This window comes from Coregonus lavaretus, assembly GCF_964263955.1.
Source record: "Coregonus lavaretus genome assembly, contig: HAP1_SCAFFOLD_583, whole genome shotgun sequence".
NCBI lineage: Eukaryota > Metazoa > Chordata > Actinopteri > Salmoniformes > Salmonidae > Coregonus > Coregonus lavaretus.
Genome location: NW_028159341.1, coordinates 210,315 through 274,429, shown reverse-complemented (window position 1 = coordinate 274,429; position 64,115 = coordinate 210,315). Strand labels below are relative to the sequence as shown.

The 64,115-nt window shown below is 44.5% G+C and overlaps 3 protein-coding genes and 1 long non-coding RNA gene across 8 annotated transcripts; all 4 read right to left on the bottom strand.

The window, feature by feature from the left end:
- Nucleotides 1-20,796: 20,796 nt before the first annotated feature.
- On the bottom strand, nucleotides 20,797-33,511 carry LOC311122997 (2-hydroxyacyl-CoA lyase 1-like). Of its 4 annotated transcripts, XM_084197295.1 has the most exons (7): nucleotides 33,433-33,511; nucleotides 33,204-33,271; nucleotides 22,669-22,773; nucleotides 22,512-22,552; nucleotides 22,110-22,190; nucleotides 21,872-21,944; nucleotides 20,798-21,683 (listed from the first exon to the last, which is right to left on the bottom strand). In XM_084197295.1, the coding sequence occupies exons 3-7, from the start codon at nucleotides 22,684-22,686 to the stop codon at nucleotides 21,555-21,557; spliced, it is 342 nt and encodes a 113-aa protein (XP_084053421.1). In that variant the 5' UTR covers nucleotides 22,687-22,773; nucleotides 33,204-33,271; nucleotides 33,433-33,511; the 3' UTR covers nucleotides 20,798-21,554. The 4 variants fall into 4 exon arrangements, 3 of the variants coding, with proteins under 3 accessions (XP_084053419.1, XP_084053420.1, XP_084053421.1); XM_084197293.1 differs by lacking the exons at nucleotides 33,204-33,271; nucleotides 33,433-33,511 and having other exon boundaries at nucleotides 20,797-21,683; nucleotides 22,110-22,185; nucleotides 22,697-23,004; XM_084197294.1 differs by lacking the exons at nucleotides 33,204-33,271; nucleotides 33,433-33,511 and having other exon boundaries at nucleotides 20,797-21,683; nucleotides 22,110-22,185; nucleotides 22,669-23,002.
- Nucleotides 33,512-33,615: 104 nt separating this feature from the next.
- Nucleotides 33,616-36,371, bottom strand: LOC311122994 (uncharacterized protein; the record flags this gene model as incomplete). Its single annotated transcript, XM_084197290.1, has 5 exons — nucleotides 35,612-36,371; nucleotides 35,154-35,362; nucleotides 34,745-34,811; nucleotides 34,363-34,475; nucleotides 33,616-33,633 (listed from the first exon to the last, which is right to left on the bottom strand). Exons 1-5 carry the CDS (start codon nucleotides 36,282-36,284, stop codon nucleotides 33,616-33,618), a joined length of 1,080 nt encoding a protein of 359 aa, XP_084053416.1. The 5' UTR covers nucleotides 36,285-36,371.
- Nucleotides 36,372-36,564: 193 nt separating this feature from the next.
- Nucleotides 36,565-46,756, bottom strand: LOC311122986. 2 transcript variants are annotated; one of them, XR_014612530.1, is made up of 3 exons: nucleotides 46,697-46,756; nucleotides 44,316-44,398; nucleotides 36,565-36,673 (listed from the first exon to the last, which is right to left on the bottom strand). It is a non-coding gene; the product is annotated as an uncharacterized lncRNA (long non-coding RNA). The 2 variants fall into 2 exon arrangements; XR_014612531.1 differs by lacking the exon at nucleotides 36,565-36,673 and adding an exon at nucleotides 43,707-43,764.
- A 550-nt stretch (nucleotides 46,757-47,306) lies between these two features.
- On the bottom strand, nucleotides 47,307-52,393 carry LOC311122993 (serine/threonine-protein phosphatase 6 regulatory ankyrin repeat subunit A-like; the record flags this gene model as incomplete). Its single annotated transcript, XM_084197289.1, has 10 exons — nucleotides 47,307-49,023; nucleotides 49,229-49,320; nucleotides 49,446-49,528; nucleotides 49,623-49,705; nucleotides 49,831-49,976; nucleotides 50,180-50,351; nucleotides 50,775-50,994; nucleotides 51,296-51,413; nucleotides 51,636-51,723; nucleotides 52,216-52,393. The coding sequence occupies 10 exons, from the start codon at nucleotides 52,391-52,393 to the stop codon at nucleotides 48,731-48,733; spliced, it is 1,473 nt and encodes a 490-aa protein (XP_084053415.1). The 3' UTR covers nucleotides 47,307-48,730.
- Nucleotides 52,394-64,115: the final 11,722 nt, after the last annotated feature.

The window sequence follows — 64,115 nt, the reverse complement described above, 5'->3', positions numbered from 1 at the left end:
CCAAGCCCAGTCCTGTTCAGTTCAGCCAAGCTCAGTTCATTACAGTCCTGACTGAAAATTGTGACCTGAAATTACTGCGTCCACACAGCTCACAGTTACATACACACACAGCTCACAGTTACATACACACACAGCTCACAGTTACATACACACACAGCTCACAGTTACATACACACACAGCTCACAGTTACATACACACACAGCTCACAGTTACATACACACACAGCTCACAGTTACATACACACACAGCTCACAGTAACATACACACACAGCTCACAGTTACACACACACACAGCTCACAGTTACATACACACACAGCTCACAGTTACATACACACACAGCTCACAGTTACACACACACACAGCTCACAGTTACATACACACACAGCTCACAGTTACAGACACACACAGCTCACAGTTACATACACACACAGCTCACAGTTACATACACACACAGCTCACAGTTACACACACACACAGCTCACAGTTACATACACACACAGCTCACAGTTACATACACACACAGCTCACAGTTACACACAGCTCACAGTTACATACACACACAGCTCACAGTTACATACACACACAGCTCACAGTTACATACACACACAGCTCACAGTTACAGACACACACAGCTCACAGTTACATACACACACAGCTCACAGTTACAGACACACACAGCTCACAGTTACATACACACACAGCTCACAGTTACATACACACACAGCTCACAGTTACACACACACACAGCTCACAGTTACATACACACACAGCTCACAGTTACAAACACACACAGCTCACAGTTACAGACACACACAGCTCACAGTTACATACACACACAGCTCACAGTTACATACACACACAGCTCACAGTTACATACACACACAGCTCACAGTTACATACACACACAGCTCACAGTAACATACACACACAGCTCACAGTTACACACACACACAGCTCACAGTTACATACACACACAGCTCACAGTTACACACACACACAGCTCACAGTTACATACACACACAGCTCACAGTTACAGACACACACAGCTCACAGTTACATACACACACAGCTCACAGTTACATACACACACAGCTCACAGTTACACACACACACAGCTCACAGTTACATACACACACAGCTCACAGTTACATACACACACAGCTCACAGTTACACACACACACAGCTCACAGTTACAGACACACACAGCTCACAGTTACATACACACACAGCTCACAGTTACATACACACACAGCTCACAGTTGGCTCTGACTGCTCCAAACACACAGATCAGTCCCTCACAGCTCCGGCATAGGGATTGTCTGTCTGGTGTCTGTTTCTGCCCCGGCCGCTCAAAGACTCACTTCAGAACACTGAGTTCCTCCCTCTCTCCGAACCTCCCTCCCTCTCGCTCCATTCCTCCCTCCCTATCTCTCTCTTTCTCTCTTTCTATTTCTCTCTCTCTCTCTCTTTTGCTCACTTTCTTGTTCGCCCACGCCCAGCCCTCTTTTTTGTCTCTTCTCTCTGTCTTACATTCTCTCTCTTTGTTTCTCTAGTTTATATCAGAGTGAAAGCTGCTATGTGTTTCCCCCCCCCTCTCTCTCTCTCTCTCTCTCTCTCTCTCTCTCTCTCTCTCTCTCTCTCCCCCCTCTCTCTCCCCTCTCTGTCCCTCTCCCCGATCTCACTCCCCCCTCTTTCTCTCCCTCTCCCCATCTCCCTCCCCCCTCTCTCTCTCCCTCTCTCCCCTCTCTCTCTCTCTCACTCTCCCCTCTCTCTCTCTCCCTCTCTCCCTCTCTCCCCTCTCTCTCTCGTCCCTTTCTGCCCCCTCTCTCTCTCTCCCTCGCTCCCCTCTCTCTCTGTCTCCCTCTCTCTCTCTCTCTCTCCCTCGCTCCCCTCTCTCTCTAACCCTAACCCGATTCTTAACCCTAACCTGAGTCCTAACCCTAACCTGAGTCCTAACCCGATTCCTAACCCTAACCCGATTCCTAACCCTAACCTGAGTCCTAACCCAATTCCTAACCCTAACCCGATTCCTAACCCTAACCTGAGTCCTAACCCGATTCCTAACCCTAACCTGAGTCCTAACCCGATTCCTAACCCTAACCCGATTCCTAACCCTAACCTGAGTCCTAACCCAATTCCTAACCCTAACCCGATTCCTAACCCTAACCCGATTCCTAACCCTAACCTGAGTCCTAACCCGATTCCTAACCCTAACCCGATTCCTAACCCTAACCTGAGTCCTAACCCGATTCCTAACCCTAACCTGAGTCCTAACCCAATTCCTAACCCTAACCCGATTCCTAACCCTAACCCGATTCCTAACCCTAACCAGAGTCCTAACCCTAACCCTGAACACTAGTCCTAGCTCCTCCCTTCTCTCCTCCCTCCTTTCCTCCCTCCTCTCTTACTCCTCCTCCCTTCTCTCCTCCCTCCTCTCTTCCTCCTCCTCCCTTCTCTCCTCTCCTCCCTCCTCTCTTCCTCCTCCCTCCTCTCTTCCTCCTCCTCCCTCCTCTCTTCCTCCTCCTCCCTCCTCTCCTCCCTCCTCTCTTCCTCCTCCTCCCTCCTCTCTTCCTCCTCCTCCCTTCTCTCCTCCCTCCTCTCCTCCCTCCTCTCTTCCTCCTCCTCTCTTCCTCCTCCTCCCTCCTCTCCTCCCTCCTCTCTTCCTCCTCCTCCCTTCTCTTCTCCCTCCTCTCCTCCCTCCTCTCTTCCTCCTCCTCCCTCCTCTCTTCCTCCTCCTCCCTCCTTCCTCCCTCCTCTCTTCCTCCTCCTCTCTCTTCTCCTCCCCCCTCTCTTCCTCCTCCTCCCTCCTCTCCTCTCCTCCTCCTCCCTCCTCTCCTCCCTCCTCTCCTCCCTCCTCTCTTCCTCCTCTCCTCCCTCCTCTCCTCCCTCCTCTCCTCCCTTATCTCCTCCTCCTCTCCTCCTCCTCCCTCCTCTCCTCAGAGGGTTGACGTTGTACTAAACAGAGAGCGGATGGATAATGTGTGTTTTTCTATTGTGTGAAAAGGGGAGGAATTTGTGAATTGCTACTTATGTAGTTCCATGACAAATACACAGTGAGCGGATATGAAAGGACCATGTTATTCATGTGGTGTGGAACAACATGGAGTGTTTGAGAAGGATTTCCTACAGTGCTGAACGGTGACTGTTGAGGGGTTTAGGTAAGGAGAAGGGGTGTGCCATATTCCTTATATGACTGGCGCCCTGGTCAACAGTAGTGCACTATAGGGAATAGGGTGCCATTTGGGATCCACATGCCTTCTCCTGCTGAGGGCTTAGAGGAGGAGAAGAAGGAGAGGAGGAAGAGAGGAGGAGGAGGAGGAGGGAGGAGAAGGGAAGGCATGTAGGAAAGACACATGAAAGGTTGTGTACTTTACGCCTGACAGGCTCCTGACCAGGGACCTTCTGCTGCCCTTGTCAAAGATAATCAGTCATCGCTATAATACTCTCTCTCTCTCTTTCTCTCCCTCTCGCTCTCCCTCCCTCTCCCTCTCTCTCTCTCCCTCCCTCTCCCTCCCTCCCTCTCCCTCTCCCTCCCTCTCCCTCCCTCCCTCTCCCTCCCTCCCTCTCCCTCCCTCCCTCCCTCCCTCCCTCTCCCTCCCTCCCTCCCTCCCTCTCCCTCCCTCCCTCTCCCTCTCTCTCTGTAAGACAGTGTTTTTGCACTGCGAGTGTTGTGTGTGTGTATGTGTATGTGTGTGTGTGTGTGTGTGTGTGTGTGTGTGTGTGTACAGAGGCGCGTGACTTAAGACATCTCCAGTTTGAGGTAAAGAACAGTGGTGTATACTACAAAGCAGGATAAATGAGTTAGCCAGCAAACCTTGATTAAATAAATATATATACACTATCGATTTTCTGGTTCATTAAGAAAGCTAAACTTAGAAACTGTATGTTTTTGGGGGTTTTGAGTCAATCAGACCATGCCCATTTCAAGCTTATCTTTCCAAAAAATAAACAAGTCATTTCAGAATATTTAGGCAAGTTAGCTGACCAACTGAATGATCCTGCTTTGGGACCCCTCAGATAAGTGTGTTTATTTTCTTCACAGGAACCAGATCCAACAGCCCTGGCCTCCATGCTCTCTAAAACACACACACACAGATCACTCGGTTAACACACACACACACACACACACACACTGAAAACACACACACACAGATCACTCGGTTAACACACACACACACACACACACACACACACACTGAAAACACACACACACAGATCACTCGGTTAACACACACACACACTGAAAACACACACACACAGATCACTCGGTTAACACACACACACACTGAAAACACACACACACAGATCACTCGGTTAACACACACACACACACACACACTGAAAACTTCATTAAAAAACACACACACACTCACTGAAAACTTGATTAAAAAACACACACACTCATACAGATTACGTAGTTGATCTTACACATTTCAATTCATAGTTTCCCAACACTCCCCACAAACCTGTCATCAAGGCAAAAGGGTGGCTATTTGAAGAATCTCAAATATAAAATATATTTTGATTTGTTTATCACTTTTTTTATTACTACATGATTCCATATGCTTTATTTGATAGTGTTGATGTCTTCACTATTATTCTACAATGTAGAAAATAGTCAAAAAATAAAGAAAAACCCTTGAACCAGTAGGTGTGTCCAAACGTTTGACTGGTAGTGTAAATACACCGTAAACAGATGTTACTGTGTAAGCATGAATTGTGCTGTGAGCAGTACATTTTCTCTTTTTTTTATAGTCATTCGTTCTCTTTGGAAATGTACACCCTCTTTGAATTCTTCAATGGAGTGACCTGTCTGTTTGCCTGGGACTGCATCCCAAATGGCACCCCATTCCCTATATACTGCACTATGGTCCCTGGTCAAAAGTAGTGCACTATAAAGGGGATAGGGTGCCATTTGAGGCAACGTCTGACACTCCTGTGTTGTCGCAGTGCAGTGGTGCTATCGGCCCTGGGGGACCAGTTTGACAGTGGACACTTCACTTCTCTCTCTCCTTCTGTCTCTCCTTCTCTCCCTCCTTCTCTCTCTCCTTCTCTCCCTCCTTCTCTCCCTCCTTCTCTCTCTCCTTCTCTCTCTCCTTCTCTCCCTCCTCTCTCTCCTTCTCTCTCTCCTTCTCTCTCTCCTTCTCTCCCTCCTTCTCTCCCTCCTTCTCTCTCTCCTTCTCTCCCTCATTCTCTCTCTCCCGCTCTCTCTCCCGCTCTCTCTCTCTCTCTCTCCTCACTCTCTATATCTCTCCCTGCCGCTCTCTCTGTCTCTGTGTGTGTTTGTGTGTCTGTGTGTGTGACTGTGCATGTGTGTGTCCGTGCTTGGTGGGTGTGTGTGTGTGTGTGTCTTTGTGTCTGTCTGTGTGTGTGTGTGTGTGTGTGTGTGTGTGTGTGTGTGTGTGTGTGTGTGTGTGTGTGTGTGTGTGTGTGTGTGTGTGTGTGGTGCATTATGAATGGAGGGCTTTGTCCAGTCTCTGTTATCTCCTGGTGGATTTACTGCCTTTGACTTCCTGAAGACTCTACTCTTATCTTTAGTCTCCTCCCAGATGAGCTAATGCAACGTTGTCCTTTTTTGTTCACACAATGAAATGGTTTGCATGGCAAAGACTGATGGAACTTCTTACATTGAGCCCAAAACATGCCTCTCACCATTACATTAACAAGGGGGGTTGGCATTTTTGTGGGGGTATGTTATTTATGTATCTGTAACTTTCTCACTCATCATTATTCACGATTCATTCAGGACTATCCGTAACCATGGTAGCATCCACATTAATGTAGAAGTGTTTAGAAACATATTCTATCCTTATTTACAATAAAAGTGACTCCAAAATGACACAATACATTATTTACCTTTCATTTCTATTGGGCACAAAATAATCTGAAACACAACTAAAACAAACAGCAAATGCATCCAACAAGTTTGTAGAGTCACAAGCTTGATGTAGTCATTGCGTGCTATAGGAATATGACAAATACAATGTCATAGTCATAGTCATAGTCATTTCCAATCCAAAGTGCTGGAGTACAGAGCCAAAACAACAACAAATGTGTCACTGTCCCGATACTTTTGGAGTTCATTGTATTTGTTGTGGTAAGAAACAATCTATTTGTGCCTGAACTTAACTACCTTTGCGTTTCTCACAGCAACCTCTCCCTTATATGTGAAATAGCTGTTTTCACATGTTGAGCTTAAATTTCATACGTTAAAACCATATTTTCACATGTGTTACATTTAGAGTTCACATGTTAACACCCCATTTTCACACGTGAGGAGAATAACATGTTTTCACTTCACATGTGAATTGCAGTTTCACATGTGAAATTTGCGGTTTCACATGTTAAAAACATTCACATGTGAACATCAGATATGCAGTTTCACATGTAAGAAAACTCCACGAGAAAACTCACTTTCACATGTGGAATTGCACGTTTTTAAAAAAGAACGTGAAAATTTGAATTGTACATTAACATGTTAACATTTATTAATATTTATTTAACCCTTATTTTATCAGGTAAGTTGACTGAGAACACATTCTCATTTACAGCAACGACCTGGGAAATAGTTACAGGGGAGAGGAAGGGGAATGAATGAGCCAATTGGAAGCTGGGGATGATTAGGTGGCCATGATGGTATGAGGGCAAGATTGGGCTCAATCAATCACATGTGAAAATCTAATTTGCAGATTCGCATGTAAGAAAACATTCACATGTTAAAAAACCTCCGCATGTGAAAGTGAAAATCAAATTTGCAGATTCACAAAAACTCCAACTGTGAAAATCTCACGCTCACATGTGGAATTGCAGATTCACATGTGGGGTTGAACTTATGTTATTTTCCTCACATGTTAACATGTTGCAGTAGCAATGTTTTGGGCAGTGGAATTAGGGGGACCACAACTAAAAAAGGGAATGATTTTTCAGGACATTCGCGGAGCAGTGGACAGAATACATTTTCGGGAGGCAGGTTAATGGATCCCATTCAAATGGCGACAAAGTTCTGCTGGATGAAGGTCTGTTAAAGGGGCAATCCTTAGTTGCTACATCCATTTTTGAACTTATGAATTAATGATGTGTACCCATTGATTCTTGAAGAATATAACGTATAAATGCCTCATGAGCTCAGTTCAACTGTCATACTCCATCAGAACCCAAAATATAAGCTTGGCCTAGATTCAATCAGATCAAGCATTAATGGGCGACGGGCCTGAGGTGCATTCAGTCAGCTTGAATGTTTGCTACGTTGTGGAATGGTTTGTACTGAACGACACGTTTCCCCAAAACGTTCTTGAACAGACTTTGATGTATGTTTGCTCCCGTTTGGTGGGGTGTGGCTTGAAGCAATGAGTGGCGTATTTAAAGGGCAGTGGCCATGGTGACAGCGTTCCCCAACCCCTCCTCGTTCCCCAACCCCTCCCCCGTTCCCCAACCCCTCCCCGTTTTTTCAACTCCCTCCCCGTTTTTTAACTAGTCGTTCAGTACAGCACCGTTTCCGTTCAACATTCAAAGTAAAAACGTACTGAGCGCAGCCCTGCATAGCAGATATTTTGGTGGTGTCAGAGGTGGAACTGCGTCGGAGCTGTCAAATCGGAGAGCAGCTGCTCTTGATCAGTGTCATGAAGCCACACCCACCCCACTCGTGTTAGAAGTTCAGAAGGAGGAATTGTAGGTTATATAGAAATAATTATGCTCAAATTGAAAAGTCATGAAACAAAATAAAGAGGATTTCTATCATCGTAATGGAGGTGTAGATTTAAGTAATAAGGCCCAAGGGGGTGTGGTATATGGCCAATATACCATGGCTAAGGGCTTCTCTTGTGCAAATCAAATCAAATTTTATTTGCCACATGCGCCGAATACAACAGGTGTTGACCTTACAGTGAAAATGCTTACTTACAAGTAAAAAATAGTTAACTAAAAAATGTAAATAACAAATTATTAAAGAGCAGCAGTAAAATAACAGTAGTGAGGCTATATACAGGGAGTACCGGTACAGAGTCAATGTGCGGGAGCACCGGTTAGTCGAGGTAATTTAGGTAATATGTACATGTGGGTAGAGTTAAAGTGACTATGCATAGATAATAAACAGAGTAGCAGCAACGTAAAAGAGGGGGTGGGGTGGGGGGCAATGCAAATAGTCTGGGTAGCCATGATTAGTTGTTCAGGAGTCTTATGGCTTGGGGGTAGAAGCTGTTGAGAAGCCTTTTGGACCTAGACTTGGCGCTCCGGTACCGCTTGCCGTGCGGTAGCAGACAGAACAGTCTATGACTAGGGTGGCTGGAGTCTTTGACAATTTTGAGGGCCTTCCTCTGACACCGCCTGGTATAGAGGTCCTGGATGGCAGGAAGCTTGGCCCCAGTGATGTACTGGGCCGTACACACTACCCTCTGTAGTGCCTTGAGGTCGGAGGCTGAGCAGTTGCCATACCAGGCGGTGATGCAACCAGTCAGGATGCTCTCGATGGTGCAGCTGTAGAACTTTTTGAGGATCTGAGGACCCATGCCAAATCTTTTCAGTCTCCTGAGGGGGAATAGGCTTTGTCGTGCCCTCTTCACAACTGTCTTGGTGTGTTTAGACCATGATAGTTTGTTGGTGATGTGGACACCAAGGAACTTGTTCCACTACAGCCCCGTGGATGAGAATGGGGGCGTGCTTAGTCCTCTTTTTTTCCTGTAGTCCACAATCATCTCCTTTGTCTTGATCACGTTGAGGGAGAGGTTGTTATCCTGGCACCACACGGCCAGGTCTCTGACCTCCTCCCTATAGGCTGTCTCATAATTGTCGGTGATCAAGCCTACCACTGTTGTGTCGTCTGCAAACTTAATGATGGTGTTGGAGTCGTGCCTGGTCATGCAGTCATGGGTGAACAGGGAGTACAGGAGGGGACTGAGCACGCACCCCTGAGGAGCCCCCGTGTTGAGGATCAGCGTGGCAGATGTGTTGTTACCTACCCTTACCACCAGGGGGTGGCCTGTCAGGAAGTCCAGGATCCAGTTGCAGAGGGAGGTGTTTAGTCCTAGGGTCCTTAGCTTAGTGATGAGCTTTGAGGGCACTATGGTGTTGAACGCTGAGCTGTAGTCAATGAATAGCATTCTCACATAGGTGTTCCTTTTGTCCAGGTGGGAAAGGGCAGTGTGGAGCACAATAGAGATTGCATCATCTGTGGATCTGTTGGGGCGGTATGCAAATTGGAGTGGGTCTAGGGTTTCTGGGATAATGGTGTTGATGTGAGCCATGACCAGTCTTTCAAAGCACTTCATGGCTACAGACGTGAGTTCTGCGGGTCGGTAGTCATTTAGGCAGGTTATCTTAGTGTTCTTTGGCACAGGGACTATGGTGGTCTGCTTGAAACATGTAGATATTACAGACTCGGTCAGGCACAGGTTGAAAATGTCAGTGAAGACACTTGCCAGTTGGTCAGCGCATGCTCGGAGTACACGTCCTGGTAAGCCGTCTGGCCCTGCGGCCTTGTGAATGTTGACCTGCTTAAAAGTCTTACTCACATCGGCCACGGAGAGCGTGATCACATAGTCATCCGGAACAGCTGATGCTCTCATGCATGCTTCAGTGTTGCTTGCCTCGAAGCGAGCATAGAAGTGAGTTAGCTCGTCTGGTAGGCTTGTGTCACTGGGCAGCTCGCGGCTGTGCTTCCCTTTGTAGTCTGTAATAGTTTTCAAGCCCTGCCACGTCCGACGAGCGTCAGAGACGGTGTAGTACGATTCAATCTTAGTCCTGTATTGAGTCTTTGCCTGTTTGATGGTTTGTCGGAGGGCATAGCGGGATTTCTTATAAGCGTCCGGGTTAGAGTCCCGCTCCTTGAAAGCGGCAGCTCTACCCTTTAGCTCAGTGCGGATGTTGCCTGTAATCCATGGCTTCTGGTTGGGGTATGTACGTACGGTAACTGTGGGGATGATGTCATCGATGCACTTATTGATGAAGCCAGTGACTGATGTGGTGTACTCCTCAATGCTATCGGAAGAATCTTTGAACATATTCCAGTCTGTGCTAGCAAAACAGTCCTGTAGCTTAGCATCTGCGTCATCTGACCACTTCCTTATTAACCGAGTCACTGGTGCTTCCTGCTTTAGCCTTTCATTATAAGCTGGAATCAGGAGGATTGAGTTATGGTCAGATTTGCCAAATTGAGGGCGAGGGAGAGCTTTGTATGCGTCTCTGTGTGTGGATTAAAGGTGGTCTAGAGTTTTTTTTCCTCTGGTTGCACATTTAACATGCTGGTAGAAATTAGGTAGAACGGATTTAAGTTTCCCTGCATTAAAGTCTCCGGCCACTAGGAGCGCTGCCTCTGGATGAGCGTTTTCCTGTTTACTTATGGCCTTATACAGGTCATTGAGTGCAATCTTAGTGCCTGCATCGGTTTGTGGTGGTAAATAGACAGCTACGAAGAATATAGTTGAAAACTCTCTTGGTAAATTTCAGCTTATCAGCATTCAGGGCTCGAATCACCAAAGTTTATAATAAAACTCACATTCCAGTGTTCGAACGCGTAAACAAGGCTGCATGGGATTTCTGTTAATGCGACTCCGTGCAGCCAATGGCAATGTCCGCTTTAGGTACGATACCGGGAGCCACTTGTGGATTTGACAGCTCTAATGCAGTTCCGCCTCCAACACCGTCAGAACAACCACTATGCGGATGTTGGCTCTAGTTCCGCCTCCAACACCGTCAGAACAACCACTATGCGGATGTTGGCTCTAGTTCCGCCTCCAACACCGTCAGAACAACCACTATGCGGATGTTGGCTCTAGTTCCGCCTCCAACACCGTCAGAACAACCACTATGCGGATGTTGGCTCTAAAGCGATCCGATTGGATGTTGGCTCTAAAGCGATCTGATTGAATGAGCCCCTTTTTCTTTTACTCCAATGTTTGTAAACAAAGTAAACGTACACAACCACTGTATAGCCTTAAAAACGTGGTTAAAACTACAATTTTGATGTCATGGATGGTCGGTCCTTTTTACTGAAACTGTGGCAGGAGGACACTTTGTTCATGTTTCAATTAAAGCTGACGTATGGAATTGTTTTAAGATAGTCATACCATCATTTAGCTATTTGATTTTGAATTTCAGGACCCCTGTAGGTATCAAAATTATATATATATTTTTTTTAATGATAAAATATTTAATTTGGCCTTTACTACTATAGCCCATAGAAATGCATTGAATAACACATTCATAGGTGGCAAACATAAATCATAAGGAATAAGGTTTTAAAGTGCCTGTACTATATCTAGGAGATCAGGAAATAATATACTTTTTTGGACACCTATTTAACACCTTTTTTTTGTTGGCACCAAACCACCTCCATACTTCCATTCATTTTTTAAACCGGTACCGGTTACCTTCAGACGAGTCCCGGGATGCTTGTGGGGTTCGTAGAGAAAAACGGAGAAACACCATGTTCGTGACAATCTCATCTTTCCATTCAGTTTGTAGCCAAACCGTTCAGACGTTTTCGTGAGAAGACCGATTTTCGGGACGTCTCCTGCTCTGACAAACATCGCTGTAGCACGGCCAACTTCCACCACAGATGCGGAAAGCCGACATGTGGTGGATTGAGATGCAGCCAATGCAAAAACAGATATCTCGAGCTTAAACTGATGGATTTTGATGGGGATTTTTTTTATTATGTTACTTAAATTGATGCACGTTGCGTCAATAGACTCTTTTAATAGAGTAATAGTGTAATTATATGGTGCAATCCTCCAGTGAGTGAGTTACTTTTGTGCCATTAATATCAAGCGAAACTTCTGAAGTCGAGAACAACATTCTCATTCACTATTGCCTCCCTAGTGACGCAGCGGTCTAAGACAGGAGTGCTGAGGCGCCACTACAGCCTGGGGTTCGAGCCGGCCGTGACCGGGAGCCCCATAGGGCGGCGCACAATTGGCCAAGCGCCATCCGGGTTAGTGGAGGGTTTGGCCGGGGGGGCTTCCCTTGGCTCCTCGTGCTCTAGCGACTCCTTGTGGCGGGCCGGGCGCCTGCAAGCTGACTTCGGTCGTCAGTCGATAGGTGTTTCCTCCTACACATTGGTGCGGCTGGCTTCCGGGTTAAGCGAGCAGTGTGTTATCAAGCAGTGCGGCTTGGCGGGTCATGTTCCGGTTCTCCCGAGCTCGTTGGGGAGTTGCAGCGATGACACAAGATCGTAACAAGCAATTGGATATCACGAAATTGGGGAGAACAAATAAAATAATAATAATTGCACTACTTATGGAATAGGGCGTCGTTTGGGACCCACGCCAGAGCCATCCCCTTATTGAGTGTGTGAAGGGGCTGTATTCAGGCTGGTTCTCCCCCCTCCCTTTCAGGGTGTACCCTTCCTTTCAAGTGTAGTCAAACAAAATGACCAGGAACAAAGAGGTCTTTAATCCGAAAGGGCCTTGCTGGAACCTGCCTGCCCAGATGTCTCATTACAGTCCTGCCAAGCTCTGCTCTGCTCCTAACCAGTTAGCATTGACCCTATTCCCTATGTAGTGCACTACCCTATGGGCCCTGGTCTAAAGTAGTGCACTATGAAGGGAATAGGGTGCTGTTTGGGACACTACTCATGTGTTTTCACTGTGTTCGGCTGAAACTAAAGTTTCCCAGACTGACTGACTGACTGACTGACTGTCTGACTGTCTGACTGATTGACAAACTGTCTGACTGATTGACTGTCTGACTGACTGTCTGTCTGTCTGATTGACTGTCTGATTGACTGACTGTCTGTCTGACTGTCTGACTGATTGACTGATTGTCTGACTGACTGACTGACTGATTGACTGATTGACTGTCTGTCTGGAAACAACAACAAGTGAAGAATAGCCTGCTGTTATAATACACCTGATGTGATGCTACGCTAGACAGCCAGACAACTCCAATCAGCAGGGAGGGATTAGAGAATGCTCCAATCATCAGAGAGGGATCAGGGAATGCTCCAATCAGCTGGGAGCTATCAGAGAATGCCCCCAATCAATCAACAGAGAGTGATCTGTCCTCCTGCCAGATCAGAACTTTGCCAACGCCATGAATCAAAAGGCCAAAAACCACACCCAGGTGCCGACTCTAGCAAAAGAGATGATGGTGGTGGGCTTCATAAAAGAACAGCATCAGGGTGTGTCCCTAACGGCACCCTATTCCCCATAGTTGCTCTGGTCAAAAGAAGTACTCTAACACTATCTCTAATCCTAACTCTAATCTTAACTCTAACACTATCTCTAATCCTAACTCTAACCCTATCTCTAATCCTAACTCTAACCCTGTCTCTAATCCTAACTCTAACCCTGTCTCTAATCCTAACTCTAACCCTGTCTCTACTCCTAACTCTAACCCTGTCTCTAATCCTAACTCTAACCATAACTCTAATCTTAACTCTAACACTGTCTCTAATCCTAACCCTAACTCTAATCTTAACTCTAATACTATCTCTAATCCTAACTCTAACCCTGTCTCTAATCCTAACTCTAACCCTGTCTCTAATCCTAACTCTAACCCTATCTCTAATCCTAACTCTAACCCTAACTTTAATCTTAACTCTAACCTTGTCTCTAATCCTAACGCTAACCCTGTCTCTAATCCTAACTCTAATACTATCTCTAATCCTAACTCTAACCCTAACTCTAATCCTAACTCTAACCCTAACTCTAATCCTAACTCTAACCCTAACTCTAACCCTAACTCTAACCCTAACTCTAATCTTAACTCTAACACTTTCTCTAATCCTAACTCTAACCCTATATTTGATCCTAACTCTAACTCTAATCTTAACTCTTTCTCAAAATCCTAACTCTAACCCTATCTCTAATCCTAACTCTAACCCTATCTCTAATCTTAACTCTAACCCTTTATCTAATCCTAACTCTAACCTCATCTCTATCTCTAATCCTAACTCTAATCCTATCTCTAATCCTAACTCTAACCCTATCTCTGTGTAAAGGACCCCTACAAAAGACCATTAACCACAAAAGGTGGTGCAGCTTTACTGATAAAACATACAACTCAAAAACTGGAGGGGCTTTATTGACTGGAGGGGCTTTATTGACTGGAGGGGCTTTATTGATGAAACATGTAACTCACTGACTGAACAGGGTTGTCATGTTTATTGTGAAACTAACTGGGCCAAAAAAAAGCTTTAAGCTTCTCGTAAAAACAAAATGGTCTCCACAGTGAATAAAAGCAAATAATTAAACCGAATAGAGGATAGGTCTGTGTGACTATAGGGTTGGGTTGCTGTCTACAGTATGGATTTAAGCAGGGCAGATGAGGGTCAAGCCTTTGTCCCACTCTATATAACAGGATCTGAGCTCAAAGCTGTAATAAAGACTGTTGCCTCACCGGCTATATATGCAGGTGTCTGTGCCTCAGCCTATCGTTCAGCTGTCTCCTGAAACACTTTTAATACAATCTGAAACTTTTCTTCGTTTTTGAGACCGTCATGTACCCATGCTACTAAACTTCTTGAAATATCTAATGTGGTATCTTGCTAGCAGCTGCAAATTAAGGTGTTGGCTGTCTTAGTAATGAACTGTTATTGACAGACAGAGCTGATGGTTGTCTTGGTAATTAGCCGTTATTGAGAGACAGAGCTGATGGTTATCTTGGTAATTAGCTGTTATTGACAGACAGAGCTGATGGTTGTCTTGGTAGTTAGCTGTTATTGAGAGACAGAAGGTGATGGTTGTCTTAGTAATGAACTGTTATTGACAGACAGAGCTGATGGTTGTCTTGGTAATTAGCTGTTATTGAGAGACAGAAAGTGATGGTTGTCTTAGTAATTAGCTGTTATTGACAGACAGAAGGTGATGGTTGTCTTGGTAATTAGCTATTATTGACAGACAGAAGGTGATGGTTGTCTTAGTAATTAGCTGTTATTGACAGACAACAGGTGATGGTTGTCTTGGTAATTAGCTGTTATTGACAGACAGAAGATGATGGTTGTCTTAGTAATGAACTGTTATTGACAGACAGAGCTGATGGTTGTCTTGGTAATTAGCTGTTATTGACAGACAGAAGGTGATGGTTGTCTTGGTAATTAGCTGTTATTGACAGACAACAGGTGATGGTTGTCTTGGTAATTAGCTGTTATTGACAGACAGAAGATGATGGTTGTCTTAGTAATGAACTGTTATTGACAGACAGAGCTGATGGTTGTCTTGGTAATTAGCTGTTATTGACAGACAGAAGGTGATGGTTGTCTTGGTAATTAGCTGTTATTGACAGACAGAAGGTGATGGTTGTCTTAGTAATTAGCTGTTATTGAGAGACAGAAGGTGATGGTTGTCTTAGTAATTAGCTGTTATTGACAGACAGAAGGTGATGGTTGTCTTGGTAATTAGCTGTTATTGACAGACAGAAGGTGATGGTTGTCTTGGTAATTAGCTGTTATTGACAGACAGAAGGTGATGGTTGTCTTGGTAATTAGCTGTTATTGACAGACAGAAGGTGATGGTTGTCTTGGTAATTAGCTGTTATTGACAGACAACAGGTGATGGTTGTCTTGGTAATTAGCTGTTATTGACAGACAGAAGATGATGGTTGTCTTAGTAATGAACTGTTATTGACAGACAGAAGGTGATGGTTGTCTTGGTAATTAGCTGTTATTGACAGACAGAAGGTGATGGTTGTCTTAGTAATTAGCACACCAAACACACACACTACACACACACACACCAAAACACACACACCAAACACACACACACACACCAAACAGACACACACACACCAAACACACACACCAAACACACACACACACACACACACCAAACAGACACACACACCAAACACACACACCAAACACACACACACACACCACATACACACACACACCAAATACACACACACACCAAATACACACACACACCAAACACACACACACACACACACCAAACACACACACACCAAACACACACACCACCACACACACACACACACATACACCAAACACACACACACACACACACACACACACACACACACCAAACACACACACATACCAAACACACACACACACACCAAACACACACACACACACCAAACACACACACACACACCAAACACACACCAAACACACACACCAAACACACACACACACCAAACACACACACACACACACCAAACACACACACACACACACACCAAACACACACACACCAAACACACACACCACCACACACACACACACACACATACACCAAACACACACACACACACACACACACACACACACACACACACACACCAAACACACACACATACCAAACACACACACACACACCAAACACACACACCAAACACACACACACACACCAAACACACACCAAACACACACACACACCAAACACACACACACACACCAAACACACACACACACCAAACACACACACACACACACACCAAACACACACACACACACACACACCAAACAAACACACACACACACACCAAACACACACACCAAACACACACACACACACACACACACACACACACACCAAACACACACACACCAAACACACACACACACACACCAAACACACACACACACCAAACACACACACACACCCAACACACACACCAAACACATACACACACCAAACACACACACACACACACACACACACACACCAAACACACACACCAAACCAAACACACACACACACACACCAAACACACACAGACACACACCAAACACACACACACACACACCAAACACACACACACACCAAACACACACACACACCAAACACACACACCAACACACCAAACACACACACACACACACCAAACACACACACACACACACCAAACACACACACACACACCAAACACACACACACACACCAAACACACACACACACACACCAAACACACACACACACCAAACACACACACACACCAAACACACACACACACACACCAAACACACACACACACACACACACCAAACACACACACACACACACCAAACACACACACACACCAAACACACACACACACCAAACACACACACCAAACACACACACCAAACACACACACCAAACACACATACACACACACCAAACACACACACCAAACACACACACACACACCAAACACACACACACACACACCAAACACACACACACACACACCAAACACACACACACACACCAAACACACACACACACCAAACACACACACACACCAAACACACACACACAAAAGATCTGTCTTCTGAGCAGCAGGTGTCCAGACTGACAGGCTAAGCTCTCATCAAATACACAGGCTGAGTCCCAAATGGCACCCTATTCCCTATATAGTGCACTACTTTAGACCAGAGAATGTCACCCTATTCCCTATATAGTGCACTACTTTAGACCAGAGAATGGCACCCTGTTCCCTATTTAGTGAACTACTTTAGACCAGAGAATGTCACCCTATTCCCTATATAGTGCACTACTTTAGACCAGAGAATGGCACCCTATTCCCTATATAGTGCACTACTTTAGACCAGAGAATGGCACCCTATTCCCTATATAGTGCACTACTTTAGACCAGAGAATGGCACCCTATTCCCTATATAGTGCACTACTTTAGACCAGAGAATGGCACCCTATTCCCTATTTAGTGCACTACTTTAGACCAGAGAATGGCACCCTATTCCCTATATAGTGCACTACTTTAGACCAGAGAATGGCACCCTATTCCCTATTTAGTGCACTACTTTAGACCAGAGAATGGCACCCTATTCCCTATATAGTGCACTACATTTGACCAGGGTCAGTAGAGCTCCGGTAAAAAGTAATGTCCTATATAGGGAATAGGGTGCCATTTGGGACGCATTATAAGGGCACTAGGTTCATGGAAGGATACAGGTCCTACTATGGTCTTCCTTCACACAGACTAACAGTCTTTTCATAGAGGTCCTATGCAAACATGTTAGTGTTTTAAAGAGAGCAGTATTGAAACAAGGTTACACAAGGTTAGATCGTCACTTGATTTAATGCTACAGATTAGCCTGTATTGTCTAATGCACCCTAAAGTACATTGTGATGAGCTCCTATTGGGAATAGACTGCAGGTTATTGACTCTTGGTCTGAGAACAGAACGAGCAAAAAGACTAGTGAAAAGTCTTGCTCCATACGTCACTAGTGTACTCTACAGTATATGCTGTAGAAATGCATCCCAAATGGCCCCCTATTCCCTATATAGTGCAGTACGTTTGACCAATGCCCTATGGAGTGCCATTTGGCCCTTGGTCAAAAGTAGTGCACTATATAGGGAATAGGGTGCCATTCTCTGGTCAAAAGTAGTGCACTATATAGGGAATAGGGTGCCATTCTCTGGTCTAAAGTAGTGCACTATATAGGAAATAGGGTGTCATTCTCTGGTCTAAAGTAGTGCACTATATAGAGAATAGGGTGCCATTCTCTGGTCTAAAGTAGTGCACTATATAGGAAATAGGGTGTCATTCTCTGGTCTAAAGTAGTGCACTATATAGGGAATAGGGGGCCATTCTCTGGTCTAAAGTAGTGCACTATATAGGAAATAGGGTGTCATTCTCTGGTCTAAAGTAGTGCACTATATAGGGAATAGGGTGCCATTCTCTGGTCTAAAGTAGTGCACTATATAGGGAATAGGGTGCCATTCTCTGGTCTAAAGTAGTGCACTATATAGGGAATAGGGTGCCATTCTCTGGTCTAAAGTAGTGCACTATATAGGGAATAGGGTGCCATTCTCTGGTCTAAAGTAGTGCACTATATAGGGAATAGGGTGCCATTCTCTGGTCTAAAGTAGTGCACTATATAGGGAATAGGGTGCCATTCTCTGGTCTAAAGTAGTGCACTATATAGGGAATAGGGTGCCATTCTCTGCTCAAAAGTAGTGCACTATATAGGGAATAGGGTGCCATTCTCTGGTCAAAAGTAGTGCCCTATATAGGGAATAGGGTGCCATTCTCTGGTGAAAAGTAGTGCACTATATAGGGAATAGGGTGCCATTTGGTACGCAGACAAACTGTAGCTATAACACTGGAATGGTGCAATAATAATTATACTCTGGTACTGTTTCTTGTAGCCTCCTGTTGAGATTGGCTTTCTTCCATTGAGGGAGGCTGAAGCTGGCAGCAGCAACTGACGGCAGGTCATACCCCTCATAGGGGCTGGAGGGCAGAGGTCAACGCCTAAGAGACAACCCACTATGAACTCCGATCTGAGGGGGGGGTCGGCTGGCTCCTATTATCTGACGTACTAGCTTCGTCCCAAACGGCAGCCTGTTCCCTATATAGTGCACTACTTTTGACCAGGGCTCATAGGGTACATGGATAGTGTTCCATTTGGGATGCAAACACTGCGGACTGTAACCTACCAGCTGATCTCCCTCAGTGTAATAAGAGTTATGCGCGGGGAAGACTTAGCTATTTGGGGGCCCGTTTCAAAATGCTACTGGGGGGGTCCCCTACCCCAAAAAGGGAAATGTTCCCGCATAAATGAAGTTTTATGATGACTAATAACCTGGTATTAAAAAGACCTCTTCGGTTCCTGTGTTTCAGTACAGTTGGGACCCGGAGTAGAGGGGCTGAAATATTCCTGATAAGCTGCTTACTTACCCGAAGGCCCAGACGCGAGCGGGGGCTGCTCACTTGAAGGCACAGGGGCGAGCGGCGGCGTGGGAAATCTCCTTGCGAAGGGTATAGTGGTGGAGGTGGCCCAACCGGTGGGCCTTATAGTCCCTGGACAGGGGAGATATGGCGCCTCTGGGCTTCAGGGGACGCTCATCTGGAAGCTTTACTAAGAGGATGTATGTCAACAGGATTGTGTGGAAAACAACATTGGCTCAGATTATAGAAGGTAAAGCCCCAGTTGAATGTGTTGCAGGTCCAAACAACTGTGGTGCCTGGAAAGGTTTAATAATAATAATAATAATAATAATATATTGTTTACACACAATAAACAACTGCTGCTAAGTCACCATATGATGTTCCTATTGTAATAGCAGGCCTGCAATCGAGCATGAACAAGCCTAAACAAATGCAAAACTTTGGCCCTCGGAAAATACAATTGCTGAGGTCGCCATCTACTGGTAACATTCTGCAGTCACACCCTCCTAATGTTTCCTGACATTTTACATTGCGCATGTTAAAAGGCTGGTGGTGTCTTGTGTCATAGGGTTAGGGTTAGAATCTTATCTCCTATACACCCATGTCATGAGTCAGTAATAACTAAACAACCATTACCTCTGAAATCATCCTGCTGTCATTCTTCCATTTCTGATGGAACAGAAAGTGTCTCCCACAGACAGTTATTATCTGAGGTGCCCAGCCTGGACAAAATAGACACCTCTCTGCCCAGGTAAGAGGAAGAAGACCTGTACAAAATGTAAATGACATTCAATATGAGGCCAACATTAATATGCCTTCAACTGAATGGAGTAGCGTCTAATAATATAGCAGTGCACTACTTTCATATAGCTCTGGTCAAAAGTAGTGCACTATAACGGGGAATAGGGTGCCATTTGGGATGAAAACGTTCTCTTATAAACTCACTTCCCCCTCTACAATACCATTGGAATCCATTCCATCCCTTGAGTCGAGAATTTCAAACAAAAAGGCATGTCTTGGAATTCAGCTGATACAGTCAGGTAGGAAGAGGAATATTCAGCTGATACAATCAGGTAGGAAGAGGAATATTCAGCTGATACAGTCAGCTAGGAAGAGGAATATTCAGCTGATACAATCAGCTAGGAAGAGGAATATTCAGCTGATACAGTCAGCTAGGAGGAGTAATATTCAGCTGATACAGTCAGCTAGGAAGAGGAATATTCAGCTGATACAGTAAGGTAGGAAGAGGAATATTCAGCTGATACAGTCAGGTAGGAAGAGGAATATTCAGCTGATACAGTCAGGTAGGAAGAGGAATATTCAGCTGATACAGTCAGGTAGGAAGAGGAATATTCAGCTTATACAGTCAGGTAGGAAGTTAATATTCAGCTGATACAGTCAGGTAGGAAGAGGAATATTCAGCTGATACAGTCAGGTAGGAAGAGGAATATTCAGCTGATACAGTCAGCTAGGAAGAGTAATATTCAGCTGATACAGTCAGGTAGGAAGAGGAATATTCAGCTGATACAGTCAGGTAGGAAGAGGAATATTCAGCTGATACAGTCAGGTAGGAAGAGGAATATTCAGCTGATACAGTCAGGTAGGAAGAGGAATATTCAGCTGATACAGTCAGGTAAGAAGATGAATATTCAGCTGATACAGTCAGGTAGGAAGAGGAATTCTTATTTTCCTTTTTCAGGAATTATATTTGATATATATTCAATTATTTTATTTGCATGAAATGAGTTATTTCCCATAATTATGAACGTTTTGATAGTTTTATTCCCGATTTTTATAAAAATGATTTAGTGATTGCAAAGAATCTATTGATCTACTGGGATTTTAAAGACAGACTATCTTTCTGTTTTGTCAGCTTAGATTCAAGAGAAATGTATGTTTGTATTAATCTTTTTGCAGACAGTCGTGTTCTTTTGATGAATATATTTGCCATTTTGACAGTATCATTTCGTTACTGTTATCTGCTAGAGATCTCCCTGGCGATGGCTCCTGGACACGCTGCTTGGTCCAGTCTTGGACGTTTTGATAGTTTTATTCCCGAGCTAGGCCTAGCAGAGAACTTACTGTACAGTCTGCATGCCTCCACCTGACAGAGAAAGAGGACCACAAATAACAAATTATTTCCTCTTTCAGCAATGAAACTGCTAGGGCCAGTTTCCCGGACAGAGATTCTCTATTGAGTTTGCTTTTTAGTCCATGACTAGGCTTAATCTGTGTCCCGTGAAACCACCCCCTAATGTTCAATAGTCAGAAATGTCATGGTTGAATCGGTACCTGTGGAAACTCTTGAAATGCCCCAGTGGTCTCTTGGTTTTGATCGGAGGAGCCTCCAATAACAATCACAGGCCTACAGAGAGAGAGGTATCACACAATGACATCAACTGACAAGCTGAGACAACAAGAAATTGGAGTCCTCTGATCATTTTTTGCAGTGTGCGGATAGCATCCCTTCTTTTGAAAGGACCACTGAACATGAGTAGTAGGGTCTTCTGTTTGTGGAGTTCTAGCATACCAGCAGTTCATGTTAGCGTTGGCCATTCCACCAAGTGCATGGATGAGTCCCGGTCCAGACACAACCAGACACGCACCTGGACTGGAGAGGAACAGACAGACAGAGGGACAGACAGGAAGACAGGCAGACACACACACAAAGGGTCAGACAGCCAGGCAGACATAATTAGCAATGCAAAAAAGCTATGAAACGGACCCTCACACACTACACGCTCCTGTAGTCTATGTAAGGGTAGTTAATATCACATGATTTAGGGAGAGCTGGTTTAGTATAGTGTGGAGAGAGTAGTCTCCCTGGGCAGACGGGTCGCTTCCCACATTAACAATGTTTTAACATAGGTCTGGGATTTCAGAGAGGAGAGACAGTATCTCTAAAGCTCTCTCCTAATGAGAATCCTCCTACCGTCCAGTGAGGTAACCAACAGCAGACGCAGCATAGCAAGCCTGTTGGATGACGCATTACAACAACATATCAGTATTACTGGTGTCTCCACAACCAAATCACATCAAAAATGTCATGAGAAGATTCTGAATTCATAAAAAATAAAAAGATGGCTTACGGCTTGTTCATTGCGCATTCACACATACTTGATTCCTGAGGCTTGAGCTGCCATAGCTACTTCAATGACTGGAACACCAACTATTCCAAACATATATTCTACATTCTGTAGAGAGATACGTGTAGATACACTATATTTACATTAAAAAGAAAACAAATTTAGTCATTTAGCAGACGCTCTTATCCAGTGAGTGCATACATTTTCATACTGAATTGTATATGAATTGTTACAATGTAGTTTAGATTTTCTTTGCATTGACACACACTTTGGCATGCATCAACAAGGGAGTTAACATATGCTATTCCACATAAACATCTAAATGTTTTGCTACAACAATATTCATAGTTAGCTATTGTCGTAGTAAATATATTATGTTATAGCTTGGTCTGACTAAAATCTTGTGCATAACCCATCTTGTGTTGGGCCTTTGGATTTAATACAATGCACAAAGACTTCTATCTTGTCGGCCTTATGAGCAGGTGGCTATGGACAACACCCACGCCATAGGTCTCTCAGCTCTCCCAAACTCACGAGTTATTGCTCTGAGGACATACACACACACACCCCCCCACACACACACACATACACACATCATCATCGTTAAACATACACACACATACACACACACACATACACACACATACACACACACATATACACACACATACACACACATACACACACATCATCATTGTTAAGCACACACACACAAAAAACCCCTTCTCTTAGGAACATCTGAAGACAGAGAACCCGACTCAGAGCCAATGCAATGGAGATGACCTCGACCAACTCATCAGGACCAATCGGAAGATCAGAACTACTAGAATCAACCTACTTTATTTTATTGTATAAAATGTCAGCACACAATGTTTTGGGCGCGCTCTCAGATATCTCCCTACGAGGTTGACGAACGGGTCCGTGCACGCTATTTACAGATATCTTTACCTCTGAATAAACTGCCTTATATTATACAATCATCCACCTTGTCCGAAAGTCTCTACTTGGTCTCCGTTCTCCAGTAAACTTGTGATTATCAACAAACTTGGTAGCAGAGGATGGTTTTCTAACTCTGAATTCGGTCCATAAAAGTTGATAGAGACAGGAGACAAGTAAGAGACGGATCTGAAAGGACGGGTGACCTGTCCGCAGGAGCAGCCGGGAATCCAGCTCGCCTCAGGAAACTGATCTAAACGGACGTCAATACAAAGGTAAGCAGAACCTGTTAAAACAAAATCTGCATATTGTATTGTAGGATAAACCCAAATTATGATCAGTAGTACTGGGCGTGAGTATGGATTACTGTGAAATTTATAACATATCTATTATGACTCAAAAGGCACATATGTAAAGATATCTGAATTCTTTAGGTTTTTACTGTTGAAATGTGACTCTCTAGAGAGGAGTCTAGTTACAGTGGTTCACAAGAGGAGGACCGACTTTTATTTCCTGTTGAATTGTGATTCTCTAGTGAGGAGTCTATTTACAGAGGTTTGGTTCACTAGAAATGGACCCTTTTATTTTTTGCTGTTGATATCTGAAATCTTAGGTTTTTACTGTTGAAATGTGACTCTAAGAGAAGAAGTCTAGTTACAGTGGTTTTTTTCCTGTTGAAATGCGGCTTTCTAGTGAGAAGCCTATTACAGTTTTTGGTTCACAAGCGATGGACCCTTTTATTTGATCCACAAGAGAAGGATCTGGTGACTTGATAAAAAGATTCAGATAGTCGGGTTGAGTTAATTCCGTGAGAATCCAAGTCCAGAAAAGGTTCTCCCGACTAGACGCCAGTTGAATGGTTTAAACGACTGGGAGTCTCCTTGAGGAGAATCAAAAAAATAAAAATAAAAATACAAGTTCAGATAGTCGGGCAATTTGGTTGACGTGGCACTCAACTATATGTACTGTGAGGAACTTAAACTGAATTCGTGTGTTGATGCTGATATGTAATGAAAATGTAATTGTTGAAATGATAACCTGAATGTTGTGTAAGATTGGCCGTTTCATGAGACTAACTAGTTGATAACTTTTAAGAGGACCACGGAGTCCTATTTTGCTTGTTATGTAGCCGCTGCGCTAAAAGCTGACTTGAACTTGTTCCCTCTTGTGGAAGTTGGTATTTCCTTAGTTCCTAAAATTAGATTGGTAATTATTTTGGAAGCGCTCGAGTTTGTTAATATATTGTTCCAAAAGGGCGATTCTGATACCTTTTGGGAAAATATATAATAACTCGAATAACTGAAAAACAATAATAACTTTTGCTAAATAATTCCCAAAATTAAATTGGTAATTATTTTAGGAGCGCTCGAGTTTGCTAATATATTCTTCCAAAAGGGCGATTCTGATACCTTTTGGGAAAATATATAATAACTCGAATACCTGAAAAACAATAATAACTTTTGCTAAATAATTCCCAAAATTAAATTGGTAATTATTTTAGGAGCGCTCGAGTTTGCTAATATATTCTTCCAAAAGGGCGATTCTGATACCTTTTGGGAAAGTATATAATAGCTCGAGTACCTGAAAGACAATAATAACTTTTGCTAAATAATTCCTGGGATTAAATTGATGATTGTTTTGGGAGCGCTCGGGTTTGTTAATGTATTGTTCCAAAAGGGCGGTTCTGATACCTTTTGGGAAAATATATAATAATTCGAATAATTGAAAAACAATAATACCTTTTGCAAAATAATTCCTAAGAAAAAAGTATTGAACATTCTTTGTGTACGAGGGTGGGACATCAGAGATAAGTCTGAGTCAGCGCCAAGAATACATTGCTGGTTTCGGCCAGTGACGGGCTAAGTGCACCAAGATAGTCTAAAAAAAAAAACTGTATAACCATGGCAACCACTACCGTCCCAAAACTCAAGTTTAATGAATATCTAGATCAAAAATACAGGATAGAGCGGGAGTGGTGCCGAATGGTTTTTAATTCGATCTAAAAGTTGGTGCGAGAGGAAAAGGCAAATCATCGATCTAAAAAACAGACGGAAGAGTGACCTGAAAATCCTGGAGAAATCAATTATTCGTCTTGGCTCAGGAACCTGATCAGAGCGCGCTCTTCTAAAAAGGTATGCAGAGCCTGTTAAAACGAAATCTTGCATATTGTATTATAGACCAATACCAAATTATGATCAGTAGTACTGAGCGTGAGAATGAATACTTGTTAAATAAATTTCCATCCTAAATGAATTAAGGCATACATGAGATATCTCGTACTGTGATTTATATGAATTAATCTATGTGAAGGCATAGTGGAATCATAGTATAGATCTATGTGGAATTTGCTGTGTTTTATATTTTAACGTGTCTGTGTTATATCTTAAACGTGTAATGAATGATGGGAAGTTATAGTGAGACTTATGAGACCGAACACCAATCTGTGGAATTGAGTGAATTTGACCTAGGGTTTCAGGAACCGGGGACTGGGGAGACTGATATTGAAGTTGTGCATGATTCTAGAACAAGCGTGAGATAACTAAAGCGTGGTGTGTGCTGTGTGTAGAGATTACTGCATTGGTATATGTGACTGGAATTCTGATTCTTATGATAATAATTGCATTACAAATTATATAAATTAGCCTCTTTATATGCGAGGGTGTCATACATGAGATAAGTCTGTATTTGATACCGATAATACATCCAAGATAGAGAAAGCAAGATGGCAGGACCAAACATAACCATACCCAAATTCAATGAATACATAGAACAACGAATGACAGGGAGAGTAATGCCAGGTCCACCAAGGGAGGGAGGTCATATGCCCGCCCTTGATGTGCAACAGATAGAAATGACTGATTATGTGAAGAAATTGACGGAATTTTCTGCAGCACTCTCTTCTCAGGCGCAGAAGGCCCAAGAGGGGGAGCTGTCGGGAAGTACGATGACACTGAAGGTAAACGTGGGAGGCTGGGTGAGGGTTAAAGTCCACAAGAGAAAGTGGCTGGAACCCAGGTGGACTGGACCGTACGAAGTGAAGGAGGTTACTTCACACTCAGTCCAGATCAGAGGTAAATTAGGCGCACACTGACACCATCTAACTCATTGCACACCAGCCCCCACTCCTTCTAGATCACTGACAGAAGTCAGGGCTGATTTGAGCAGCGAGAACCAATCCTGACAACACAATGAAGAAACCCTTATGGGAACAACAATCTCACTCAGGGTGAAGAAGAACTTTTTCCCCCTGGGAGAGATTGGGAGTGTCTGAATGTTTGTATGTATGTTTTCTGATAGGAATTGGACTCCTGCTGGGCACTCCTTATGAGGTGTTGTTCTTTTACATTACATTTGAGTCATTTAGCAGACGCTCTTATCCAGAGCGACTTACAGGAACAAATAGGGTTGGGTGCCTTGCTCAAGGGCACATCGGCAGATTTTTCACCTGGTCAGCTCGGGGATTAGAACCAGCGACCTTTCGGTTGCTGGCACAATGCTCTTAACCACTAAGCTGCCTGCCGCCCCATATGAGTTTAAGGTTGTGGCGTTGTTTGATCATGTGATAAGGTTTAACTTGTAATCGGACCATAACTAAAGTGGTTGTAGAAGTAATGTATAGGTAGGGGAGAGCCAATAGGGGGCTCCATTGAACTATTATGGTTTATTTGGCATTTCAATGGCATAAGGTGAAATCTGTATGCATGAGGGGAATTCGATTATGTATTATTATAGTATTATGGACACTCCGTAATAAATAAACTGAACCAAACAAGACGTTACTACAGCAATAGAGAATAGTTAATGTTGTTACGTTAGTTCTTAAACCCGATGATAGAGGAAAATGCAGAACGCTGTTAGAGTGTGTTTTATTTAAGCTACTAGGGTGTTTGAGACGGAAGGGCTGGCTAGACGGGGGTGATGACGTGGCTGGATGTGCGACGTGAAAGTATTTACTTTGTGAGAATCGTAGAGGTTGTGGAGTGACTGGCGATGTCCCTGGTTCGAACACAGGTAGGGACAGTAGACAAAGCTTTCGCAGTGGGGCTATATACCTAGATTACTATGTGGATGTGAAAGGTTGAATTAGATAGCTTAAATAGAAGTATTCTAGACAAGTCTATGAAAATATGTTATAAGGTTACCATGCTCTCTCCCCGAAGGAGCAAGGGGAGGGTGAGAGACAGTACAGTTCGGATGGTAGGAACATCATTAAATGTATGCTAATCAACGATAGCAAGTATTTGTTTTATTAATTAGGGCATAATCAGAGAGAACAGTTAGATAAATTGAATAGCGAACTGAAATGGGTTAGCGGGGAAATACAAGATAGATGGACCATTTTGAAACGATAATTTATTTTGGTTAGGATGAAAGTATGCATTGGCTGTTGTGCTGGGGAATGGCGCCAGCCTGTAGTGGGTTATGGATTTGTTACATAAACTTATATTTTGGACTGGGGTGATAAAATAGGCTACAATTGTAGCATAATCAGAAAAAAGACACAATTTAATGTGAATTAGTTATTACAATTGTTGTTGATAGTTGTTACGGTTATTATCATTGATCCAGTAATGATATAAGGATAGTAGAGGAAGGCAGGGGATTTAATCTCATTTAGGGAAGTTATATTAGGAAGAAAATACCATTAAATGAGGGAACATTTGATGTAACTGTGATTGTATTGGCTAAAAACTCAAATATGACATATACAGGGAGGACAGGAACAATAGAAGGGAAGACAGGTTTTTCTAGGGGGTTGAATAAATAATTGATAAATGGATCATTTGAGATGAGATCACATGTAGCAAAGTTAGGGTAATCAATTAAATAATCATAGTATACTCGAGGAATTTTGAGTGGTTTAATGGATTAGTTAGGAGGAATTAGAATGATACAAACAATTATTGATGGGTTAAGACTGGGGATAACCAGGAGAAAGAGATTAGCTCATCTCGTTGGAATGTTGCCCAGGGCTAGGGGAGCAGTAGTGAAGTTAGGCCGTATTTAGGTCATAAAAGTGAGCTACCAAATTAGGGCCTGGCTATTTGTGGTTGTTTTTCAAATTGGGTTTTCAAATAAAAAACAACACACCTAGTATGATGTTTATAAAGCCTTGTTTCAATTTTGGGGGGTTTTCAGCAGGTCAAGGGTTATAGGTCTTAAAGGTGCACACAGTGAATTTTATGGATTTTTTTTAGGTTTTGGCTGAGTTTGGGGTATATATGATTTCTTATGAGAATGAATGTCATGAGGACTTAATGAACACTTGGGATAACTAACATTTATGAAATATTTAGAATAATGGTAATTGTTTAGTATACTATGGGATTAAACAGTTCGTTAAATGATTTCAATGGCCTCTGAACTCTGTTTTAACATTCTGGTGTTAATTAATCATCCACACTAGTACATTCTAAAGGCATGAGAGGAAGATTTTAGCATAGTTTATTTTACTAAGTTGAGGGTAATTTATAGTACTGTGAAAATTGTGAAGAAGATTATAATTTGGTAATAATATATTTGATTTGAACCATAAATAACAGAAGAGAGAGTGGAGGAATGGCAATTGGATAATGAAATACCGATATTAACTAAAGTGATTGTTTAGGTAGGTGGTAATATTGACACATGGCCAAATCATGTGTCAAAGAGGGGGATGGTTGGATTAAATATTAAATATATACGAAGGAGAGGACAAAATACTTTAAAAAAACATGTATGATAGTTTATTAACCACACCTGTATGTCAGAGGTTTTGTGCCCCACAGGTGAACTAAAGGAGAAGGTGACCCACTCTATCTAACCAGGAGACTGAATCAGGCCTGGCGGGAAGGGCCCTACCAAGCACTGCCTTTGCCAGCAGAAAAGCTGAGAGATCCATCTGGGTGCATGTCACACACTGTACAAAACCAGCTACACCTGACGAACAAACACAGAGTTAGGAGAAAGATCCGATCACCACTATGGTCCGGGGGTTGCCTCCTTAACGAAGATTCCCTTACCCTGTCTGATCATCCCTGTGTGAGTTCGATAGAAGGTAAAGCAATGGGTTGGCCTCTGGCATCTGACATGTTCTCAGGGCAAGGGTGGGGATTCACAGGTCTCCCGACGGTAGGTAGCTGTCTGATTGTGGGGGCCATATTCCTAACACACACGGACCCTCCTGTTTCAGCCAGAAGTGGTAGTTAACCTAACACAAGTTGAAAAAGCATAGGAGACAGCTAGACGTAGGGAGAGGGGAAATTCTAGAGTAAACCTCTCTGAGGGAGGTAGTGAGACCGGGGCTGTGATAAAGATAGTGCAAAACTATAGACCTGGAGGAAGTAGTACAGGTGGAAACGGGGTATAGAAATCTTAACCTGTGGTTGGAATGGATTCAGTATACGGCAACAACTATGTCTAAAGAAGACTGTTTTGCCTGTGGGACAGCCAAACCAGGGTTAACAACTACTCCGTTCCCCTTGACAGGCTTTAACTCTCTGTCAGGTTTTTCCTCCATGCAAGCCACCTGGGAATGTGGTGAAAGAGTCTTATGGTAACTTGCACTATCTGTTTCCCCCGATAACAAAGTCATCCCGACCTGGGTTGCCTCAGTTTGAAGTCACAGGGGATTCTAAATTGTTTTTCTAGTCTAATCTCTCCTCTTTGTTGCAGCAAGAGGATTATAGGAGCCAAAACCAGGCCCGTGCTGACATCTGATGGATGTGTGGTGATAACTGATTGTGAACTCACCTACATACGCAAACAATCAAACGTGTCAGAGATTGGTGAGTTGTCACATAGAAAGTAGGACCTCCTCCCGGGAGCCTTTGATGAAAGGATATATATTGATGGGATCCACAATCAGATCGCAGCTGAGTTTGAATCAAGTATTTTCTGATGGTCAACAATTAATAAAAATGTAGATTGGATAAATTATATTTAATATAACCAGCAAAATATTTATAAACTACACTCGTGATGCAATAAAGGGATTAGCTGAGCAGACAGCGGCAACTAGCTTAATGACATGGCAGAATAGAATAGCTTTAGATATGCTTTTGGCTGAGCGGGACGGGGTTTGTGTTCTGTTTGGATATATGTGTTGTACTTTCATCTCCAACAATATAGCACCGGACGGGCCTGTGACCAAAGCGCTTGAGTGACCATCACCACGCTGGCGAACGAACTGGTTAAGAACTCTGGTATTGATAGCTCCATAAACGATTGGTTTGATAACATATTTGGTAAATGGAAAACTATTGTTGTGACTATTCTGGGTGAAGTTATGGCCTCTATGGGTATACTTGTTCTTTGTGGATGTTGCCTTATTTCCTGGCTGAGTGACTGGTTTGGTGAGTACTCTTCTATGGTGGTTACTGGATTTCTGACCCTAGTAATTGTGTTTTTGCTGTTAATGTGTTGTGCTGCTTGCATCGTCCCTTGTCTCAGGAGGTCAGTGGTAGGAGTGGTGCAGGCGTCAGGTATGATGCTGTTGTTACCGGCCCAGGATGATGCAGGTGACTCTGCTACTGACTCTGAGACCAAGCTGGATGATCCATGTTTTGCCTAGTAAAATACATACACGCATTTATTTTCAGTTCTTGCTCATTTATTACCTTATGTTTTTACTAACCACTGTGATTGTTTATTCTTCCTGATGTGAAGGTAAAGGATTCCTGGGTGGCTGGTAGCCAACTCAGTACATGTTAGGTGTAGGGGAGGAATAGAGGGTTAAAATTATTATTTTTATTTTCTATTAACATTAAATGTTGTGATTTAATTTCCATATCCTGTTATTCTTAAGGGTGATTATACTCTGTTTAGAGTGACACCATAAAATTGTTGGGTTTTATTTTTTGGATCTGTATGTGATGAATAGCTTGGAAGGAATGCATTAATGAGGAGCACTGTACTGATATGGATTGTTTCACATAACAGGCCGATAAGAACACTCTCTCTTTGTTGTCTGTGAAACTGCCCTTGAACATGGGTACATGGAGTACAGTTTTTGGGGGCTCGTCCTTTTGGGTGCTGACTGTTGTACTATTAATAAAAACGTTGATAGAATTAACTGCATACATTAATGTTAAAAATTAGGCAATTGGACACAACAAGGTTTTGAGGCGGTGCATGGCCAGTTGGCTGCAACCTCTCTCATGGCTTTCCAAAATCGTATTGCTGTCGACATGCTCCTGGCTGAAAAAGGAGGAGTATGTGCTATGTTTGGTGAACAATGTTGTACCTTTATTCCCAACAATACAGCCACAGATGGCAGTTTGATAATTGCCCTGGAAGGGTTACAAACTCTTAATGGTAAGATGAAGAGCCACTCAGGGGTGGACACTTCAATGTGGGACTCTTGGATGGATGCGTTTGGTAAATATAAAACGCTTGTTTCTTCTATACTTGTATCCATCTTAATTTTGCTGCAATTCTAGTGCTTTGTGGATGCTGTTGCATTCCATGCATACGGACGCTGACAACCAGGATTATAACCACCGCTATTGATCCACATCCTGCAGATAACGGTCAGATGTTTCCTTTGCTTGCTATTGACGATGCTGACCAAGGATATCTGGATGATGAATAGCATTTAAGCTTTTTGTCACGTCTCTTGTGAGACGTGAAGAGGGGGAATCAAAACTTTATCTTCTGATAAAGTTTTCCCTATTTTGCCAATTACACTGTTAGCTTGTGTCACGTCTTAAGTTTTCCTTCTTTACTGTTACTTGGTCACGTCTCTGGGGAGACGTGAAGAGAGGGATTTGTCGTAGTAAATATATTATGTTATAGCTTGGTCTGACTAAAATCTTGTGCATAACCCATCTTGTGTTGGGCCTTGGGATTTAATACAATGCACAAAGACTTCTATCTTGTCGGCCTTATGAGCAGGTGGCTATGGACAACACCCACGCCATAGGTCTCTCAGCTCTCCCAAACTCACGAGTTATTGCTCTGAGGACATACACACACACACCCCCCCACACACACACACACACACACACACACACACACACATCATCATCGTTAAACATACACACACATACACACACACACATACACACACATACACACACACACACACACATATACACACACATACACACACATACACACACATCATCATTGTTAAGCACACACACACAAAAAACCCCTTCTCTTAGGAACATCTGAAGACAGAGAACCCGACTCAGAGCCAATGCAATGGAGATGACCTCGACCAACTCATCAGGACCAATCGGAAGATCAGAACTACTAGAATCAACCTACTTTATTTTATTGTATAAAATGTCAGCACACAATGTTTTGGGCGCGCTCTCAGATATCTCCCTACGAGGTTGACGAACGGGTCCGTGCACGCTATTTACAGATATCTTTACCTCTGAATAAACTGCCTTATATTATACAATCATCCACCTTGTCCGAAAGTCTCTACTTGGTCTCCGTTCTCCAGTAAACTTGTGATTATCAACACTATACCAGTGCAATGACCTTTGGCACACTTTCACAACTCGTAGTGCTACATTCTCACTGCCAAGGACATGATCAGCGACTAATATATTCTTAGCAACACGGTTACACAGTATAACACTGTTTTATATAAATTGCACACACTTTACCTGAGCTTTTAGTGCCTCTGCAATGAGCTGAGCCCCAGTCACATCTTCCATTATTATTGTCGAGAAATCTGTTCAAAGTGCAAACGAGGTTAGCAAGGAATTCTTGGACTTGTTGTTCAGTAGCTTATAAATCGTGTTTAGATCTCTTGCAAATCATTAGTTTTTGTCTGCTTTCCAGCATGCATTACATGAGTAGCTACAAGCGATAGGTATTTTGATAGCCACTTACTCCACAAAGTTAAAATTTGAGTGACAGGATTTCTTCTGGCACTACTGCTCCTGTCTTAAAGTATAACACGTTTTAATACCACTTCCGGGTTCACGGCCAATCACATGAGCCGTGCTTCTTCTTCGTCTTCTTTTTCTTCTTCAGTGGGGTTTATAGGCAGTCGGCATCCAACGTTATGGTGCATTACTGCCCCCTGCTGTACTGCAGTGTGGACATGAGCCGTGCAAGAGCAGTCATGAATATTTAATAAACTACTAGCCTTTTCCTTTTTGTATTGCAAGAAATACATAACAAGCCCTCATTATGTGTTTATAACTGCACTTAACTTAACACTTAACTCAATTAAGTCATTATGAGTGTATGACAGTATGAACAAAAAATGTATGCACTCACTAACTGTAAGTCGCTCTGGATAAGAGCTTCTGCTAAATGACTAAAATGTAAAATGTAAATGACTTGAGTGTATGCATTATAGATATAGGCTTCATAGAAAGTGTTACAAATGTTCTCCTGTCATCTTATAGGAGATCCATTCATGGATTTAGTTATGGCTTGAGAATGTGACTGGTCTACAGAGTTTTCTCCTTTATGTCTGTCTTTATATATATATATATATATATATATATATATGGCACCCTTTTTTATATGTGACAACAACTTTTCTGTATTATGTGTATTTCCACAATCAATAATAATAAACGGTACTTCACTATGAATACTTTTGACTATGTGGTTTGAAGTACTTTACCGTTATCGTGCACAAACATTAAGACTATTATAGACAGAAATCAATGCAGTAATGTTTTATTAAATAAAGGCTCTGATTAAAATATAATATTAATGAAATCAGGCATTTAGCTAATTCTTCTTCCCAGAAGCTCCTCTGAATGGTTTGGAGATGGCTCTGGAGAGAGCGTGTAACACCCTGACTATGAGAGGGCGTTTACGGGACTGGGACTCCTGGGGAGCAGGGGCCGGTGTGGTTGTCAGGTCCTCCTTGGGAGGGGAAGTGGATGGAACCTCTGGAACCTCACACTCAGCATCTGTCATAAGAACATTTCATAATCAGAAAATGAATGTGTGTGTTTGTGTCTGTCCGTCTGCCTGTCTGTCTGCCTGCCTGTCCGTCTGCATGTCTGTCTGTCTGCCTGTCCGTCTGTCTGTCTGCCTGTCCATCTGCCTGCCTGTCTGTCCATCTGCCTGTCTGTCTGTCTGCATGTCTGTCCGTCCGTCTGCCTGTATCTGTTGTCACTGTTTTAACAAGCTTGTCATAGGGTGATATATCAATAAAACATCGATGCTTATCACTTACCCTGTGAAATATGAGTCTCTCTGAGACGTTTGGGGTGGCTCTTCGGTTCCCCTTTTGTCTTGAACAGCTGTTGACAAAACACATCAGGACAACTGAGCCTGTGTAAAATACAGAGTGTGCATCCCAAAAGGCACCCTATTCGCTATGTAAGGCACTACTTTTGACAAGGGCCCATAGAGCTCTGGTAAAAAGTAGTGCACTATATAGGGAATAGGGTGCCATTTGGGACATAGCCATTGACTCTCTCCCATGTGTATTAGGATTGTATTACAGCGTCCTCACTCAACCTCCTCAAGACAATGACAACAGTATTGTTCTAATGCTGAGAGACAATAGGTGTGTAGTGAATCTGTAGGGTAAATGTCAGCCCTGCCTTACAGAGGTAATCTCAAAACACAGAGCACCCTACCTTAATCATGATCTTTGGAAACGTATGCATTTTCGGTAGGAAATGCCACTTCCTGTTCTTCTTAGTCTCTTCCCCTCTGGCAGAGGGAAGGCGGGCCATGCCGTCAGCCTTTACATCAGCCGGGCTAAGGCTCCTGGCAGGGAATTCCTCAGTAGCATTAAGGTCAGCTACAACACCATGAATGATGTCACTTGCGGCATTGCTGGTGTCTGAGTGAGAAGAGCACGCTAGTGTGACCGACCTGTGTACAATAACTGGGAGAAGAGGACGCAGCCATGGAAGTTAGTCACTGCATCCCAAATGGCATTCTCTTCACTTTATAGTGCACTACTTTTGACCAGGGCCCATAGGGTCTGGTCAAAAGTAGTGCACTAAATATGGAATAAGGTGCCATTCTGGACACAACCAGTGAATTTTAATTAAGTCCTATGCAGATGAAAATAGATACTTTCACTTACCATCCTCCATTGCAGACTTGGACCCATAAGTCAGGCTGTCCATCACCACGTCTGTCATCAACTTGATGACCTGATCCAAAACCATTTCAGCCGAGGGTGGCATAGGCCTTCCCATACACTGCCCCAGGAGTCTCCTAACAGAAGTCTGGGCAAAGTTGTAAATGAGCTCTGAGGCATCGTCCTTTGACAGCTTCCTCAGGGCTGGCTTAGGCAGCGCTGGTTGAGAGAGGCTTCTGTGGCCAGCCATGGATTGAAGCTGGCGGCTTATGGTTATCTCCAGAATGAGACCGTGGACCTTTGCGATCAGGTTGTCAGACGCACCTTGAAGGGCTTCAACTGACAGGAGCCTATCCAGATTTTCTTCTGCTGAAGTCATCTCTGGGTCGTCCGTCTTCAATGTGTCCATTATAGTTTTCACTATGATATTGGTGTCAGATATGTTTATTTCTTGTTGGCTCACAAGCGTTGACCGTGAACCTGTCTCGTCCATTGCGATAGAGGTATGGGATTCTGTCCTTGTGATCTCATCGGCAGCGCTCATGTCAGGCAACTGGTCAAGGCTCTCCAGTAAAGAGTCTAACATGTTAGTGGCTATCAGACACTCCTGCCCAACAGATGAACTCTCAGAGTTGGCCACTCTACACTTGATCTCATTTAGGATCAAGCTGAGCATCTTCTTTGCAGTTTTGCTAAAGCCTTCTTGGCTGACTGCCACTGTTACGTCTTTTAGAGCCACAAGAGGTTTGCAACTTTCACTCAATCCACTGCCGTGGAGAGGAGAGGCTCTCTTCAAACTGTTGTTGCTCACAACTGACATACTCCTGGTGGGCAGAGTGACATCCTCACTGCATGTGTCAATTACATGGTGGTCTGTTGAAGAGCCACTTGAAGACACAAGGGCTTTAGACCTTTTAGCCAAACAGACTTTTGACAAAGGCTTCTCACTTCTCACAGACGGATGGCGGCTCCTGTCCTCAACAAGAGCAGTGTCAGGGGACTTAATGCGTCTGAGTGTCTCCACAGGGGTGGAGTCCAGCACATCTTTGGCTGTGGTGACTGACACTGGTGGAAAAGAGAAAAAGATGTTCAGTCTATCCTTTACTCTGTGGTACATGGTTTGAGCAGCATCCAATAAGTTGTCAAAGACAACTCTGGGTTTGAGCTGGGACTCCAGCTTTTTCTCTCCTAGTGGGAAGGAGTCTGCGTCGTCCACAGTGTACTGGGATACACTTTCAAGGTCTTGCATGATAATATTTACTATATCTTCGGCTGTAGAAACCACATGGTGTGAGAAGGTGGTGCTAGGCATGCCCTGTAGCAAAGAATGGTTGGCTTTGCTAGCAGCTCTGAGAATGGTCTCACTCACAATGTGTTTGGCCTTAGCTCGGAACTCAGTACTGTAAAAGCTCTGGATGGAAATGTTAGAGGTTCTGCTGGCTGCACTAAGAGATCGCATGAGTGTGGGGATCTCGGCTGACGTCACATCACTCAAAATGGTGAGGTCCTCCAATTTCGAAATTATCGAGTCCAACTTCTGGTTGAAGTCGAAGGATGAATTTGTCTTGCTCTCCCCAACGGAAGCGGAGCAGTCTTCCTTTGATGTGTCCACCCTCAGCACCGAGATCACCTGTTTGATTACCCCTTTAGTGCAGGTGTCGAGGGTGAGCTGGTGGGCTGAGGACTTAGAAGGGGTCTTACTGTCTGTCTTCTGTACAGGAGATTCCTCCACAGTGGCCTCAGTTACAGGAGATACCTCCACAGTGGCCTCAGTTACAAGTAGTCCAGTTGCAGAGAGCTCAATTTGCACAGGAATATATTTTCCCTCAGTGAGATGGTTGGAGGTGAACAGCTTCCTTAGTTTGTCCAGGGTTTTGGTGTAAATCTTCTGGGAACCTGAACTCACTTCCACCCAGAATATTTTGCGACCTGGTTTCGTACGCTTGGAGGCCTTATTGACCTCATATACCTCATGCAGGTCGGAAATAATTCCACCAAAGAGATCAGAGGATGCCTCCTCAATATTCTCTGAGGAAACATGGACAGATAGGATTTCCGACAGTTTCCCACAAGTGTCGGTTTTATCCAGCGCAGCAGTATATGTCACAGCTGCATCCTGAATGACCTGAGTGATGCATTGCTCAGCTTTGACAATATACTCCTCCACTGGCTGACCAAGGAGGATGTCAACTTTATCAGCAGGGCGCTCCTTCTGAATACTCACATTCTCCTCTGATGGGCATGGGTTGTTGAAGATAATGCTCTCAGTGACCATCTTAGAGGAGGCGAGAGATGAGTCGAGAAGCAGAGATCTGTATATTGTCGAGGTGGACATCTCTGGGTGCTTTATCACAGCAGCCTCCTCCAAAATGGCCGACGGGCCCTGGAGGATGTCAGAGATATCCATGTCCTCAATGGTCTCTACCAGAGACGATAGTAGGTCTCTGGCTGCCAGGTTGGTAGGTCTCTGGTTCTCGAGCTCTGTTTTGATTGCTTGACAGGCAGTTGCCAGAGCAACAACAGAGCGAGAACACAACTGCTTCAAGGTGGAGTCAGAACACGATGATGACAGATCTGTCATGGACATGGTGGAGAGTTGACTCTCAGAGACAAACGGGCTGAGTTTGACAGACACCTGTCTGACCAAGTCCCCAGCAAGAGCTCTCTTATCTATTGCTCCACTAGCTGAGTTGTGGGAGCAGGCACTCTGTGGCCTTGACGGGTTCCTGTTATCCAAAAATCCTGTTGTCCAAAAAACCTCAAGTACAAGATCCACAACATCGGATGACACTTCTGTCATTCTGTTGTCAGACAGAAATGTACTTGGATGAATGGTGCCTGCATTCACAGTCCAGTCGCAAATGGAGTTGTTGGACTGACTCTGGACTAGTGGAACTAGACAGGTTTCACTTTGACCTTGGCCAAAGAGCTCTGCCATTTTGAGCAGAACTGATCTTAAGACCTTCGACTTGGAAATGTTCAGCAGTGGGTCGTTGTTGGACAGTCTGGTGGATGGTCTGCTAGCCGATCTGTGAACCACTAGGCTTTGTATTTCTGCCGAAATGGCAGTTAGAAAATAGGTCAAGGGGCTGGTCGCTCTCCCCTCATTTCCTCCGTTGGCTTTAGCCTTGATGATGCTATCTATGATGATGACTATGACCTGTCCAGCCAGAGGACCCAAGATGGCCTCAAGCTCCCTCTCTAACTCAAGGGGAGACTTGTGGCCGAGCGCAATATGCTCTATGGCATGGGAATACATCTTAGAAGTCGCCATGCTTAGCATCTCTTGGACAAACTGTTGACTTGCTGAGATACTTCCAGTCAGCGGATCTAGAGTTCCCTGACTGACACTTCGCATTAGCTCAGCCAATCTGGAGGTGAGAAGGTTTATAACCAACTCGACAATACCCATCATTAACTTGCCGTCCGTTGATATTTCGCTAAGTCTGTATTTCTCCTGTCTACTTCGTTTCGGCGGCAGTACGATGTCACTCTGCGACTGGCCGCTCTGGACCATGTCGAAGACAGAGTCCTCAGAGATTCCAAACACAGATCTCAGTGGTGCTGAGTGTAGTCTGTGTCTCATCTCTCTATCGCTACCCTCAAGTGAGGAGACATATCGCTCTTCGTTCTCACTCAGCAAAGAGGTCATGGACCTGCAGAATGCACAACAGAAATGAATAGTACATGGTAACAAAATAAAAAATATGATCCAAGACTTTGGGACACAAACTCAACCTTGTTATTGTTATTCAAAGGAAGCATTGTGAACCATCTCAAACCACACTCAGACCAAACATTAACATTTAGAGTAAACTTTTTAGAGTGGTTGTGTAGTATCTAAGTAGTATTTCTCACTAAGTGGATCTGGAATAGATATTTGTACCTATAACAGGAAAGACCTGCAAAAAGAGGAGGGGATAGAGCTAGGTACCTGTGAGAGGCATGGATAGGGCTAGGTACCTGTGAGAGGAGTGGATAGGGCTAGGTACCTGTGAGAGGAGTGGATAGGGCTAGGTACCTGTGAGAGGAGTGGATAGGGCTAGGTACCTGTGAGAGGAGTGGATAGAGCTAGGTACCTGTGAGAGGAGTGGATAGGGCTAGGTACCTGTGAGAGGAGTGGATAGGGCTAGGTACCTGTGAGAGGAGTGGATAGGGCTAGGTATCTGTGAGAGGCGTGGATAGGGGTAGGTACCTGTGAGAGGAGGGGATAGGGCTAGGTACCTGTGAGAGGCATGGATAGGGCTAGGTACCTGTGAGAGGAGTGGATAGGGCTAGGTACCTGTGAGAGGAGTGGATAGGGCTAGGTACCTGTGAGAGGAGTGGATAGGGCTAGGTACCTGTGAGAGCAGTGGATAGGGCTAGGTACCTGTGAGAGGAGGGAATTGGGCTAGGTACCTGTGAGAGGAGTGGATAGGGCTAGGTACCTGTGAGAGGAGGGGATAGGGGTAGGTACCTGTGAGAGGAGTGGATTGGGCTAGGTACCTGTGAGAGGAGTGGATAGGGCTAGGTACCTGTGAGAGGAGGGGATAGGGCTAGGTACCTGTGAGAGGAGGGGATAGGGCTAGGTACCTGTGAGAGGAGTGGATAGGGCTAGGTACCTGTGAGAGGAGGGGATAGGGGTAGGTACCTGTGAGAGGAGGGGATAGGGCTAGGTACCTGTGAGAGGAGGGGAAAGGCGTGGGAGTGCGTGTGCTGCAGGCGGTTCTGGCGCTGGTGCACTTGCTGGGTCCTCCACTACAGCTGAATCTGACGCTGCGGCCAAGAGAGGTCACCTCTCCTGCCTCATTACTTCCTGATCCAGAAGAGCTTGGCCAATCAGAGAGCTCTATCTGCATGGTGAGGTCAAGGGCGGGAACAACCACAGTGGATGTAGACTCCATCACCCATGCTACAATATCCATGCACTTGGCACTAAACTCATGTCTGCTCATCTGCAATGTTAAAAGACCATACAGAGTTAGTTTGTTAAAGGGGCTGCACTGATATAAAACTTAGAACCATTTACTCAAACTTGTCAATTAAAGCAGTGGTTCAGGATTAAAGGTCCTGCAGGATTTCCACAAATGAATGTTTGGTCCATTTTACCAACATTAACTACTTTAGAGGTGACTATAACTCACCCCGGCACGCATATTCTCACTCAGCAGATTCCAATGGCTGAAAAGTAAATAAATGCAAGTACACAATGAATTACATTACCTCTATTCTCTTAGACTACGTTATGAATGGACATTACCTCTATTATCTTAGATTACGTTATGGATGGAAATTACCTCTATTATCTTAGATTACGTTATGGATGGACCTCTATGGAACTAGGCCACACCCAGACATCCCTGATTGGTTATTTGGTCCGTTGAGTCCTTTGTATTTGCCCGAGACTATAGGAGACTCTCAATCTCCTCACCTCCTTCTCAAAACCCATTGGATGAGAAGGTCAGAAGGGCGGGACCTCTGGCTTTCTCATCCAATGGGTTTTGAGGAGGCGAGAAGAGAGGACACGAGGAGTATGCAATTGAGACAGGGAACATATCTAGGGGATGCATGGGGAAGCCAAAGAGCAACTTACTCGTCCTTCATGTCCTGCACAAAGGTGTGTAGGTCTGGGTAGCTTCTCTTTCCCCTGCTGAGGGTGAGGCTGGTCTGGGAGGTTGCATCCTTGTGGGTCACGGTAGTGAAGGTCACCACTGCAGCCTGATGGCGACAACAGAAAGCAGAGTTAGGCTGGAATTCAATTTCGCGTCATTAAAACACAAAATATCTAAATGAAATTTCATACATGTAATAGAAAAATACATCATACCTCCTGTGACTGAGATGGGATGGCAACAGCCTCGTCAATCTCACTCTCTCCTTCGACCTCCTGCGACTGAGATGGGATGGCAACAGCCTCGTCCATCTCAATCTCTCCTTCAACCTCCTGCGACTGAGATGGGATGGCAACAGCCTCGTCCATCTCAATCTCTCCTTCAACCTCCTGCGACTGAGATGGGATGGCAACAGCCTCGTCCATCTCACTCTCTTCTTCAACCTCCTGCGACTGAGATGGGATGGCAACAGCCTCGTCCATCTCAATCTCTCCTTCAACCTCCTGCGACTGAGATGGGATGGCAACAGCCTCGTCCATCTCACTCTCTTCTTCAACCTCCTGCGACTGAGATGGGATGGCAACAGCCTCGTCCAACTCAATCTCTCCTTCAACCTCCTGCGACTGAGATGGGATGGCAACAGCCTCGTCCAACTCAATCTCTCCTTCAACCTCCTGCGACTGAGATGGGATGGCAACAGCCTCGTCCAACTCACTCTCTCCTTCAACCTCCTGCGACTGAGATGGGATGGCAACAGCCTCGTCCAACTCACTCTCTCCTTCAACCTCCTGCGACTGAGATGGGATGGCAACAGCCTCGTCCAACTCACTCTCTCCTTCAACCTCCTGTGACTGAGTTGGGGTATCTGTCTCTAGAACAGCCTCATCCAACTTGGTCAGTCTCTCAGCCTCTCTGTGATCTTTATGGGATCTAGATAGAGAAAAAGGAATCTCTCTTAGGTCACTGCTATAATGTGAGTGTGAGGATGTGTTCCCATTATAGAATTAGAATCATAGAATTAGAATGAATCATTCTAGAATTAGAATAGATATATAGAATAGGCTCCAATACTCTTGAGATGACTCGGCCTATCCAGAGCCAAATATTTAGAGAATTCTGCCAACTTTTAAAAGGACTCCATGTTAGCGCCTTGGAGCCTTTCATTTATCCTTTCATTATAAGTACATTCTAATTATAGATGTTCAGTTACATAGCATTGTTTAAAATGTCAATATTGCCCATGGGGAGCCAGCTGTCATATGGATATCTACTGTGTCATGTAATGTATACATAAACTCAGCAAAAAAAGAAACGTCCCTTTTTCAGGATCTTTCAAAGATAATTCCTAAAAATCCAAATAACTTCACAGATCTTTCATTGTAAAGGGTTTAAACACTGTTTCCCATGCTAGTCCCCTGTAGCTCAGTTGGTAGAGCAAGGCGCTTGCAACGCCAGGGTTGTGGGTTCGTTTCCCACGGGGGGCCAGTATGAAAATGTATGCACTCACTAACTGTAAGTCGCTCTGGATAAGAGCGTCTGCTAAATGACTAAAATGTAAAATGTTGTTCAATGAACCATAAACAATTAATGAACATGCACCTGTGGAACGGTCATTAAGACACAAACAGCTTACAGACGGTAGTTATGAAAACTTAGGACACTAAAGAGGCCTTTCTACTGACTCTGAAAAACACCAAAAGAAAGATGCCCAGGGTCTGCCACTGCGAAGATGCCCGTACGTGGTCTGCCACCGTCATGTCTCCCTGTAGCGCTGTCTTAGGCGTCTCACAGTACGGACATTGCAATTTATTGCCCTGGCCACATCTGCAGTCCTCATGCCTCCTTGCAGCATGCCTAAGGCATGTTCACGCAGATGAGGCCAGGGCAATAAATTGCAATGTCCGTACTGTGAGATGCCTAAGAAAGCGCTACAGGGAGACAGGATGGACAGCTGATCGTCCTCGCAGTGGCAGACCACGTGTAACAACACCTGCACAGGATCGGCACATCCGAACATCAAACCTGCGGGACAGGTACAGGATGGCAACAACAACTGCCCGAGTTACACCAGGAATGCACAATCCCTCCATCAGTGCTCAGACTGTCCGCAATGGGCTGAGAGAGGCTGGACTGAGGGCTTGTAGGCCTGTTGTAAGGCAAGTCCTCACCAGACATCACTGGCAACAACGTCGCCTATGGGCACAAACCCACCGTCGCTGGACCAGACAGGACTGGCAAAAAGTGCTCTTCACTGATGAGTCGCGGTTTTGTCTCACCAGGGGTGATGGTCGGATTCGCGTTTATCGTCAAAGGAATGAGCGTTACACCGAGGCCTGTACTCTGGAGCGGGATCGATTTGGAGGTGGAGGGTCCATCATGGTCTGGGGCGGTGTGTCACAGCATCATCGGACTGAGCTTGTTGTCATTGCAGGAAATCTCAACGCTGTGCGTTACAGGGAAGACATCCTCCTCCCTCATGTGGTACCCTTCCTGCAGGCTCATCCTGACATGACCCTCCAGCATGACAATGCCACCAGCCATACTGCTCGTTCTGTGCGTGATTTCCTGCAAGACAGGAATGTCAGTGTTCTGCCATGGTCAGCGAAGAGCCTGTATCTGTTGGATTGGAGGGTGAGGGCTAGGGCCATTCCCCCAAGAAATGTCTGGGAACTTGCAGGTGCCTTGGTGGAAGAGTGGGGTAACATCTCACAGCAAGAACTGGCAAATCTGGTGCAGTCCATGAGGAGTAGATGCACTGCAGTACTTATTGCAGCTGGTGGCCACACCAAATACTGTAACTTTTGATTTTGACCCCCCCTTTGTTCTGTTAGTCACATGTCTGTGGAACTTGTTCAGTTTATGTCTCAGTTGTTGAATCTTGTTATGTTCATACAAATATTTACACGTTAAGTTTGCTGAAAATAAACGCAGTTGACAGTGAGAGGACGTTTCTTTTTTTGCTGAGTTTATATCTCAATGTCCCAACTCTATAAATACATAGCTCTGGGCCTACCTCTCCATAGGCGGTGACCTTTGACCTACTACTGAATCTGTATCTTTAGGCCTTGGTGATCCTGTAACCAGTCACAAATGTGTCATTAGTGTAAATCACTTACCTGACTTCCTTCATAACATCAGCACCATTGATGGGGTCATCCAGGTCTATGAGGGTGAGGTCATTCCCACTGACCTCTGACCTCTGAAAGACAGCACAAAGTCATGTTTAGATGTCACCTACTGTGTCGCCTTTTGCCGTGTTCAAAACAACTGGGAAATCTCTGACTTCCGACTTCAGTGCGTTCAAGACAACTGGGAAATCGGGAAAAAAAAACAAGCTCCGACTGGGAAAAATCTTTTTGAACAGTCATCCAACTCGGAATTCCAAGTCGGAAGCAGCGCGGCTTGGCGGGTCATGTTTTGGAGGACGCCTGACTCGACCTTCGCCTCTCCCGAGCCCGCTGGGGAGTTGCAGCGATGAGACAAGATCGTAACAAGATCGTAACTACCAATTGGATATCACGAAAAATTGGGGAGGAAAAGGGGGTAAAATTACCACCACAAAATGTAAAAAGGAATTCCAAGTCGGAAACTCTGGCATCTTTCTAGAGCTCCGACTTTCCGACCTGAAGATCACAGACGTCATGATTTGACCTAGTTTTTTTTCTTCGAGTTCCCGGTTGCCTTGAGAGCACCATTAACCCAACTCTCATTGTCACATCATAATGCATCATATTCATAGAAATAGAATCACCAGAACATCATATCAGGTGTACAGTTCAGTTTACCAGTCAAATTGCCATGGTCAGAGGCTCTATCCTTTCTAGTGATTCTATTTCTATGGTCACATCATAATGTATCATATCTATGCTTGTGTCCGAAATAGCACCCTATTTCCAATATAGTGCACTTATTTTGGCTGGAGCCCTATAGAGTCCCACAGTATGAGTCATAATACCCATAAAACCTAGTGGTCAAACAGGGAAATGGTTCCAATCGTTTTAATAATAATAATAATAATAATAATAATATGCCATTTAGCAGACGCTTTTATCCAAAGCCACTTACAGTCATGCGTGCATACATTTTTACGTATGGGTGGTCCCGGGGATCGAACCCACTACCCTGGCATTACAAGCGCCATGCTCTACCAATTGAGTTTTTCCACCATTCATTTTTCCCATTGGGGATTTTAGAAACACTTAAAATAAGGTCTGTGTTTCGTGTAGGCTTACCCTGGTGTGACGTTTTGATAACCGTGTAAATCTCTCTAGGACAAGGTGACTTATCAATATATTCTCTTGTATTTACCTCCCAAAAATGTAATGCTTATTAGCTGCTAATGTGGCTATCATAAAGAACTACAAATGCCATGATGATCATGCTGATCGAGGCAAAGGTAAGAATCTCTGGATTAACTATCTAATGTTAGCTAAATGTAGTATATGAATAAATTGGCTGCATTTCTTTAAATTGACAATTCTGTGAACTGTCTAGTGCAAGTTTTAAATTGACACAATACCTGTTAGCAAAGGTGTCAGCTAGAGATGACGTGCAGGAGCTTGCAGGGATTTGTAGTTTTGCATGATGTCTACTTTGATGCTAATTAGCATTTTCGAATCTGAGAGTAAATGGAGCCGAATATACTGATAAAAGTCACCTTGTCCGAGAGAGATTTACATGGTTACAAAAACGTCACGCCAGGGTAAGCCTACACGAAATACAGCCCTTATTTTATGTGTTTCTAAAATCGCCTATGGGAAAAATGAATGGTGGAAAAACGATTGGAACCATTTCCCTGTTTGACCGCTAGGTTTTATGGGTATTATGACACCTCCACTGTGGGACTCTATAGAGGGGTTGGTTGTTTAGCAACAAAACTGGCATGCAACTATGGGGCAAAATAGACAGGGTTTGCTTAGACTGTTGACAACATGTAAACTATATTTAGTCTCTAAATGTTTATTGCAACCATAAATACATTTGAACAATGAACTCGTCTCAAATACATTGTTACAGTTGTTGTTGGTTAGCTAGGTAGCGAATTTTAGCCATTGCATAGACATGATATCAGTCAAAACACCTCAAAACAAGACATGGTATCAATAACACCATACAATGAGCTGAAACATGCCACAGAGCTACGATTCCCCACATGGCAGCTTGTTGTTAGCTGAGGTTCAGAATCATAACAAGATACACGACTTCCAGCCATTTTCGTGACGTCAGCCAACCCTTCTATGGCTCTTGGTCAAAAGTAGTGCACTAGCCTACATAGGGAATAGGGTGCCATTTAGGACGTATTTATGAAGGTGATGCCATAACCTTTGACCCACAGCAGATTCTACTGTACCTTTAGCCAACTCTCATGACTCCCCGGCCATAGGCTTTCTAGTTTGATATTACAGCATGAATAGCACATTATTTCATTTGTTAAACAATATTTAATCCACAGTAATTACTATAATTGAAGATTTAAAAAAAAAAATAACATGCCTACCTTGCACTCTTTATTCTCCATCTCCTTGCAAAATCAGCACATTTCCTTGCCAAAATGAACGCATTCCTCCAGCACTAGCGAGGATCAGACTGAACCGCTCCAGCGGTTTCTGATCCGTTTCGACGTTTATCAGTGATGACGTAACAATGCTGTAAAGATTTGACGCACTTCCGATGTCGTGCTGATGCAACGCTCTGTGCTGTTGAAAGCTCACGTATGGAAATCCTGCGAGTTGGAAACAAATGTAGGCTATTGTTGCCCTTAAAACTGTAATGTTGAGGACGCCATGAACAAATAAAATACATAACCCACACCGTTAGGCCAAAGTAAATGCATTTTTTCATCACTTTGCCAATAGACTTCTTGTTCCTCGTTGTAGCCTTTCTTTTGGGATTGGCACCACTGTCACTGCCTGACACCTAGAAATTGATACTGCGGTTGTCACATAAAACAGATAACCCATAGTTCATTATTAAATAACATAACTCATTTCTTTATTTTATTACTCATAAAATATACAGCAATCTTCAGATACTGAAAGAATTCATGGGAGTTTCGAATTCAGTCACTATTTCATATGTACATGCTAGTTTCCTCCTTTTAAAGAAAAAAAAGGACACGAAAAACCTGTGAACCTCCTGTTCCTGATTTGACTAACATAGCATATGTATTGTACATATTTCCAGTTAAAATGATTTTCAAAAAGAGACAAAAAAACGGCGGTTTGAACAAGCCATCACATAAAAGGATTGAGTGGTTTCATTTTTTTGAAGAAGTTAAAGCAAGCAAAACCTGTCAAAATACATTGATTATAAGACCAAGACAAATAATACAGAAGAAAATCTAAATGCTGCTGTCCTACCATTGGTTTCCAGTGTTTCTCCTCTCCAAGGGAGGCATGTTTTCCGCCTCGTATGCCTCGGAATAGTATCAGTGCTTTTCACAAACGTTGTAATACTTAGTGTGCATCATTGCTTTCGCTCATACAGCTGCCCCTACTCTCCTAACCTCCACTCAGTAACTAAAGAAGGCACAAAATGATGATGACATAAATATCACAAGAAAGAATACATGAATGAATCATTTACTTTCTAAAATATTTTAGGTAGGTTTAATAACGCAAATGTAAAAAGTCCTGTTGCTCACATACCAGTATGCAAAATCTACATCCTAAATGGCACCCTATTCTTTATAGAGTACACTACTTTTGACCAGAACCCTATGGGCCCAGGTCAAAAGTAGTGTACTATAAAGGGAATAGGGTGCCATTGGGGATGGACTTTATTTGAAATTACTAATGAGAGCAAATACTACGATTTTTTGGTTCCCACAGAGGGTCAGGAGCTTAAGACATGAATGATTTTAATAAAATGTTTGTTCAGAAAAAATAAATGATTTCCCCTCCTTCCACATGGATTACAGACAAGAGGCTAGGTACGTTGACTGTCTTAGTGTGCGGATAAACATGACCATCACTCTCATAAAACTTAAATGAAACATCACTCCTTATGTTTTTTCTCAGCCCAAAACGCTCAATCCCATTTCTACTGTCAAAACAGGTTTTGAAAAGGCTTCTTCCACATCTTTTGGTCCATGTCTGTTTTTCACTCAGTGAAGTGCTACTATCTCTTAGGACTACAGGTTATTGCCGTCATAAGGTGTCCGTCTGTCTGTTGGCTGGACAGTTTCTACCGTTTAGGACCTTTGTGGGTAAAGGTAAAGGTGGGGTATAGCAGCAGCAGTTCCTCTGAAGTCCAGTATCTGCTGGAAGGACACCTGGTGGTACGAGAGGATGAGTGTGGCCAGCCAGCCTGTTGTGCCTCCCCCTCTCCCTCCCTCCCTCCATTTCTTTCTCTCCATCTGCGGGACTCTTAAGGCTCCTGTGCGGACTGTCTCGGCTCGTGCCCTCCCAAAGCTGGCTGTGGTGATTTAAGACACGGTGTGTATGTGTGTATTTGTTTGTGGCCTCTGCCCCACTTCACTGTCCATCCGCCTGCCCTTGGCTCCCCTCCTGGGCAGCGACCACCACCACCCTCAGTACGTCTCTGAGTCTGAGTCGTTGAGGTCCTCATCCTTGTAGAAGCCTCCATCGTGGTCGCGGTGGCCGATGTTGTTGAAGCTGCAGTAGGAGCTGTGCTCGCTGCGCAGCACGGGCAGGCTGTCGAAGGTCACACTCTTGGAGGGGCTGGTGGTGTAGTGGTTAATGGCACTGAAGGACAGGCTGGGCGCCGGGTTGCAGGGGGACACGGGCATCATGGTGGCCAGGATCAGCGCCAGGCAGTCCGCCACGTCTTTGTTGGGGGCGCAGGCCAAGGCAGGCGTGTAACCTGAGGGGTTCAAACAGAACAGCAGAGGGTCACTTCAGGAGCAACACCGTTTACTACAACGCTTTTGTTGAAAAACATGAAATAACACCAGGCTAGGAGATACAAAGTTAAGACAATAACCAAGCAGTGGATTAGAGAGAAACATTTGTGGACACATTGAGAAGAGAAGTACAGAAGAAAACAGTGTTAGCGTAATGGATCTTACCATTCTCATCGACTGCGAGCACGCTAGCACCCTTCGCTAGTAGCTCCTGCACCACCACCGTCAGACCATTTCTGGCTGCAACGTGTAACGGCCTGAGGAGAAAGTACCGTCAGATTAGACAGCAGAAAATGAGGATACCTCCCAAATGCCAGACTATTCCCTATATAGTGCACTTCTTCTGACCAGGGCCCAATTAATACAGCTGAACCATACGTACGTCTGTAAGGCTGCGTTAGTCGAGTTGATGAGGTTCCTGTCTGTAATCTTCTCCAATATCAACAAGGCACTGGTTTCATGCCCCTTTAAAAACCAGAGTCAAACATGTCAGACCAAAATTTAAACCAGAGAGAGCCAACTGTTCAGATGAACGTCATCTTGATGTGGGAATGCTCACCTTACTGCAGGCCAGATGAAGAGCAGTGTTCTTGACTGCATCCTGCAGGGTGAGTTCTGCTTTGGCACTGCTCACCAACAGCTCTGACACAGACAGAGAAACATAAAGAAACTCAATGAGGAAATTAAGCGACTTATTAAAATATAAAACAGACAGGTTGAACTTAAGCCGGCTGGCGAGGCAAAGTGGAGGAGAGGGGGCTGCATACCGACGGCGTTGGTTTGTCCGTTCTCAGCAGCCATCATGAGGGAGGTCTTCCCGGAGGCGTCGGGGGAGTTGACCTGGGCGTTGTGGCCTAGCAGCAGCTGAAGACACTCCACGTGGTCCGTGAAGGCCGCCGCATGCAGGGGGGTCCTGGAGAGAGGAAACGTATTTCACCGATATCGTGTAGGACTGTTATAAACAAGTTTGTTCAATTAACCCTGTTTATACCATAGAAATATAAAATCACTAATAGATGCATTAAAAGTAATCTACAATCCCTCATCCAACCCCAGAGGTCATTTTAACAACATTATTCTCCAGAAGAAAAGGACTTTGTCATGTGCTGTAGTTACCGGTTCTTGGTGTCAGTGGCGTTGACAATGGCCGGCCCCAGAGTGTCAATCAGCATCTCTGCAGCCCCCTCGTTGTCATTGATCACAGCACAGTGGAGGGGGCTGAAGGAGTTGCCCTCGGTCTTGTGGAAAACCTCCTGTTCCAGTAGCACCTCTACACACGTGTCATGGCCTAGTGGAAGATTGATTCATTTAATTTATAATTAAAAGTAATAGGTTGCTCCAGCAGGAAACATTACATACAGGAAAAAGATGACGTCGCTGCAGACCACAACAATACTCTCCGAGAAAGCTAAAAATCTGACAATCCCTGACAAAGTCCTGTTTCAGTGTAAGGTCCTCCACTGAGAGTCATAACCCTTAATTCTGTTGTAGTCTTGTTCATTCCCCCACATGGCTCCGTCCACACCAATCGAATGCTTTTCAAGCCACAAGAGGGAGTGAATGAGTGTACACTTCATGGAGGAGAGAACAGAGCTACAGTCCAGTTAGTCAGTACGTACCGTTGTATGGCCTACCTAATTCAGGGACATGTTTACAGTGCTGAAGAGAGAAAATCAGAAAATATCTAGTGTTCCGTTAGTTCAGTACGTACCGTTGTAGCAGGCCCAGTGTAGTGGCGTGTAGCCCTGGTTGTCTGTGATGACGGGGAGGGTCTCCACTGACTGGGCGGCGTGTAGGAGCCCCCCCAGCACCCCGATGTGTCCGGATGCCGCCGCCAGGTGGACAGGGGTCCGCCCCTTACAGTCCCGAACCAGGAAGCTGGCGCTGTGCTGCAGCAGGGCCTCCAAACACTCCTCATGACCCGTCACCGCCTGGGAGGAAGGGCGGGGAGACAAGAATGGATTTGAATAACTAATAATCAATGATATAATAATGAATCATCAATTATTTAAAATGATGTCTGGAGGCAGGTCCCTACAGGGATGAATACACCACTACCCATGGACAACTACTTTTCTGAAGATAATATGTATATTTGGGCATAACTTATATTCCATGCTAGATCCCACCCCAAAGCCATCCCTAGTAGTTCAATGGCCCCATCCCTAGATCAGAACAAGCCTCCCCGTCTCTTTCTGTGTGTGAGCGTATACAGCCAGCTCTCCTCCTCACCCCTCTGTGTAGCGCAGTTCTGCCCCACTTGTCTTTGGCTTCTACGCTGGCTCCCTTGTTGAGCAGTGAGTCCACACAGTCTGTGTGTCCGCTCAGCACCGACAGCATCAGAGGGGTTCTGATACACAAGACAACAAGGTCATATTACAAACTGGTAATAACCAGGCTGAGTCCCAAATGGCAACCTATTCCCTATATGGTACACTACCTTTGACCTGAGCCCATAGGGTTCTGGTTTAAAGTAGTGCACCAAGTAGGGCATAGGGTGCCATTTGGGACGTATACCTAGTGTCAAAATCTCTTTATTTCAGGAATTGTATCCAAAACCCAATTGACTTACTGTCCATTCCCGTCTTGAACGTCCACTGGACTCTGGAGGTCAGCATTTCCAATCAGCAAACGCAAACACTCTGAATGACCGTTGGTAGCTAGAGGAGGATAAATACAGAGGATAGAAGAATGTGAGATGATTGACCGTTGGTAGCTAGAGGAGGCTAAACAGAGAGGATATGAGCTGATTGCTGGACGACTATTACCTTCACATGAACAGACAGATTTCTAGAACAGTGGTATTGGTAGATGACATCCTCATGATGTTAACACAGCAGATAATAAATCATTTTGGGGCTGAGGCCCTCGAAGCCTGTCACCTGCTAGCTGTGTACCTGGCTCTGGATAGAAGTCCCCCTGTGCACTGATCTAGGATCAGCTTACCCTCCCCAGATCCTCAACCATTAGTGGGGAACATGACAAAAAATGTCCTTAGATCAGTGTGTAGTGGGCATTTCACACTATACTATATAAACATCCCTAGAGTGGACATTGGCGTCGTAGCAACATGACCAAACAAATCTCCATCTTGGTCAGGAAAACTTTTGAATTACAGAATCTCTAGGCCTTACGTGATATCCTATGCATACCTGCAGCGTGGATGGGGGTCCTCTTCAGGGTGAAGTCTTTAACCAGGATGGAGGCTCCCTGGTTGATGAGGACGTCAACACACTCCACATGGCCTTTAAAGGCAGCCAGGTCCAGAGGGGTGCGCCCCTGGCTGTTCCTCACGTCTAGATCCAGCAGAGACTGAACCAGGACCTCCATAGCATGGTGGTGGCCGTGGTACGCCTGAATGGAAACAAACACACAGTCTGAAGCAAAGTCCAGTGGTATGCCTGAACAGATATACACTCCTAATATAATCAATGTCCTATAGTAGACCAGTGGTATGCCTAATATAATCAATGTCCTATAGTAGACCAGTGGTATGCCTGATGGAAACATGGATTACCACTGAAAACACTGCTACTCCTACTGCTCTCTCCTCGTCTGACCATGTGTTCTCGCATACCCCGAGAGCATCCGGTCAGAGGGGTGGTGGCACAGGAATCCTCATCTCTCCCAAGTGGACATTCTCAATTTTTCCCCTAACCCATCTGTCTATCTCCTCATTTGAATTCCATGCTGTCACAGTCACTAGCCCATTTAAGCTTAATATCCTTGTCATCTATCGCCCTCCAGGTTCCCTTGGAGAGTTCATCAATGAGCTTGACGCCTTGATGAGCTCCTTTCCTGAGGATGGCTCACCCCTCACAGTTCTGGGGGATTTCAACCTCCCTACGTCTACATTTGACTCATTTCTCTCTGCCTCCTTCTTTCCACTCCTCTCCTCTTTTGACCTCACCCTCTCACCGTCCCCCCCTACTCACAAGGCAGGCAATACGCTTGACCTCATCTTTACTAGATGCTGCTCTTCTACTAATCTCACTGCAACTCCCCTCCATGTCTCCGACCACTACTTTGTGTCCTTTTCTCTCTCGCTCTCCTCCAACACTACTCACTCTGCCCCTACACAGATGGTAACGCGCCGCCGCAACCTTCGCTCTCTCTCTCCCACTACTCTCTCCTCTTCCATCCTATCATCTCTTCCCTCTGCTCAATCCTTCTCCCTCCAATCTCCTGATTCTGCCTCCTCAACCCTCCTCTCCTCCCTTTCTGCATCCTTTGACTCTCTGTGTCCCCTATCCTCCCGGCCGGCTCGGTCCTCCCCTCCAGCTCCGTGGCTTGATGACTCATTGCGAGCTCACAAAACAGAGCTCCGGGCAGCTGAGCGGAAATGGAAGAAAACTAAACTCCCTGCCGACCTGGCATCTTTTCACTCCCTCCTCTCTACATTTTCTTCATCTGTTTCTGCTGCTAAGGCCACTTTCTACCACTCTAAATTCCAAGCATCTGCCTCTAACCCTAGGAAGCTCTTTGCCACATTCTCCTCACTGCTGAATCCTCCCCCCCATCCTTGACCGCTGGCTATGTCCCTTCCGTCTTCAAGAGAGCGAGAGTTGCTCCCCTTCTCAAAAAACCAACACTCGATCCCACTGATGTCAACAACTACAGACCAGTATCCCTTCTTTCTTTTCTTTCCAAAACTATTGAGCGTGCCGTCTTTAGCCAACTCTCTTGCTATCTCTCTCAGAATGACCTTCTTGATCCAAACCAGTCAGGTTTCAGGACTGGTCATTCAACTGAGACTGCTCTTCTCTGTGTCACGGAGGCTCTCCGCACTGCTAAAGCTAACTCTCTCTCCTCTGCTCTTGTCCTTCTAGACCCGTCTGCTGCCTTTGATACTGTGAACCATCAGATCCTCCTCTCCACCCTCTCCGAGCTGGGCATCTCCGGCGCGGCTCACTCCTGGATTGCGTCCTACCTAGATTATAATTAATGGACATTTTTGTAGGGGTTAATACATTTTTCGTCTGAAATTTCTAAGTGGGAATTACAAACTTTAGAAGCCTTTTAAAAACTTAAATACAATACAAGTTTGTATTTCCTGCTTTGCAGGAAAATTCTCAGCAACAAAAGTGTTATCAAATTAAGATCCTACATCTGTATGCCGATGGAGTCAAAGGGTCGAAATACATACTATAGATAGTAGGTCCTAACAGTAGAGTTAGGTAAATCATGCATTGATGTCATTATGATCCCCAAGTAGGATTTGTCCCAAAGTTCTTTAATGTTCTCAAAGTGATTCAAACCACACAGGGAGTGTCAGTTGATGTCCTAAACCACAAAGCAGCAGTTATATAAGGAGAACTCAAGCGTCATCCTCTGTCTGTGACGCTTGTCCACACTGAACCATGTTAGGTAACGAGTAACCTTTATAGGCATTGTGTTGCATTGGGAACAACACGCTACCCAACCCGAGAGGGCCAGAGTGCCAGCTAGCACAGAGAGGGCCTGAGTAACCCTGCTGCGGCTCTGGCTTTATTAACCTCACTGACCCATATCTGACACACAATCAATAGCTTTCCTGGAGCGTATCAACTAAAGTTCAATAATCAATCCCTTTGGCCCTGTTATGTCCCTATCATTCTCTCTACCCTTTTCATCTCTGTCCAAAAAACATTCAATTCAGTTTATGAAACTTTATTAGAAAGTGAAGAAACTGCACTGTACATTGATAATAACATGACTAATACAGCTAATATAACTGTATTAAAAGCTATTACACTAGAAAATCATTGACAGTTATCTCTAATCTTCTCTTCTCTTGTGCTGTCTCTCTCCATAGGCCTTGACGGGTGACATAGGCCAACTCCAGTGAGTGGGATTTTTTTCCTTCTCCTCCTCATCCTCTCCTCTTGTTTATCGATGCACTTTAAAGAACATCCTTTTTATTGTGAAATGTCACTGGATATCGATTCCACTATTGACTTACAGAGCTCTCTCATCACCTCTATCAGTAAAGATGGATGAAGAACATGTTTAGATAAGCTGTATGAAAAATTTGTGTAACAATGGTACAACGCACAGCGTTCAGTCTGGATTACTTAGCTATGTGAAATCTCTAGAAGCTGACCTGAGCTGCATCTAATGTGCTAAAATGGCCACCTTAGGAAATGTGACTGCATTTCTTTAATAAAACTCCATCTCCCATGATCCTCCTGTGTGTAAATAGGGCACTGCAGGATGAAAATGCTGAGCTGCACCAGAACCTGATGCAAACAGTGGTCTGCATTGAGAGCCTGGAGGCGGAGCTAGCCAGGGCCAGGGAGGAGCTAAGCCACATGAAGGAGAAGTTCAAGAGGTCAGGGCTCATGATAATATGATGACGGCAGTGGAGGCTGGCAGTGGAGGAGCTATAGGAGGACGGGCATACAACATGGGCCCAGAATTCATAGCCAGACCCTTGCTTATGATGCTGTGTCTCTCTCTGCTGCAGGCTCCAGGACACATACACAGGTACCCAGCACACCAACAGCCTGCTGGGGGAGAAACTGCACTCAGCGGTAAGAATCTGGTCAAACATGACAGACTGAGAGACAAAGACAAAGACAGAGAGAGAGACTGAGAGAGAGACAGAAAGAGACAGCGACTGAGAGACAGAGAGAGAGACAGACAGAGAGAGAGAGAGACAGACAGAGAGAGAGAGACTGAGAGAGAAAGAGAGACAGAGAGAGAGAGAGACAGAGAGACAGAGAGACAGAGAGACAGAGAGAGACTGAGAGATAGAGAGAGACTGAGAGACAGAAAGAGACAGAGAGAGAGAGACAGAGAGAGAGAGAGACAGAGAGAGACTGAGGATATCTTATCTAGGTAACACTGTGGGCCCTGGCCAGGTAACACTGTGGGCCCTGGTCTATAACTAGTCTGTCCAGGTCAGGTCATATGGTCGAGAAAGACTCCTGCCACTATACAAACTCATATTCCCACCCAGGCATAGAAACATACACTGCTCTGAATATCCTTCTCCCGCTCCGTCACCTCTACAACACACAGTGTTGTGTTGACTTACAGTAGCTTGCAAAAGTATTCACCCCCCTTGGCATTTTTCCTATTTTGTTGCCTTACAACCTGGAATTAAAATGGATTTTTTGGGGGGGGGTTTGTATCATTTGATTTACACAACATGCCTACCACTTTGAAGATGCAAAATATTTGTTCTTCTGAAACAAACAAGAAATAAGACAAAAAAACTGAAAACTTGTGCGTGCATGACTATTCACCCCCCCCAAAGTCAATACTTTGTAGAGCCACCTTTTGCAGCAATTACAGCTGCAAGTCTCTTGGGGTATGTCTCTATAAGCTTGGCACATCTAGCCACTGGGATTTTGCCCATTCTTCAAGGCAAAACTGCTCCAGCTCCTTCAAGTTGGATGGGTTCCGCTGGTGTACAGCAATCTTTAAGTCATACCACAGATTCTCAATTGGATTGAGGTCTGGGCTTTGACTAGGCCATTCCAAAGTGTTCGAAACCACTCGAGTGTTGCTTTAGCAGTATGCTTAGGGTCATTGTCCTGCTGGAAGGTGAAACTCTGTCCCAGTCTCAAATCTCTGGAAGACTGAAACAGGTTTCCCTCAAGAATTTCCCTGTATTAAGCGCCATCCATCATTCCTTCAATTCTGACCAGTTTCCCAGTCCCTGCCAATGAAAAACATCCCCACAGCATGATGCTGCCACCACATGCTTCACTGTGGGGATGGTGTTCTCGGGGTGATGTGAGGTGTTGGGTTTGCTCCAGACATAGCTCAAATTTAGTCTCATCTGACCAGAGTACCTTCTTCCATATGTTTGGGGAGTCTCCCACATGCCTTTTGGTGAACACCAAACGTGTTTGCTTATTTTTTTCATTAAGCAATGGCTTTTTTCTGGCCACTCTTCCGTAAAGCCCAGCTCTGTGGAGTGTACGGCTTAAAGTGGTCCTATGGACAGATACTCCAATCTCCGCTGTGGAGCTTTGCAGCTCCTTCAGGGTTATCTTTGGTCTCTTTGTAGCCTCTCTGATTAATGCCCTCCTTGTCTGGTCTGTGAGTTTTGGTGGGCGGCCCTATCTTGGCAGGTTTATTGTAGTGCCATATTCTTTCCATTTTTTTAATAATGGATTTAATGGTGCTCCGTGGGATGTTCAAAGTTTCTGATATTTTTTTTATAACCCAACCCTGATCTGTACTTCTCCACAAATTTGTCCCTGACCTGTTTGGAGAGCTCCTTGGTCTTCATGGTGCCGCTTGCTTGGTGGTGCCCCTTGCTTAGTGGTGTTGCAGACTATATACTGAGATCATGTGACACTTAGATTGCACACAGGTGGACTTTATTTAACTAATTATGTGACTTCTGAAGGTAATTGGTTGCACCAGATCTTATTTAGGGGCTTCATAGCAAAGGGGGTGAATACATATGCGCGCACCACTTTTACGTTATTTATTTTTTTGAATTTTTTGAAAGAAGTTATTTAGAATTGTTTTTACTTCACCAATTTGGACTATTTTGTCCATTACATGAAATCCAAATAAAAATCCATTTAAATTACAGGTTGTAATGCAACAAAAAAGGAAAAACGCCAAGGAGGATGAATACTTTTGCAAGGCACTGTATGTCCTCTGCTCTGTTCTGTCCTTAAAGACTGAGAGCACAATTAGTACTACTGCTATACCATCTCTAGAACAAACTGTACTGAATATGTTGAGTCATGTCCTCTGCTCTATCCCTGCAGACCGAGAGCCTTAGCTCTGAGAGGAAATAAATGGTGCAGCGTATCACCCATCTCAGCACAGAGCTGGAGCAGGCCAACGCCACCGTCGCCTCTCTGGAGAACATCAATGTGAGCACAGCACCATCTACTGAGCAATATATGAACTAAAACCCACACTAGCTTTGTTCATGTACTGGCAACAGAAAGAGTGGTGGAAAGACAATATGATGATTTGTAAAGTTGATAGTGGCCTTACATTAAAATACTGTATCCATAATCTCCTCAACTCGTGTTCAGCTCATTGCAGACTACATGATCATTTCTTGTAACTCCTCTACTGGTTTCTCTATGTCTGTTGTACTGTATGAACTGAGAGGATGTCTGTGCTGCCCTCCAGGTTCCCTGTCTGATCAAGGAGCACCTAGAAAAGCACTTTGACTCTGGAGACGCTGTCAAGCAGTTTCTGAAGAACGCCTTGAAAACCGGCCAATCTACGGGCGACATCGAATCATTCACTCCAAAACTGGAGCAGAAGCCGTCTGATTGGCCAGGCGTAGGACTGAGGGAGTTTGAGGCGGGTCCACAAAAGGTCACTGCTTTTATGCCCTGCAAGCAGGAGAAGGAGGGGTTTGGGGTGATAGGTCAGACAGGAAATGAGGATTCTCGCCCGATGAGTCCCCCTTTCTCCGTCGCTGACATCAGTATGGCTATCTATAAGAAGATAGCTGCCAGCCAAGCGGCAAGACAGCCTCGGCCTTCCAACTACCAACTTCACACTGACACCCCTCCCAACCCCTACCCTCTGGTGGAGTTGGGTGCAGGGGGTGCAGGAGGTGCAGGGGGGGAGGGTTACCTTGTGCCTTCTGTCAAGGGGGGCGTGGCAGAGGCAGGGAGAGCAGCTGAAAGTAAGCAGGGTGCTGTTGTTGATGTGTCCTATCTGACGGCCCAGAGGGTTCTGGATGACTTCCTGCACCAGCTGACGCACCCAGAGGATGGGAGTGGAGGTGGGGGGGAGGGGGCACAAGGCCAACATGGGAGGGGGAAGAACTGACGAGAGGGGGGCGGAGTGAAAGGAACCTATGAACTTCTGTAATTGTAACCTAATCTTGTATAGGCTAGGATTGTTCAAATTGTATTGGTTTCTTTGTGATGGTTTGTTTGTGATGTTTGAGGCCTGTAGTTCTGCATTTATTTCACTCACTAAATGTCACTATACATTTGAGTGATGGTATTGTAAATATTACATTATGTTTCCTTCCCAAATGTCTTGTTGTGCGGTGGTAAAGAAAGTATTAGACTTAAACAATTATTTTACGTATATATAGAATGTAATTATTAATTCAAGTTTGCAATGTGGTACAGTCCCTCCTTTCCCTTATGAAGTGATGCAGAATTGAAATAGTTTTTTTGTCGTAGAATTTTCTATTTTGTAACAATGACTGCTATTTTGTAAGCTCCAGTAAGCCAATGAAGTAACCTTCATATCTGAATAACATCGATCCAGCTGCTATTAACAGATTACCCCATGTGTTTTGGGCTATTATGTCACATTACCTAGATTTTAACCTTTATTTGAAACCTTATCCAGAGATGTGAATTACACCAGAAAATAAAGCAGTTGTCTGAGGATGGAGCTGGACCATCTGACATGAAAAGAAAAGGGGACAGTTTGATGAAAAAGCTTTAAATAAAGGTTCAAATCCAGGTCTTGTGACATGATTGTCCAAAACACAGGGCCTTACTTATGAATGCTATGCTGTCCATCCTAATAAACTCTCTTAGCTAAAACTGTATAACGTTTCTGTCACCCCCCCCCCCCCAAATACGTTTCATGTTGTAGATCAATAAAATGACTAATTCTAAACATATCTGACAAGGTTTCTTGATTTGTCTTTCCCAAACATTACCCACTTCCTATGTTAAGCCATCACTCTCTCTCCTATTCTAACCTATACTGAACATGGGGTGCAGCCATGGGAATGAGTTTTTCCCTACAGAAGGGCTTTATTACAGACAGAAATACTCTCCTCAGCATGGATGTCCTGGGCTGGCGTGGTTACATGTGGTCTGCGGTTATGAGGCCGGTTGGACGTACTGCCAAATTCTCTAGACGTTTTAGAGGCAGCTTATGGTAGATAAATAAACATTCAATTATCTGGCAACAGCTCTGGTGGACATTCCTGCAGTCAGCATGCCAATTGCACGCTCCCTCAAAACTTTAGACATCTGTGGCATTGTGTTGCCCTGCCCCCCTGTCTACCGGTCTACCTGTCTATCTGTCTATCTGTCTACCTGTCTATCTGTCTATCTGTCTACCTGTCTACCTGTCTACCTGTCTATCTGTCTATCTGTCTATCTATCTGTCTATCTGTCTATCTGTCTATCTATCTGTCTATCTGTCTACCTGTCTATCTGTCTATCTGTCTATCTATCTGTCTATCTGTCTACCTGTCTACCTGTCTATCTGTCTATCTGTCTATCTGTCTATCTATCTGTCTATCTGTCTATCTGTCTATCTGTCTATCTATCTGTCTATCTGTCTACCTGTCTATCTGTCTATCTATCTGTCTATCTGTCTACCTGTCTATCTGTCTATCTGTCTATCTGTCTATCTATCTGTCTATCTGTCTATCTGTCTATCTGTCTACCTGTCTACCTGTCTATCTGTCTATCTGTCTACCTGTCTACCTGTCTATCTGTCTATCTGTCTACCTGTCTATCTGTCTATCTGTCTACCTGTCTATCTGTCATAACCGTCAAATCCAACCTGTAGGCCCAGTGCTGGTTTGCTGATCAGACACTGGCCTGCTTTCCCATTGGTGCTCCTGTCCTAATAGGATCCCAGGGACTATGATGGGGGGATTACCATATCCATACTGTACCCTCGACATTGGCCAGTCCGTGTCCTCCACCATGGGCACAGCAGGAATTTAGGGGTGCATCTTGACCACTCACAGACCACACCAGAGGGGTTCCATCCAAAACAAACGGGTGTTGTCATCGTCAGTAATTGTGTGAATCGAAGAGTCACTGTCGTGGTGCAACCATAACCTGATGATTTGAAGGATCATAGTTTTGCTGTCAAAAAAGGACGTGGATGATCAAATATCTATTAGATTAATTATTTTCTTGGCCTTCAGTTTTTGTCTCACGACTTCAATTGGATTACTACGGAGATTTCTAATATTTTCCTTTCTACGTGAACGTTTTGGATTATCGTCCCAACCCAAACTTGTCCTTCACCATCAGACGGATCTCCCTTCTTATCTCAACCCACATGAACAACTTACAGGAGATCAACCTGATAATAACTCACCAACGCACCCTGGAAAGGCCAAGCCATACTTCTCTGTCTAATATAACAACCTTCGCATAACCTACTCCTATGAATCGCGGTAGTCCACCTTCTTTATTGCCCAGAACTTTCCTTCTTTGAACCTACCAATATTCTTTCCCCATCCTTCACTGTTATCTCTCTCTACTTGATTATCCCAACATCTCCTCCCTCCGTCCTTTTCTCTCTCTCTGAGTCCTGTGTTGGTTGTTGTGAGCACCAGCCATGGCGCTGCTGAAGCTGCAGTTCCCCCCTGCAGAGGCGCGTGCGTCTGGCCCAGGGTCTGTGGCTGCTGTCCTGGCTGGCCGTGCTGGCTGGGGCCTTCACCTTCTCCCTGGGAGTGTACCTCAAGACCGAGCTGCTCCGCAGGGCAGAGGTACTGGCTGACACTATAACACACACACAGCACACACACCTGTTCACACACGACACACACACGTTTCGGGCACTCGGCATACACACGGCACACACACAAAAAAACTGTCTGTGTCTCTACTGCTCCTGTGGTCTATCCTGGCTGGTTCCACTGTGTTGTGTTTTCAGTGTGTCTCTCAGCGTGGCGTCTGTCTCACGCCTTCACCTATCAAAGCTTTATTCACACCGGGCTGTCATGATGCAGTTGCCTTGAATCTGGACAAGCTTTGTGTGTTTTAGTGTGGGGGGGGGGGGGGGGGGGGGTATTGGTGTGTGGCTGTGTGTGTGGGGGGAGGGGGCGTATTGGTGTGTGAATGTGTGTGTGTGTGGGGGGAGGGGGGCGTATTGGTGTGTGGCTGTGTGGGGGGCGTATTGGTGTGTGGCTGTGTGGGGGGGGGGGGGGGGGGGGGAACAAGAACGTCTACATTCCTGAACTGAATAACACTAATACAACAGAAAAAACTGACAAATTATGTAGTTGATTACACTTTACATTGTGTCATAGTACTGAAGTGGATATAGTGGAGCAAGTCATAGTACTGAAGTGGATATAGTGGAGCAAGTCATAGTGCTGAAGTGGATATAGTGGAGCAAGTCATAGTACTGAAGTGGATATAGTGGAGCAAGTCATAGTACTGAAGTGGATATAGTGGAGCAAGTCATAGTGCTGAAGTGGATATAGTGGAGCAAGTCATAGTACTGAAGTGGATATAGTGGAGCAAGTCATAGTACTGAAGTGGATATAGTGGAGCAAGTCATAGTGCTGAAGTGGATATAGTGGAGCAAGTCATAGTACTGAAGTGGATATAGTGGAGCAAGTCACAGTACTGAAGTGGATATAGTGGAGCAAGTCATAGTACTGAAGTGGATATAGTGGAGCAAGTCATAGTACTGAAGTGGATATAGTGGCGCAAGTCATAGTACTGAAGTGGATATAGTGGCGCAATAGAAGTAGTTATGTAGGGTGCTGACTATAATTACTCATATTGCTATATATGAACATACTTTACTAGATGTTGCTCTTCTACTAATCTCACTGCAACTCCCCTCCATGTCTCCGACCACTACTTTGTATCCTTTTCACTCTCGCTCTCCTCCAACACTACTCACTGTGCCCCTACACAGGGGGGGGGGGGGGGGGGGGGGGAAAGAACAAGAACGTCTACATTCCTGAACTGAATAACACTAATACAACAGAAAAAACTGACAAATTATGTAGTTGATTACACTTTACATAGTGTCATAGTACTGAAGTGGATCTAGTGGAGCAAGTCATAGTACTGAAGTGGATATAGTGGAGCAAGTCATAGTACTGAAGTGGATATAGTGGAGCAAGTCATAGTACTGAAGTGGATATAGTGGAGCAAGTCATAGTACTGAAGTGGATATAGTGGAGCAAGTCATAGTACTGAAGTGGATATAGTGGAGCAAGTCATAGTGCTGAAGTGGATATAGTGGAGCAAGTCACAGTACTGAAGTGGATATAGTGGAGCAAGTCATAGTGCTGAAGTGGATATAGTGGAGCAAGTCATAGTACTGAAGTGGATATAGTGGAGCAAGTCACAGTACTGAAGTGGATATAGTGGAGCAAGTCATAGTACTGAAGTGGATATAGTGGAGCAAGTCATAGTACTGAAGTGGATATAGTGGAGCAAGTCATAGTACTGAAGTGGATATAGTGGCGCAAGTCATAGTACTGAAGTGGATATAGTGGCGCAATAGAAGTAGTTATGTAGGGTGCTGACTATAATTACTCATATTGCTATATATGAACATACTTTACTAGATGTTGCTCTTCTACTAATCTCACTGCAACTCCCCTCCATGTCTCCGACCACTACTTTGTATCCTTTTCTCTCTCGCTCTCCTCCAACACTACTCACTGTGCCCCTACACAGATGGTAACGCGCCGCCGCAACCTTCGCTCTCTCTCTCCCACTACTCTCTCCTCTTCCATCCTTCCTTCCATCATCTCTTCCCTCTGCTCAATCCTTCTCCCTCCAATCTCCTGATTCTGCCTCCTCAATCCTCCTATCCTCCCTTTCTGCATCCTTTGACTCCCTGTGTCCCCTATCCTCCCGGCCGGCTCGGTCCTCCCCTCCAGCTCCGTGGCTTGATGACTCATTGCAAGCTCACAGAACAGAGCTCCGGGCAGCTGAGCGGAAATGGAAGAAAACTAAACTCCCTGCCGACCTGGCATCTTTTCACTCCCTCCTCTCTACATTTTCTTCATCTGTTTCTGCTGCTAAGGCCACTTTCTACCACTCTAAATTCCAAGCATCTGCCTCTAACCCTAGGAAGCTCTTTGCCACATTCTCCTCACTGCTGAATCCTCCCCCCCATCCTTGACCGCTGGCTATGTCCCTTCCGTCTTCAAGAGAGCGAGAGTTGCTCCCCTTCTCAAAAAACCAACACTCGATCCCACTGATGTCAACAACTACAGACCAGTATCCCTTCTTTCTTTTCTTTCCAAAACTATTGAGCGTGCTGTCTTTAGCCAACTCTCTTGCTATCTCTCTCAGAATGACCTTCTTGATCCAAACCAGTCAGGTTTCAGGACTGGTCATTCAACTGAGACTGCTCTTCTCTGTGTCACGGAGGCTCTCCG

Bases quoted from the DNA above. Each gene is read 5' to 3' on its own strand.
- LOC311122997 (XM_084197293.1), bottom strand. From the start codon at position 22,761: ATGTTTGGAATAGTTGGTGTTCCAGTCATTGAAGTAGCTATGGCAGCT. The intron at 22,186-22,511 runs GTAGGAGGATTC...TCTCCAGTCCAG, and splicing joins GTTGGTTACCTCACTGGACG to GTGCGTGTCTGGTTGTGTCT. The intron at 21,945-22,109 runs GTATGCTAGAAC...CTCTCTCTGTAG, and splicing joins AACGCTAACATGAACTGCTG to GCCTGTGATTGTTATTGGAG.